At 55.6% G+C, this 68,745-nt stretch overlaps 2 protein-coding genes across 3 annotated transcripts in view; one reads left to right on the top strand and one right to left on the bottom strand.

The window, feature by feature from the left end:
• OAZ2 (ornithine decarboxylase antizyme 2) overlaps positions 1 to 6,845 on the bottom strand; it is a 13,649-nt gene extending 6,804 nt beyond the window's left edge. Inside the window, 3 exon segments of the mRNA XM_050903586.1 lie at positions 3,273 to 3,353; positions 3,355 to 3,430; positions 6,761 to 6,845. Coding sequence (XP_050759543.1) covers positions 3,273 to 3,353; positions 3,355 to 3,430; positions 6,761 to 6,780 — 177 coding nt within the window. The 5' untranslated portion in view covers positions 6,781 to 6,845.
• A 28,584-nt stretch (positions 6,846 to 35,429) lies between these two features.
• Positions 35,430 to 65,922, top strand: RBPMS2 (RNA binding protein, mRNA processing factor 2). Of its 2 annotated transcripts, XM_050903166.1 has the most exons (8): positions 35,431 to 35,680; positions 49,096 to 49,173; positions 49,863 to 49,901; positions 50,485 to 50,547; positions 52,173 to 52,323; positions 52,996 to 53,144; positions 64,343 to 64,412; positions 64,682 to 65,922. In XM_050903166.1, the coding sequence occupies exons 1-7, from the start codon at positions 35,621 to 35,623 to the stop codon at positions 64,403 to 64,405; spliced, it is 603 nt and encodes a 200-aa protein (XP_050759123.1). In that variant the 5' UTR covers positions 35,431 to 35,620; the 3' UTR covers positions 64,406 to 64,412; positions 64,682 to 65,922. The 2 variants fall into 2 exon arrangements, with proteins under 2 accessions (XP_050759124.1, XP_050759123.1); XM_050903167.1 differs by lacking the exons at positions 64,343 to 64,412; positions 64,682 to 65,922 and adding an exon at positions 56,077 to 56,125 and having other exon boundaries at positions 35,430 to 35,680.
• Positions 65,923 to 68,745: the final 2,823 nt, after the last annotated feature.

Here is a 68,745-nt window from a genome sequence, read left to right as displayed (position 1 = left end):
AAAGCTTAGCTGAAAAACAAGTTTACACTTCATCAGAATAAATATCCTGTAGGAAATAAGTTTATTCATCGAGTTTGAAAGAAGTTTTTGTGGCTGCGCCTGCTGTCGGGTTTTACCAGTTCTAAGCCAAGTGCACCAAGAAACCTACCGACAGCTGCTCAAGTTAAGCCAGGCTGCTGCTGATAAAGCCACTGTGGAGCCAGCAGCAAGAGTCAGATCCGAGCTCAGAGAGAGCTCCGCGCTACAGAGGTGTATTTTAAAAAAAACAAAAACAAGGGGATTACATGCACATCCTTCACCAGTGACCTTATAGGAGCCTTCTACAGTTGTTGTTACTGTGGATAAAGCGTCTCTGTTTCAGAAAAGCCCCTTCTCTCAAGAAAAGCTCACAGATGCTTCTTTTCTTATACTTCACGAAAACAAAAACAGGGTGAGGAAGTTGAGAAAAGCAGGCTGGGATTGACACATTGGAGGGGGAGGCACACGCATGCATTTGTGCGGGAAGACTGGCAGGAGCCTGCAATAGGAGGGGAAAAGCTTTCCGAGCCTTCTGGCTTAGCCCTTCTGTCACCAGAAGTTATGCCCTGCACTCCAAACCTAGCGAGGTTTTTCCACTTAAAAGCCCCCTAATGCAACAGCCCATGAACCAAAAGCAGCACAACCGCAGGAATTAACAGAACCAGTTCCCCCAGTTCAGTGGGAATTACGTTTACACAGCCTGTCTTGGGCAGCTGATATTTTATTTCTAGGCATGAAAATAGAGACAGCGAGATGCCGGGGAGAGAAGCTGTTCCTGTGAAGCAGCAGCCCAGAATTCTTTGGAAGCTGCTCAAAGCAAAATCCTGTTTACGCAACAAATGTTGGGTTTTAGTTCACCCCTGCAAAATCCCCCCGCCACGCTATCACGGGCAAAAAAACCCCACCAGACTATCTTTTATACACAGCTGCCTAAACCACCAGCTCTCCAGCCCTCGGCTCCATTTCAGTGAAGTAAAGCCACAAGGACCAGCTTCCACTTGGTTACAATTCATTGAGCACAAGATTTTCCAACCCAGCTACGCTCCTCAGCTGTCCCGAGAAGGACGGGGGGGAGGAGGCCGCTACGTGTTGGCAGCATAAGAAGAAAGGATGTTATGATCTACCATAGCCAAGCGACTGGAGAAACCCGTGTAAAAGCAGCCTGCTGCTGGCATGTGCTACACCTGCAGCCTCCTGCCAAGTTTGCTAGCCAGAGCATGTCCGTCCGCACAAAGCCTGTCCCGGCTGCACAGCACCGATGCCGATCGCTATTGCATTCCCAGCTCAAGTAAAGCTCCGTTGATGAAGGGCCGAACATTAAGTCTCTTAACACAAAAATACCGACAACTATAGGGAGCCCCAGCTGCTTAATTTATAGTGCTGTTGTATATGAGCACTGCGCTGCATGCTCTGAAGGAGGCAGGCTCGTTCAGAAAGGTCATCCCTTGAACTAGAACAGCTGATACAGCTGGAAAAAGGACTTAAGCTTTTGGGTCCAGATGCCTTTCCAGGTCACGCTGAAGCTTGCTGGCTGAAAAGCTCAGCCTGCTGTAACTACAGCACTGCTAGATCGAGTGGGCGACTGAGAGGGGCAGAGAGAGCCCCAGCAACCCCCATCTGAGGTTCGGCTTTAAGCCACTGGGCAACACAGTCCACTCTGGTCTGGGATGAGCTATGTTACAGAAGGGGCTGATTTTCTGACAGATTCTGCTAGGTTTTGTCAGCAGTAAATCCAGGAAGAATTACATCCGTATTTCTGGGATGCAGCTATCTAGAAGACATCCCCACAGGCAGCAACCCCTGCCTACACACCACTGCCAAAAGCTTCTGTGCGAATTCAAGGCCATACTGAAATCAAACACTTCAAAGTCTCCAAACTGTGATTCTTTCCACCAGCATCTCCTCCACGTTGAGCCCATTTTCTGCCTTTGGACCTTGCCTGGTGTGTCCGCAAGGCTTGGCAAAGCTGGCCTGCAGGAGTTTAAGTTGCAGGGTCCCCTATTTCTCATCCCCTCCCACCCCAAGGGAATTCATTATTTCTCCCAAGCCCTCTTGAAGCTATTTATGTATCTTCTTTATGTGACAGGAAGCCCGTTGTGCTGTGCTGCTTCTCTGGATTTCATACCCCTCTAACTTCTGTGACAATTCAACTCGACAGCATTAAGCTGATGTTATGTTATTATTAAGAGGCTACAGAGGTTGACATTTATTCACAAGGTAAGCGGGCAAGGCACGTGCTAAAAATTCACACCAAGGCTGCATTAAAGAAAACTCCTCTGAAAGCAGCTGTGAGGTCTGCGATTCTCTCATGAATTTCAAGAGGAGACTTTGGTAGCTGTGACCCAAAAGAGCCTGTATCTTTTCATCATACAAAGTCTGCGTGCCTCCCACAGGGTAATTAAAAATCAAGTCTAACACCTATGACAACACTCCTGTCTGAACAGCCAAATTTGCAAGCTGAGCATAAATTTAGGCTACCTCATCTGATGGCACTTCACTCCCTGGCATGTGGAAAAGCAGCCCCTGTCCCAGAAGGGAGACAGATGTGTGCCACCATAACACAACACAAAGTTGCACAAGTGCCAATTATTCTACAGCAAGGAACAGCCAGGTCTCCTCATTCGAAAGGAAAGGTCCTGTAGAATGAAAAGGGCCAAAAAGCGAGAGCTACACAGATCCACATGCTCCTAAGCAAGTCTGCAGATACAAAGCCTTCCTGATCTTGCCTCATCCTATGCACGTGTTCTAGAAACATTCCAGCCTGTGAGGTGGACGGCCGCCTTGCCCTTTTGTGAAGTCAGGAGTTACTCTCTACATCAGTTCAGGCAGCTCCCAGGCCCCGACAGCTTTACCTTCCGGACTAGGGCACAGGAAGGAGCTTATCAACCATTCCCTCTCTGCATTTCACCTTTCTGCTTCCCGCTTCCTCTTTTTGCGAGACATTTAAGAAGTTGTTTCATGTTTTGATAATGCTGGCTCCGCATACAAGAGCTGAAAGAGGCCTCTGGGAACAGGGCTAGTGAATTATTTGCTGCACACCTTTGAGAAAAGGTCTCTTGTTTCTTAACAAACAGGTGATATTTAAGCAGGAGAGCACTGCATGCAGCTCAGCGATCTGCCAACAGGGTCGCTGAAAAATTAACTGCTCTCCCACTTATTACCTTGGAGTTATTTGCATTTATTCCCATCAGACTGCGAAAGGAACCGAACACAGTTGCAACACGGGTATTATTTAGACATCAGATCTTTCTCACCTTATATATCAGAGCTGAAAGAGAAGGATCCCTGCTACCCCCTCGCCCACCGGGGATCTTCGACAGTGGGTGAGGGGCATCAGGAGCACCACAGAGGCCCTGGAACAATGTGCCTGCAGCACTGCAGCTGGGGACAGTTACTCAAAGGTAAAATACTACTGCAAGAAAAAGAGAGAGAACACCAGGTTACATTAGCAGGGATCACGTTTCGGACGCTACAGCTCCTCATAACCCCAAACCACTCGTATCCCTGCTCCTCCACAGCACGCCAGAGGCAGCTGTGGGCTTTAGCGCCCGGACATCTACATTAAAAACACTCGCTGCCCAAGTCGTATCAGAAACCGGTGGTGTTTTGTTAGAAATGGAGGAGGGGCTTTACAGGCAAGAACCCGGAGAGAGTGCTGAGCAACCTCATGCTAATAAGGGACGCCTGGAAGACTGCCAATAGCAGATGGTTGGAAACGCATGACCAGATGAGCACACATTTTCTATAGACAAATATCTACAAATAGATCAACAGGACCCTGAAGGAGGAGGTTTAAGTTTCACATTTTCAAAATGAGGAGGAGTGAAAGGGCTGATTCTTCAGATATTTTCAACACGCTCTACAACGTCCAATTTGACATTTTCACATGCAAATGAAAGCGTCCTTCACCGCAACCCTAAAAATTACAAGTCCACCCCACGGATCTACTTTTAAGAGCAAGAAAATAAGTTTCCCTTGCAGCTTCTAAGTTTGTTTGGATGTCCTACGTGCAGTCTTTCAGGATCGCTTTCAACGCAGGCTTTAATATCTGCTCTAGCTTTTAGGAAGTTCATGAAAGCAAATTATTTTACTTCTGGAGCATTGCCTCCTTTACCAGGACCACAAAAGCTCTTTGCTGAGGCACGGCACAGCAATGGTATTCCTCTAACAAAGCCTGCAAAAGCAACGCACGGAAACCAGTCGTTCCCCAGTGTTCCCATTATGAAACACGCCAGCGCAAAGCTATGTAAACACCACCAAAATAGGGGGGAGCGTGAGGGTTTTCAATAAGCACACGGAGCAAGGAACAAGGCTATAACAGACAGACTCTGTAGATGTCAGAGACAACTTACTGTCTGTCCTAAAACTTCTCACTTGAGCTGTTCCCAAGACAGTGGTTTTTCCACTCTAATCCCTCTCCACGAGGGAGACAGGCTTAAGTATCCAAAGACCAAGTACCAAGCTGCACTATCAGAATCACCTGAACCGCCTATACAGCATGCTAGAATGTATACCACACTGCAAACGAACTACTGAAATCTGGCATTTCTGAATGCCAAAAAATAACTCACAAATGGAATTACGACACAGGCAGAATTTGCTAAGATCTTGGCTTGCCACCTCATACCAAAATAACCTTTCCACAGGAAACACAAATATTCTTCCTCCACATATTTCCTCCTCCTCCAGGTTCGCTAGACTGGGCTCTTCAGCAGCGTTCCCGTGTGCCATGGCCTACAGCAGACACCGCTTGGAGAAAAGGCTGTTTAAATACACTAGGAGAAGATATTAAGCAGTTGCACTGAAGATGTCTCAGGGCAAACCCCTTTGCACACATGCTCAGTGGCGTTTTGTGTTAATGCAGTCTCTCCTCACGGCATGACTGGGGCTATCAATGGACCAGTGTGTATTCAGTAGTAGTGGATGTGGAGAGGCATGACAAAGCAGTTTGCTGTGCCGTTCCCCACCCCCAGAAAGCTGTTGGCAGCTTTGTTATTCCCTTCCCTCCTCCCTCACCCCCCAGTCAACAATGTACTATTGATAGCTCTCTCCAACTTGCGGCCAAGGCATCAAGAAGCTGGATAATGAAGTGTAGTTGGAGGGGGGGGACGACACACCATAAAAAGAGAGAGGCTGTAGCTTTCATGCAAAGCAGTTCAACACACTTCCCAGTTTTGCTTCCTCTGGCACATGCAGAAGTCAAAACACAAGACCCCTTCAGCCGCTGAGCCCTGCCTGCGGCACTGGCGCTTCACCTAGCCCAGACCTGCACACCACCGCTGTCCTCCCCCAAAACTTCGCAGCGGCAGCCAGCTAGGGTCCCGAGAGCAGCACACGCAGGGCAGCCCCATCAGGCAACGCTGGGGAGCGAGCATGGGGGGGGCCCCACAGATTAAAAGAGGTTTTGCTTCCTCCAGATGTCCGTTAGCACCCTGGGAAGAAGTTCATGCAAGCGCCCGGCAAAGTCTGATCCTTTCACGCACCCGCACGCGAGCAGCCCACTGCAACTCTGCTCCCTGAGGCCTGTTCATAGCTTAAAAATCAGGACTGTGCTCCCTTCTAGCCTCTCTTCTCTTTTGAGAAGCTGCTTTCCAGCAGCTCGGTTTAGATTAAGATGCATTTAGATCACCAAGGGCCTTGCCCTGAAGAAACTCCCCAGCAAAAGCTTCTTGACTGAGTCCTGCCTGAAACGGGAGCTGGAAGCAAGCGTACGTTTTCAGCCAGCACGTATAATTTTAACTCGCTAAGCTTCCAGCGATCTCAACCCCGTGCCCTGTCCCTGGGAAGCGCAAAGGACAATTCGGCAACTTTTGAACCCCATCACGGCTGCTCTTCAACAGCCCTCGTACTTGAAGCCCCAGGCCAGCGCTGCTTTCAGTCCACAACAACAACCAGCACCTTGGGGACTAAAAGCTACACATTTTCTCGGTTTTGGGGGGTTTTATTTGTGCTGAACACTTAGACCTGATGGAAGGATCGACGCAGCTCCCTTGACATTACAGAAACGAAGTTTTTATGTTTCTTTTTGCCCCTTTTCAAAACAGGCTCTGAAGATGCAGTTGCACTTAGCCCATAATAACTGCCAGCCACTGCAAGTCATATATTAAGGAACCTGACTTGAGAAGCAATTTGTAAATAACCATCTGATGAACACAGCATAGCTCAAGTATCTACCATGCATTCAGCGGCCAAGAAACAAGGCTGTTCTATACACATCCTCTGGGTGCTTATCTACACGGTATGATAGAGGCTCAGGAAATGACACTTTTGGGACTCTAAACAAGGAACAGACACACACGATAATTTGGTCAGCTGAGAAAAATACCCACAAATCGAGTCAGTTCGTGCCTGCTGATAACCAACTCTGCCAGGAAAAAAAATCACCCTTCCTTAGAGATGCGTAGGGACTGCGGGAAGGGAGGGCACAAACCCTCCTCGGCGTTAAAGGCTTATTAGCAAAAGGCTGCTCAGACACTCCCTGCCGACTTGCCCCCCCCGCCCCGGGACCCAGCCCCGGTGAGCCCAGACACCCGCCCGGGGGTCTCCCCCCACGGAGAAGCGCCGCCCCGATGGGGATTTTTAACTCGGGAAAGGCGCAGAGCCCCCCCCCCCCCGCCGCCGCCTCAGCGCCCGCCCGCACCCCAGGCCCGACCGCCGCCGCTCTGAGGGGCGAGGAAGGCCGCGGCGGGCGGCAGGGTGGGCCCGGCGGTGCGGGGAGGGTGGGAACCGCGCTGCCCCGCACCTGTCCTGGGTGTTTATCATCCTCGGCTCGGCTCGGTCCGGCTGCGGGTCCGGCTCCGGCTCGGCTGGGTCCGCCCGCTCCTCTCCTCTCCGCTCCGCTCGCCGCCGCCGCCCTCGCTCGCCGCCGCGCTCCGACTGACCCCGCGGGCCCGCGCCCGGCCCGGCCCCGCCCCCCGCACCGCCTGGCCCCGGCCCCGGCCCCGCCCCTCGCGCCCCTCGCGCCGCGCCGGGCAGCCTGGGAAACCGCCGCCCCAAACAAAGGCGCGCGCCGCGCCACGCCTACCCACCGCGCAGGCGCTCCGCCCCCCGCCCCTCCGCCTTCTCCCCCTCCTCCCCCCCCGCCCCGCCCCGCCTCGCCTCGCCTGGTGACGCCACGGCGTCGCGCGGCGCTGCGCGCGCCCTCCCGGGGCACGCGCGGCGGCCGTTGGGGGCTGCCGGCTCCCTGAGGGGGTCCCGCTGCGCCCCGCTCTCCCCCGTGGGGCTGCTGACACGCCGCGAGTGGGCGGGGGAGCGTGGGGACGGCGGGCCCTCGACGCCTGAGGCGCCCGGCTCTCCTCGCGGCCAGACAGGCGCCCGTGAGGCGGGTCTCGGGGAGCACCAGGCCTGAGGGCTGGGAGTGAAGCCTTCTGCGCCAGGGGTGGGGAGCAGGCAGCCTGCGGCTAGGGGTGTGAGGAAGGATGAGAAGCGACAAGGCCATGGCGGGAAACTGAAGCCTGTCTGCATTGTTTATTACAGTGGAAGAGGCTGGGGCCCTTAGGCTGAAGGCTCTCTAGAGGCGTTTTGGCTCCCATTGAAGTGATGGGAAAGAGGTTAGGGAGCGGCGAGACTAAGTAATGAACTGCTGGGCCCTGGTGGTACCACAATGGAACAAGCCACTGGCTCTGCTGTGTGGTATCCTGCTTAAAGTACGATGCTAGTGCTTCAAAGGTGGCCTGGGGAGCTGCAGGCTCATAACCCAGATGAGTAGGAGCTAGAGTAAGGAAGAGAGGAATGAATATGTGGATAACAGCGATGCTGAGCTGCCCATGGCAGGGCTCTGCAAGGGCTTGTGACGAGCAGCGTACCCATAAGGGAAAGGCAGCGACAGTCAGCCGGACAAAGACAACAAGCCTGGAGAACCACGCAGTGTGAGTAACCTGTGGGGTTCAGTCCCACAGAGCTTGGTGGGTGCTGAGCCTTCACATGCAGTCAGAAACCAAGCAGCTGGCTGGACGAGAAGCTCTCGAGACCCTTTGGATCCCAGCCCTGCAGGTTGGAGTCCTGGGGAAGTCTCACACCCACTCGCCTGGTCTCACGTTGTCCGTCTGCTGGTGTTTGCAACACGTCGGAGAACGCAGGCCTGGCCCCAAGCGGGAGTGGAGCAGGATCCTGAGTGACATATGTGGCAGCCCAAGGTGCGATGCCCCTGGCGGGCTCGCGCACTCCGGGATCTGACAGGCAGCCCTCAGCCTGGGCTTCCTGGTTCCCAGCGTGGCGATGCTGGCCTTCGCTCGGCAGGAAGTGACCAGCTGTTCTGCAGAAAGCTGGACACCGGCCAGAGCCCGAGTTCAAACAGAGCCCATTAAATGGCCTTTTCCCCCTTCCTCTGCATTTAAAGCCCTGCTTGCAGCCGCAATTCTATTTATAATACCCAGGAAAAGCGAGCTGAGACTTTCCCACAGTGCTGGCTTCTCAGGCGATTGTTGTTCGGGAAGCTGGAATGTACGCGGTATTATTTTTGTATCCCCCCGGGAAGGTTTTTTTTTTTTTTTATTGCGTGTTGCTCCGTGTCCCCATCTGTGCCGAGGAAAGTTTGCAAAGCACGAGGTCTCCGGCTGCTGCTCGCAGCTCTCGAATGCTTTGCCGAGGTGCCGCTGGTTCGGGTGTCTCTGCCTGCATGCCCCTGTTGGGGAGGGTGGTGGGTGCTCGAGAGATGTCCTGATAGCCAAGGGGCTCGAAGCCGAAGAGGGTATCACTGATATCCCCTGTCTCGTTACTGAACCCTAAGAGCACCCATCACGTCACTTGCTTGCTCTGTGCTTCAGTGTCCCCCGTGTGCGGAGGAGGGAAGACAGTAATCCTGCTTGGAGTAACAGGCTCATCGTTGCTGCCCTGCCCGGGGTTTTGGCAATGAGAACTGCCCTTGTGCCACAGTTTTGGGGTGGCGCAGAGATGCCGCGTGAGGCTGGGTGTGACAACTGGCTCGCAGTGTCACCGTTCGTTGGGGTGTTGCTGCCAGCGGAGTCCAGTGGGTGCTTTTTTTGCCTTTCTTGGCCACGCGAGGCCGTTCCCCTCACAGGGAGCTGCTGTGGGATGTTCTGGGCAGGCTGTGGGCATGGCCGGGCTGTTGCAGCTCCGCACTGCCCCTGAGCTCCTGGCAAGCACCCGCAGGCCCCGCACCTCCCGGGCAGGCAGGTATTTTACAGAGTGACAAAACACCCTGCTTGGACTCTTATTCCGGCAGAGAGAACCACCCTGCCTGTCCTCTCCTTAGGCACTTGTCACCTGGCAACGCTGCCTGCAGTGCTTGTGGCTTTCCCTTTCCCTGCTCTGCAAGGCCCTGCGCTGCTTTCGTCCTCACCTGTGTGGGAGGGCGTTCCTGCTGTCCCTTGTTTGCTGCCCTCACTATAAGCAGTGAGGCTCTGCTGGGCGCTGCCACCCTTCTCGCGGCTGAACCGTCACCCTTCTGTCCTTTTTTTATTTCTCAAATAAAAGCCGTTTGCAGGCAGCTTCCCAGCTCTGAGAGCTCCGTGCATGATTTTAGCCTGGTACCCCGAGCGGCAGCCCAGCAGAGCGCTAGCTGTTTCTGCTGTGCTCCAGTTCTGCCAGCACCGCGTCGCTCCTTTGGAAAATTGTTTCTGCCATGTCCTCTCCTGGCCTGGAAATGGTTTTATTACCCTGCCCGGGGTTTCGGCAATGAGAAGTGCTGTTGCGCTGTGTTTTTGTACGGGGTTTTTTTGCTACAGCCAGTCTGATGTGGGACGGGCACCTCTCAATAGCTTTGCTGTTTGTCGTGCTGCATTTTGCGATTAATTATCCTGAATTCTAGATGCGGAACAGATGACGTCTGCAACCTTTCTGGTTTAGAGGCTTGCAAACAGTAGTTGTGCATCTCCTTAATTATTCTCATTAATTATTGTGATTAATTGTGGACTATGTAGCTCTTAAACAATACATCAGGACAAACTACAGAGAGAAGTGATAACGTTTTTCCCCAGCTGGGGAACGGAGACCCAGAGCTCATCTGCGCCTGGAGCTGGTGACCGCTCATGGCCTGGGGCTGGGCAGGGAGGTAGCCCCAGCCTCTCGGAGCTGCCTGACCCTGGGACGGAAGACGCTAGATGGAGACAGGCGAAGACAAGACAACAGGAGGACAACCGCTTGGTCACAGCCTTCTTGCACACAGGACTGACAGCAGAGATGCTGCCCAGATGTTGGGGGCCGTGGAGGAAAGCGGGGTCCCTGCGGGACGGGCCGTCTCTCGAACGTTTGCTCTGTGCTCTTCCTTGGCTGCAGTCCTGGCCACGCTGTCTTTGCCTTTGTGTGAGAAACGGCCAGAAGCGAGTTCACCCGCTCGACCGGCTCCATGGCAATGCAGTCACAGGGTCTCTTGCTGACCTCGCAGTGATGCCGCCACTCAGATAAGGAAAATGGCGCTATTGTGGAGGCGGTTGTACCAGGGAAGTGGCGGGCTGTAGCCCTTCCCTGTGCCCGTTCCCCCAGCGAGTACCACACGCCTGTCCCTCAGCTGTGCCCTCCCCATCGGAGCGAAGTGGCCAGTGTTGGGGTGCACGATGGGTGCCATGTCCGGCCAGAGCCTCAGACGCAGTTCCTCGGTACCTACAGCAGCGCTGCATAACTGGCTGTGTTTGAAAGGTGTTGCCTAATGGAAAACACTTCCAAACAGAGGTTTCAAAATAAAGATAGAAAAGGGTTGGTAGCTTTATATGTAATTAATACCCTGTAGTTATTTAAAAACATCTTTAGAAACATGTCATTCAGAACTTTCCAGGGCTGTACACGTATCCAGGAATGTAATTATGTTTTCGACAGCAGCCTTTTCATCCCCTGTTCTGTGATTGCTCTTTTTTTTTTTTTTAACGTGAAGATCTTGTTTTGCTAGGGGAAAAATAAAAATGAACACTGCCAGGGAATTCTGTTTTCATAGCTTGGTCCTCCCAGCCCAGTTTGGTCTTCCTGTGCCGACATGTCTATATTGTGTTACAGCTGTAGCAGCACGAGGAATGTTCCTGGGATTTTGGCTCCCTGTGTTTCTAGGTGAGCCGTGGATAAATTCCCTAAAGCCAGTCTATCTGTGCAGCCGTGAGGCTGGAATTGTGTCTTGAGGTTTTCATGCAAGTGTCCATCTCAGAGGTGGATTTTAATTGTTTAAACTGTTGGACTGTTTAGTGTCACTAACCCGTGTCTCATATCTGCTTCACATCTGTAACAAGAAGAGGTTCCTTCCAAGCTGTGCTGATATAGTTTTCTGCTGTTCCTTTATATTTCCGATGGGATGAGTTGATTCCTTGGCAGACCTGCCTGGAGCTGGGGGTCAGATTTAAGGCACGTTGCTGACATCAGTGGCTTTCTTTTTTAATGAGCTTTGTCAGAATTTGTTATTTAGCCATTAAGTGGTGCCAGTGCAGAGTTCACGCATGAGCTGAGTTGAAAATCTGCTAGGTGTGAATTAGTGATGAGAGAAAAGCAGGTCAAGGAACGTCTTGTTTCAGAGCATGCTGAGCATCAAGCTTAGGTTGGGCGATAACTGGCGCATCCAAGGCCTTGAACCAGGGTATATGCAGAAGAAAGAATGTAGAAATCACGGCAAGGGACGACTTCTCTCTACTGTGCTCTGAAGAGTCATTGGCCCTCTTCGTGCCAGTGGGATGTGCATCGAAGGTGTTCTCGTGCAGCATGAATTTGGGGCGTGTTGGGGTGGGATGAGGAGCTGGATGGTGTCGGGGATGAGAGCTGGTGATATGACGCCACAAGATGGGTCTGTCATGGGCTTGTGTGTCACTGATGAGCCCTGCGCTCTGGGACGATGCTCTGGGCCAGCGCCGACACCTTTGCAGACGCTAGAGAGGGCTCTGCTGGGATGATGGGATGGGCACGGGGTGAGATGCTACTGCGAAAGACATGCCAGAGCGAGTCCCTAACAAACCTGCTGTCCCTCCAAGCACAGAGTGTCGGGATGGGTTGCCCTGGAGAGGCAGGCAGGGCTTTTACTGGCAAACACTGGCAAAAAGGCGGTCCCTCCACCCGTGATCTCCTGGCATAACAGAACCTGGGAATGGGGTGTAATGGAAAAAGTAAGCCGTGAAGCACAAAGCCTACAGCAAAGACGGGAACGTGTAGGTGCGAGGTTCAGGCATGCGACTCCCAGCTTGAGACTGCGTCAGCCGAGAGCTGGCAGCAACGCGTACCTGCGGGAGCAGCGCTCTCCCAGCAGAGGTTAGCTCGGGAGATCACCTCTTTCTTGGTCAAAATAAATGCTCCTGTGTTTCCCTGCCTCTGTTTCCCCTGAAGGAAGCTTCTTTGCATCATCCCTGCTCCTTTGTGCCCGAAGCTCTTTTCCTTGGCTGCTCGTGGAGTAGGTCATGCTCCAGGACACGGCCAAAGCCTCCCAGTGCAGGGTCTGGTGGGTGGCACCAAGAGACAAAAAGGGGGAAAATCTGAGGACAAATTGGTAAAAAAGAGCACACAGGAAAGCACGCAGGCGGTGAGGAGGTGTCTTGCTGCTGGCATGTTGCACATCTGAATCCAGCTAGGTCTTTGTATTGATTTTTGTAAAAGCTCTTTCAATTAATTTTTACAATGAGCTCATCTTTTCTGGCACATCTCTGCTCCCTTGTTCATTTAATACAGGCATGGCAGGTTTCGTTTCACCTCTCTTTAGTCATCTGCATGTGAACAGGCAGCTCCGCTTGTTGTCCCTGGAGAAAACCAGGTACCTTCAAGGTGTCTTGTCTTGGCTCCTTTTAGATGCTGTGTGAAGATGGGATGAATGGAGCTGGAGGTGTTTCTACTAGAGCTGCCTGAACTTAGCCAAAATCAGGCCCATGTGCTGCCTCTGTACAATGGAACTTGCTTGGAAGCTGGTTTTACTTTTCTGTGTGGTTTTGGTGATTCAGGATACGTTCCCCTGAATGGAAATGGGGTTGTGGAAAAGGATGTTGGAGCAGTGTGTTGGCATGAAAAGTCACGATGATGATGGGAGCCACTGCTAGTCCAGCCAAAAATCCAAAAGGCGTCTTGGAGTTGCATTTTTAAGACCGCAAGCTGACTGCACGTTGCAAGGACAATCTGAAAATTAAAGCCTTGCATCTGCTCATGGCATTTCTCAGTATCTGAGCGAGGCTTCTTAGAAATTTCACGTGACAAGAATTCAGAACTATGTCTTGGGGGAGCTTGTTTTGTATCATTTCTCTTAACCTATGGCTATACCGTAAAAACTAAAATCTTGGAAGGGCCATCTGGAGTCCCTGCAGATCTGAAATCCTTAAAGCACTGTCTCAAAACTCCCTAAGCAGAGGGTGTGCGGTGGTGAGGTGACACCAGCAGCACGGTAAACCTTGCTCTCCCATCATGTTACCAGCACAGATTTAAGCAGACTGAGCCTAGGAGTGGGTCCAGTGGGTCCGACACCCGGGTTTTGGTCCCATCCTCCAGTGGGGCCTGTGTGTTGGTGTTTGGGGACAGGTCTCGGGGATGCTGCACAGCGGTGCCGGATGCCTTGGCATGCCCATTCCCACAGGGCACCGCAGGTGCTTCAGGGCCGAGGATTTGCTCACGGCTGCAGAGCGCCTGTTTGCTGACACCTCTTGAGCCGGCAGTGAAGCTGTTGGAAACAAAGAGCCGAGAAGCTTGAGGACCTGTCCAGGCAAAACACCTCCTCCATTTGCTTTAATAATTTTGTTTTTCTCAATTCTACACCCCCATAATAATGCGTCTGGGCCTGTTTTAATGCACTGGATCACTCAGAGGTTTCAGTTGAGGTCTGGTATCCAGATATTTCTAGAACCTGATCCTGCCTCTGTCCTGTCCTCTGGAAAAAGGTAATGTCGTTCCTCTCTTTCCGTGTCACACGTGCAAACATGGACTTCGCCGCCTGGGCTTGGGGATGCGCTCCCTGCAAAAACTCCCAAACTGTGTGCTTGGATTCTTCTCTTTTGTGGCTCTCTGTGCATGTGAGGCTTCTGCTCAGTGCGTTTCCGTTCCTGTGCAGTTGGATTCATAAAGCTCATGTTTTTGCGGCCCCGCAGGAATTTGCAGGCTCAGTGAAATTGCTGGGGGCTCCCTGCTGAGGCTGGCTGGGTGTTAGCCCTCTGGATCGTTTGCAAACAGAGGCAAAGAGCTGATGGAAGAAAATTTTTCCGCAAAGCTGCCTGCCTTGCTCACGGCCTGGGAGCCGAAGCAGGGTTTCTGGCTCCTCTCTGCAGCCGCAGCTTGTTAACCGCAAGCCAGGGTGCTGCTAACCCTCAAGTTGCTGATTTTCTGGAGATGAGCTCCTTTATATTTTCCAAATACTGTTAAAACTGTTCTCTGGATAGTTTTATTATGAATGTATGTATATGTAGGTGCTTGTCTCCTAGAGGTTTGTGCTTTATGGTCTAACGGATATTTTTCCAAATGATGCAGGTCAATTATTTATTCACAATATGGATAGCTAAATTGCTTCATACGACGTAAACTTGCAGTCCTTTCCTTTCTATTGACTGTTTCAAACCCACCAAATACACCTTTCCCTAGTGTTTCAAAGTTGCTGTATTCTGGGTTTTTTTAGGTGTGATTTAATTTACTCTTATAAAATTACATTCTTTCTTTGAATCAACCCCAGAAATCACTGCTTGGGCATGCAGAGAGGGAGAAATGTCTTGGATTCTGGAGGAGTTGAAAGTTTAACTTAGCGGATGGAGGGCAGCTTGTGATAAGAATGAGAAAAATGCTGTGAGCTCTTTTACGACCAAGGCCTGCACTATCTTCGTAAAAGACTCAAAAGCTCAAAACTTAGATCACCTCTAACTCTGGTAGCAAACTGGTAGAAAGGAATTAAAATCTGGGTTTCTCATGCGATTTCCTTTTAAGATACATGATGAATGGCTCGGTTTTTATCTTGCAAAGAAGACTGCAAACCCTTTTGGGGGTTGTCACCGTGCATCTGTAGCAAGCCGTGTGGGATGTGCACCCGCGTGGGAGCAGGGAACACAGCTGGGAAGGTTTCGTGCACCCACAAGGTGGGAGAGGAGGATCTCCAGCACATTTCTTTTGTTCACAGAGTACCTGCGAGCGTTAGTGGGTGCCTGAAGTGACGTTCTCTGCTCCCCTGCCTGCATCTGCCTGACGGGCAGCGCCTGCCCTGTCTCGTGCGAGCGCTCTCACTGGCAGGGTCGCTGCAGGAGTGCGTACTGTGCATTGTTTTCCAGCGTTGTTATAATAGCAGTGGAAAATGGGGTGAGGGTTTGTCAGCTGAGAACACGTCCAGATGCCAAACTTTTTCATACCGATTACCTTGCAGTTCTCCTTGTTCCAGGGAAGTGTTATTTGAACACAGCTTTGCACGAAGAATGGAGAGAGGAAAGAAACAAGGGGGAGACAGGAAAAGGGCCTCCCCGGGCTCTGCACAGCTTTGCTTGCGATTTGGGACAGAAACACCTTTGTGTTGCAGGTGACTCCAGCTGGATTCATCCTGGTGCGTCGGCCACCAGGAGGAGTCCCTGAGAAACCAAATGCCTTTTTCTTCAAGAGCCCACAGCTAAAAATATTTCCAGAGATGTCTCTCCTTCGGGAGACCCAAACCGGTTGCACGGCTGGGCTATAACGCTGGTGTCTTCATGTACAGGGGCAGCCTGCCATCCTTGGGGCTCCAGTTCCAGCTGCCAAGTGAGCCCAAGCACAGGGAAGGTCTAAATGTTTTGCAAGAAGGAACTTGAGAAAATGCCCATCAAACAGCCGAGTAAGGGGTTCATGAGCAGGCCATCTGTAGTCCTTTGAAACGCTGATAAAAAGCTTCACGAGCTACCTGCATGGAGGACATTCCCAAGTACCAAAAGCTGAGTGTACACGTGGTGCTGGAGCTCACCACGTGTAGGTTTAGGGTATGGATAAAGGTACTGCACCCATTGGAAGCCTCACTGCGGACCATATTAGCTGGTAGGAGAGCATGCTGTCCTGTGGAGGGGACTCATGAAGCCTCTCAAAGGGAAACTGGCGCTTGGATCCTTTGGATTTGAGTTTTCGTATAGCTCTGCCTCGCCATGTGTGTGATGGATAGTATGCAACGTACCTAAGCTAGATGCCACTAGCAGTTCTGGTGCCCAGCGTGCAAGGGCTGAGCCTGACCGGGAGAGCATCCTTGCTCCCTGCCTCCTCCTGCACATCCCTGGAAGAAGGGATGGGAGCCACTGCAAGACCAGCAGCACTGACATCTGCCTCCTGGAGTGCCCCCTTCAGCCGGCCCTTCGGGAGCGAGAGGAAGTGGGTTTGGGCTGGAGCCAACCCCGGGCATTTTGCAAAATGTCGTATAACAGCTCTGCTCAGGGCTCAGCCTTGCTCTGGGCGTTGAGGAGAAATCACCCGAGACCAAATTTCCTGAGACCTGCTCTCCTGGGGCATCCGCAGACCAGTTGGGTAGCAGGCAGACCAGTTCCTGGCTGCGAGCGGATCCCACCCTGGGTGTCACAGCTGGGGGGAACGCTGGGCGGAGGCCGTTCCCAGGCTGGGGCCGGCTCTCGGCCTCTCCTTCCACCCGAATCGCAGCACTTCCGCCACCACGTCCCAGAGCCATCTAGCAGCCGCCGGCCGCAGGAAGTGCAGCGGGTCGTGGGAACCGGCCTGAGGACAGGAGGCTGAGCCGCCGCGGGAGCCAAGAGCAGCGCCCCGGCATGCTGCCTCCGCTCCGCCAGGCGAGGAAGTGCGAAACGACGTGAGGAGCTGGGGTGCACGGGGTACGCGCACCACCAGCTCAGGCGTGCGGCCCCTTGCGGGCCGGCATCATGCACAGATGCATCCTGTGCACACGTTCCCGCAATCGCACCCCACGTGCCCCTCACCAAAGTGTGGGTGCCCAGCACCCCTCTTCACCCTGTTCCCTTCTCAGCCATCACTCCCACCAGCCGTACCCCCTGTCTGAGCAGGCGCTGGTCGCTGCATGAAGCCAAGCAAAAGGGCAGGTTATTATGGACCAGCTGAAATGTCTCACGTGGCTTTTAATATTTTCCTCCTTTTTATTAAGTGAGGAGCCTCTTCTGAACGCTAAAATCCCTGAGTACTTGGGAAGTATTAAAGTGCCACTTTTGGCTCTGCCAGCATTTTTTTTTAAGCATTTTTAAAACTATTTGCCAAGTTCTGATTTCAATTGATTGAAAAATGGCATGTTTCGGAGTTCCTTGTCCCCCAGATCTCTCCCAGAACTTGGTGGGGCCATCATCCTGCCGAAAGAGCCCCAGGAACGTGGGCACAGCAGCACCCCGTCCTTGTCCCTGAGCGCAGCCTTGTCGAGCCTGCTTCCCCCCATGGCCCTGTGGGTTTTTTTTAGGGGATATTCAGCTCAGCCACCATCTCCTGGCTGTTTTGCTTGGTGCGTTTCCAGCTCACTTCTCTCGCAATGGGGCTGGATGCATGCAGGGAGGGTGGTTTATTTGGGACGGGAGTGTGCGATTGCTTGGAAGCCAAAGGGAACAGCAACAGGAGGGTGAAGCAAAGGCAAAATGCAGACAAGAGTTTTTCTGTAGAAATTTCTATTGGTGTCAGTGAAAAAATAGTAACTTTCTGGCCCAAAGCTGTGGTTGCCCCGCTCCGTCGGCCCCCCCAGGGCTGCGGTGTGGGTGCAGCCACGGGATGGCGGTGTGCTCTCACACGCGTGGCACCGTCTGGCTCCGTTGTGTCTGGGCCCCTGGCCAGCTTTGCTGCGAGCTGGGTGTCCTCCGTGCGGGACCGTGCCCGCTAGGCGTGGGCTGGATTTCCAGGCGCTTGGTGGGTTTATTATTTTGCAGCGCTCCCAGTCTGCTTGGTATTTCCCCGGCTTGTGTCGGTCACTGAGGGTGTCTAAACTGGGCTGCGATGGAGTGAATCCAGTGTGAGAGCAATGCTGAGGGGGCTGCACCCTGTCTGCCCCACTGCCGGAGGGGAACAGTGTGGGGTGGGGGGGTCCCCGGGACCAAACCCATGCCTCATCTTCACCCTACGGCCACCCTGCTCCCTCTGCACCCCAGCTCCAGGCAGTCCCTGTCAGTGTCACTTGTCACCCCATCTGTTACCTGGTCTTTTGTCCCTCCCTTAGTCCTCTGTCCCCTACCTTCCCACTAGTGATTGCGTTTTCCTCCATTGTACGAGGTTTATATCAACTCCTGCGTGATCTTCCCGTGGCCTCGTAGGGGCGCAGGTGGCAGGTGTGGACCAGGAGGGTTCCTGGTCCCAGGAAGGTGCCATCAGGAACAGCGGCGTGTCTCAGTGCTGCTGGCAGGGGAAATGGAGAGATCGATGCATTTAAATCCCACCTGCTAACACCTGAAATTTTGGGGGCTCAACTATATTTTCAAATTTTTAACGCAAAGCCAGGTTCTCAGCCTCACCAACCTCCTTCACTGCCCTCCACCGCAGCGAACTCCTGCTGGAGGAGGACGTGGAGCCGTGTCACCTGCAATATCCTGTAACTTTTGTTCCTGTCTTGTGTCTCCCCACAGTGGTTTTACGCTTTGCCCTGGAGATGTCGGCTCTCACTGTCTGGCATCGCACCGGCTGAGACGCAGCAGAGGTTTCCTTCCAGCATGACGGTTGGGGTCACTCTTTCACAACGAGCGTTTTTCTCCTGAGCACGAGTTGCGCTTTCCAATACGACGAACTCTGAGCATTGCATCCTGTTAACGTTGCGCCAGCCGGGATTTCAAGCTCTTGGGACTACGTTCTCTGGACAAACACAGGGTCAGCAATATCTTTGATTTTAAATAGGGCAGGCACGCAGGAATAAGCTTTTTATGTGGCCTCAGAAGCTCGATAAATTAGTGTTCAAACTCCCTGGGCTTCTCTGGGTCTGGATCCAGCAAGGGAGCTGGGATCTGTTCATCGTCTGGCCGCTCCCGGCTGTCATCGGTGGGGAGGGAGTACTGTGGCTTAAGCTCGCAGTGTCATCCCCAGGTCTGGCACATGGACTCATGCCATGGCGTTTGTCACCGTCACTGCAGCCTCCTCCTTGTCACCCCAAAACCTCTGCGGTCCCAGGACGGGGGGAGTGTGGGGTGATGCCAGGACTGTGCTGGGCTCCCTGTGGGGAGGGCTTATCCCATGTTTGGTTCCCCCCCCCACCGGACTTATGATTTCTCCCGAAAGGGCCACTGGAAAATATAATTAGAAAACAGCAAAAAAACCCGTCCTGGCTCTGCCCTGGCTGGTGTGCACTGGCCGGCAGAGATGGGGGATCTCCCCCCAGCTTCCTCTCCATCCCTTCCCTTACCCCTGCCCATCTCAGCCCCTTCCCCAGCTGCTTCCCCCACCCTGGCAGTCCCCAAAACACCTTCTTGGTGTGAGCAGGGCGCAGACCCACCGAACCCATCCTCGGCCTGCCGGCACGTGACCTGTGGCACCCGGCCCAACTGGAGAGAGGAGCTGATGCCGCTGCAGTGCGCAGGTCTGGCTTGTGGTGGGCACAGCAAGGTCCCCCCTGGGGCCAGGCTGAAGCCCGCGGGCTCATCCCTAGCAGTGAGGGGCCGGGGGCGGCCAGGCTGGAGCATCCTCAGGGGGTCCGGCCACGCTGCCGTCCCGTGTGAACACGGCCTCTCCCAGCCCGCCCGGGGCATGCGCGACCACGTGGGAACGTCCTGTCCTGGCAGAGGAGGTGGAGGGGACGGTGGGGGAAATGCGGGGGTGGGAGCAAAGCATCGCCCAGCGATGGGAACTGACCGCACCGAGGAGGGGGTCTTCAGGGATAAATTTAGTGGCGGCAAAAGAGCCCAGCTGGCTCTGGCTGGCCGCGCGACAAGCCAAGCGTGCCAGGAGCGTGTGTGGCTCCTGCCGTTGTTGGGTGGCAAAGCCCTGCCGGAAAGCCCCGAACACCCGATGGGGGCTGGAAGATAGGGTGGGAGGGGGTGGCACTGACCCATGCAGCCCCAGCCAGCCAGACCCCGCTGGCGACCCTCCTCGGTGGCTCAGTTATCACTCGAGGAAGAGGAGCTCAGAGAAGACGTGCCAGGGCTGATTTGGGAAGCAGATCGCCCAAGCACAGGGTGCTTTGCAATTCCAGGGCGGTGGCATTGTGGTGTCGGGCCAGGGCCTGGCACTGCTGCTCCTTGGAGGATGTGCCCAGCGCCGGGGAGCCAGCCCCAGCCTGGCACCATGAGGGAGCCATGAGAAGATAATTTGCTTTATTAACAGCGGGTGTGGGGGTCCCATCTCCTGAGCGTGGGGACCAGGCAGGCCCGGTGACACCTTGCTGCCACGTCACAGGGGACGTGGCGCTTGCATTGTCCCAGGCCTTGCTGGATGGCCAATGCACGGTGGTGCCGGCCGGATGCTCCTCCTGGCCTTGCAGTGTGGCAGGGAGGTGTGAAGTGCCATATTTGCTTAGGCAAAAATATTTCCCCCTCTGGATTTGATCCTTACACAGGGGCAGCTCTGAACGGTGCTCCCTTGGGAGATGGTGCTGGCAGGGAGCCTTTCATGCTGCTCTTTATATATTTCCCTGTGCTCCCTGTTGTGCCAACCCTGGAAGTCCCATCCCTCGGCTTTTTCTTCGGCATTTATACCCCTGGCCCAGGTCGGGTGATGGCTCACCCGCTGCTGCAGTACTTATCCCATCTCTTTTCCCCCCGTCCCGTCCCTACATCTCCCTTCTTGCAAAGATGTTCACAAGGACACCTGAACATCTCCCGGAGAGGAGACTGGGCTCGGATGTCAAGCTATGCCGCCCTCTCCTTGCACCCAGCCTGTTGGATCAGCTGTGGAAAACCTGCCTCTTCCGACAGAGCCGGGCATTGCTCCTTCCCTGCATCGCTGCTGCTGCCTGGGGCTTTTGCAGGCGACTTTCCACTGGCCTCTTCATGCCGAGCAGAATCATTTTGTGCTTCTTTCCCGTGTCGGGCAAACACTTGCCATGTTATTAATTAACCCGGTTAGTCACGTAACCATAGTGCTGGACTAAATATTGTTTAAACCGGTGAACCTGAGCCTCGATTCACTCACTTCTTTCTGCTCTGAGGTACTGTGGCTCCACGGAGGGGGAAGTTTGCACCATCAGCTGCCCCAGGGAGAGCTGAAATGCATAGGGCAGCGAAGGATTTGCAGGAGGTGAAGGAGCCCTGGCGCAAGTTCTCTGGTGCTGCCGTGGTCTGGGTATTCCCAAAGCCTGGGCTTGGTTTGGGTTTGAATGCGGTCGGCTTTCAGGGCTGTGCCGGCACCCTTTGCTGCTGCATGTGCCGGCAACGCCGCTGTTCCTTCCGCCTCGCCGAACGGCAGCCGGCCTGAGACGGACCCTGTTTAATTCAGCAAGTCATAAATTCATAATGCTTATTTACCACGCAGCGCCATGAATATTTGATAGCGGCCACCGGCCCGCTGCAGCATGGCTTGCGAAGGAAAAGGAGGTGGCTGGTGGGGGGCTGGCAACGGGGCTGGCACGGAGCAGGGCTGCCTGGGCTAGTGTGGCTGTGCCGAGACGGGGCTGGAGAGACGTGGGCTCCTCCTCCAGCCCTGCAAACCTGCCAGTGGTGGGATGAAGCCACCATGGCTCTGCGGAGAGATGCGTGGGGGCCGGGACGGCAGCTGGAGGCTGTCAGGTCGAGGGAAGAATGAAGCAGGGAGCCAGGCGTGGAGGGGGGAACCCGGCGATTGGTGATGAAGGGGAAATTCGGAGACCTTGGGGGGGTGGGACTTGGTCGTCCCCAGGGTGTCCCAGGGACGACCATGGGGGGCTGCCCCGTATGTGCCGCTCGATGCCGGCTCCACTCGGCAGCGGTTTGGCGATTAGCGCCGTGAACTCGGGAAGCCCCCTGACCCCCGACCCCAGCTCACTAATTGGCTGCGGGGAGGAACATTGCCGTTCGCGGAGGGGTAAGGAGGAAGGAAACCTTCTCCCCGAGAGCTGCTGAGACTTCAAGGAGAAGGCACGGGCGGGGGAGTTCAGCTGTGCAAAGACAATATTTTGCAGTTCACTCCAAAAGAGCCTCTTCCTGCTTACGGATCTCGAGCGTTTTGCCCATCGTAAGCAAAAGCTGTTGCAGTCGGCGGCCCCCCCGCAGCTCCTGTTGGGCCCCTGCTCCGCGCTGGCAGTGCCGAGGGTTGCCTTTCTTGCTCTTTTGGAGGGGGCTGCTCTCTCCTGCCTTCCCTTCGCCCAAGGTCCCCGCTCCCTTGGGTGCGTGAAGGTGATGGAGGAAGCCAGGCACTGGCCGTACCCCTGGGAACTCTGGGCTCCCCCACGAGCCATCCCAGCTTCCCACCGAAGGGCCGCAGTGGCGGGGGGACGGTGTGCGGAGTAGGGGCTCGGTGGCCGGTGGAGCCTGATGGGATGTGACGGCTCCAGCCGGGCGTGCGGCTGCAGGTTGCCATCACAGCGGGGATGGGGCTGAGGCAGCTTGGAGGTGCGCCGGTGGGTCGGTGCCTTCCCCGGCATCGCTCAGCGAGCGCCAGGAGCCGTGGCATGCCGCCGATAAGGTGGCCCTCAGCCACTGGAGCTGCGGTGGCACCCGCTCTTTGAGTGGTTCATTGCTCTCCCCGCCGTGCTGAAACAAGCCAGGCCAGCCCGAGTGACAGGTCTCCCCTTTTACGGTAGCTTTTATCTGTCCCTGGGGAATGCGGCCCCAGCACCGGCTAAGCCCACGGCGGCACCGCCGACGGCCATGCTGCCTTCCCTCCTGCTACCCCAAACTTTCCCATCAGCTGGCCATGTCCCTGCTCCACTGGCTCCCGGACCCGCTGCTGCCACACCCGGGGGATGTAGCACGAAATAAAGCCCCTTCCCAGCACACCGGGGGTCCTGCCCTGCGCTGGCTTTGCTGGGAGTGAAGAGGGCACGTGTCTGGTGGTGGCTTGCAGCTCCATGCTGGATCAGGGACAGAGGGGTGCCAGCACATCCCTGGGTGTTGCATCTCAAACCCCGCAGCCTTTACTCTGCCCCAGAGGCTCCCCCAGCTTGGACCTGAACTTTTCACCCAGGACGTGACTCCGCACACGCCCCTGGTCGTTGAAACACTGGTGCTGGTGGGGCTGCTATCAGGGCTGCGGCTTAGGGGATTTGGGAGCGTGGCAGACGTGGGCAGCTCTGTTTTAATTTACGATGACAAATGTTTATGGGCCTCATGCTAGAGCCCATACTTCACTGTCTCTGTGGTTGGCTTCCTACTCTTACAGCCTAGAAAGGACCAGATTGCTGTGGGCTGGTGCTGGGAGAGGAGTTTCCCGTGACGGCATGCACGTCCTCTGTACCAAATGCTGTCACCTTCCCCCTACAGCGAGCCCAGAACATGGGGTGACAGTGTAGGAGCACAGCAACCATGCTGCTTGGAGGGGATGAGTGAGATGGGGGGGATGAGCAAGATGGGGGTCACCTGGGAGGAACTGGGAAGATGGGGTCTGTCTTGGTATTTGCTGGGAAGCAACTCTGAAGTGACGTAGGATGACTGATGGATGGGTGGACACATGTATGGGAACAAGCCCTCGCTGCTGTCACATCACCGGGAGCAGAGCGGGAAGACACCAGACACCTCCAGGAGAGGTGTCCTCCTCGGTCACTGCCCCAACCGGCTGTTTTCAGGCTCTCCCAGAGCTCTGCTCTGTTGGGCATCTCCACTGGTGTGGCCTGATGCTCCCAGTCGATCCCCAGCAGCATCCCTGCCAGGCCGCACTGTGGCCGCTGCGGTTACAGGGTGGCTGTTCTGTGAAGCGCTCAGCCGGCTCTCGGCCCTCCTTTGGGTGCCTGTTCCTCTGAAATATTCATCAGCGTGCTCCGTGGGAGACACCAAATTGCTCTAAACCTCTCTGAATATTTCATCCCCCGCCCTGCGAATGGTACCGCCGTTCTGCTGGAGCTGGTGACGTCCCCGGGCTCAGATCCCTCTGAAATAAGCTGCAAAAAAAAGGCAGGTTGGTGTCCCACAAGCCTGCCCGCTCACTGGGACCGTGACACCAGCCTGCCCCACCATGCAGCCCCCTTCTCCTCCTCTTCTCCCCGCTGTCTCCGTAACACCTTCCAAACGCAATATTTCTTGCCCACACCATTCCCACAAGCGACTGTTGGCGTTCAAGGATCCGGCAGATGGACCCAACGGGGACAGTGGGAGTGGGTGGGGGCAGCTCTGCCTGTCCCACTGGGTGCTGCCCAGGGTGGGTTTGGGTGCAGTGGGTGGTGGGGTGCAGGCATCAGGGCTCCTTGGGGTGCAGGGATCGGCGAGGTTGTGGGGATGGGCAAGGTTGCAAGGATTAGGGATGAGCAGATGATGCATGTGCTAACAGTGGGTGCAGGACTTAGCAGGGGTGCAGGGATGAGCAGGAGGAACGGGGATTATTGGGGGCGCAGGCATTAGCAGTGACGCAGGGATTAGCAAAGGGTGCCAGGTTTTGCACAACAGCTCTGCCTTTCAGCGTTCGACCGTTGCTGCAGAGTGCTTCGAGGCACCCAAGTTACTCATTATTCTGATTAATTCGTCAGCAATTTTGACCAAATAAGTCAAGAAAGTGGAAAAATATCTGAAGAGCTTCTTGCCCCTTGCTGTCCTGCCTGGAGCGGGGTTGGGAGCTATTGCTGTGATGCCAAGGCTGGTTGCCGGCCTCTCCGCTGATTTTGCTGGTCTCGGGGACAGGGGACGGAGGGAAACCGGGGTTGCCCACCCTGGGGACACAGAGAAACATGTCTGGCCCCGTCCCACTGCCTCACCCCACTCCTTGGGGGGCTCTTTCTCCACCTCCCTGCTCCAGGAGTTAAAACCTTCCCTCCAGCCTGGCGTTGCTCATGGAAAGTTTATATATAGCCTTTTGTTTTTGCCAGCGTCCCCCTTGAGTTTAAATAGCTCTTCCCCATCCCTGCTGTTGACCCCGGATGTATTTATAGAGAGCAATCAGATCGGTGCTCAGCACTGAGCAAACCAAGCTCGTGTCGTCCCCCCATGGGAGGCTCTTACATCAGTGTGGCTTCACGTTTAGCCTTGCCCCTAAGGAGGAGGCCTGGAGGACTGGAGGGGGGCTGCTTGGAGGGTTCATAGCTGGGGCTGTGCCAGGCTGCGGACAGCTTCCTTTGGGGTGGCTGCACCAATTCTGGCCATGGAGCAGCTTTTTGGATTGCCATCATTAGGGTTCAGAGTGAACGCTGGCTTGCGAGGACTGGTGCTGTTTCTCCCAAGACTGCCGTTTCATGTGTTTCGTGTCGTGGAGGTGAACTGTGTCTCCAGTGCCACAGGCCACGCAAAGCCAGGGCTGCGAGCGATCCCGCAGGGTGGTTTAACTCCCCAGGGTTAAGCGGGAGACTCCTGCCACCTCTCCTCCAGCCAGCCAGCTCCCCCCGCGGGTGCCAGCTCCACTCCCACCCTGGAGGTCCGGGCTGCTGGGCGGCCTCCCCTCCAATCTCAGCTCTTGACTATTTAAGGCAAATCTCCTCGCCGGACTTTTAAACAAAACTCAGGCTCCTCTCGCTCTCCTCGTTTTAAATAACTCGCCTGGCGTAAACAGAACAAGGCATTAAGACTATAAATCAGGCATTCCCGGGACCTGCCTGGCAGGGCGTGCGCGTGGGGGGCTCACCAGACCCCCGAGCTTCACGGGGAGCTCTTTTCGGTGCCTGGGGGGAGCGGGCGTACACGGGGAGCGATAAGAGGGCAAGAGGGGCTCTTGTGGGGCAGGCGTTCCCAAGGAGACTAATGAGATTACGGGGCGAGAGGCGCTGCCTGGGCTGCCGGCGTTTGGGGTGAAATAATTAAGGTTGCAAAACAGTTTCCATCACAGCCCCTTGCTTGTCGTTCTCCACTGAGGCTGGAATTTTCCAGGCCGTATTCCCTGCCTGAAAATGAATTTTTCCTGGAAAGTTTGCGCTGGAGATGGTCAGTGATGCAGTGGGTGTTTCGCAGGAATTTGGGATTTGGGGGGAAATACCTAGACTGCAGGCATGAGCCCAGTGTGTCGGTCGCGAGGACACGGTCACTTTGTACCACAGCACATCCCCTCCCGTCCCATCAGCCGAAGCGATCGGCAATGGCCGGCTCTGGAAAATCGGCCCTTGCTGCCGTCGGTCCTCGGTGTTTACGCGCTGTGGTCGAAGCAGAACAGACGTAATTATAGCTTGTCCCAGGGACCAGTGCTTCCCATGATAAAACTCTTTGTTTTCTGTGGTTTTAGGGCTTTGCCAAACTTTAATCGTGAGCTGAAGTCTTTCATGCTGGGTGTCCAACATACCAACATACATGAATTCATCTAAACAGTCCAGTTTAAACAAGTCTGGCATTTCTGGGACTGAGAATTGGGAAGATATATTGCTTTGGTTTGCTGCCAAGGCTTGAAACTCCAAGGGGTGAGACTTGGGGTGCTGTGGGGATGGGGACAGGCCACTAACTGTGCCCGTCAGGAACCCCGGGCTCTGGCCAAGCCAAGGAGCCCTCGAAAACCCCGTAGGTTGTGCAGGCTCCTTGGCTTTGCCCGGCTGAGCTGTGGTGAGCATCCCCTGCGTGGGGACGGCACCGGGAAGGGCGCTGCTGCGGCGCATTGGCTTTCGTACACCCAGCTCCAGGAGGGCAGGAGCAACCATGGAGCCACGCTGCCGTGCCTGGCCTGCCCGCTAGCGCTGCCCTCTGCCTTCCCTTCTCCGCCCAAAGACAAGCAGGATGGACGAAGCAGCCTCTTGCAAGGCGACGCTTCATTTAGCTCTCATCCTCCCCTCACTTGCTAATCCCTCTCATTATCCACATGACTGAGGAGCAGCCTTCGAAGTGCCGGCGGCGGCTTTTACAGTGCAGGTTGCACCCTTGGCCGGGAAGTGTCATCTCCAGGAGGAGGGGGTGGGTCCTCCTTGACCAGAGGAGATGGGAGGCTGGAGTCAGCAGGAGGTCTCCTCCATGCCATGCTTGGTAGGCTGGGATCTCCCCCATGCCGGGCAGTAGCACGCAGGGTCTGACGATGGAGGTGTCCCAGGCTGCCCTCTGCGGTGCTCAGCACAGCAGGGCTTTACGTTCGCCTGGAGAACAGCAGGGAGGAGGCAGGAGGCTGCAAGGGGACTTCTTCCCTACCCTTGAAGCCTCCCATGGACACGTACCCCTGGGGTGGAGGTGCAGAGGGCTGGCTGAGGGGAACCCGTGGGAGCAGGGAGTGTCGTGAGGAAGGACATGATAAATGAGCTGATAAAGGGCCTTTCCAGGCTTGTGGCTGCCACAGAGAAAGTGCCACATCCAGGCTGGAGCGATGCTCATCCCGCACGTCCCCTCTTGCTCACTGGCTTGCTCCGTCAGGCTTTGGGAGCCACGGTGCATCACGGCCTGTCGCCGGCAGCAGCGGCGGCAGGGGAGCTGAGCCGTGCCACGTGCGGTGGGATTGCTCACTTGGGTTTTTGGCCATTTGTTTTCCAAGTCGGAAGGTCATGTGTATGTTGGTTGTGTTGCCAAGGATTCCTCCACAACAAGTCCTTTTGTTTTATTTGACAAGGTCTCCAGTGTGTAGAAGGGCTGGACATTAATAACCTTCGTGAAAATGGGACGCCTCTTCCCTTGGGAGAGTTCGGGTAATGCTTTCTGTGATGACCAGGGAATGTATCACGCGGCAGGGCTCAAAGCTACCCACCTCCTCCGTTACAAAGGTGGCCCTTCTTGGCTGTCTAGATGCTTAATGGCAAAGTTTCGGAGCATTTTTGCACTTCATATGATCCATAATGTCTGTTAATTACGTATGAAGATAATTTAGCAGAGGATGAAGAGATCCTGGTTTGGAGAGGTGATGTTGATGGTCAGAGGTGGGTCTGCTGAGCAGGATGGGATGTGGCTCCTCTATTTGGTAGCACCTGGCTGAGGGATCCCTGCTTGGGCAACCTGGGTTTGCTGACACCCAGAGGTGCCTGGGCTGGGTCCTCAGGGTAGGGCAACACACAAGGGCTCAGGACACCAATTACACTGATCCTCTCTCAATGCCCTGGGTCAAGCCACGTCCCATCCCTGCTGCTCCAACATGGGCACTGAAGCCGATGTTCTCACTGAGCACCCTGTCAAAACCTCAGTCAAACAACCGCAGAGGGTGGGAAGGAGCAGGATCTGGCCTGGCAAGGGCTTGCCACAGTGCGCTGTACTTTTTCCCTGCTGCCGGGACAGAACTGGAGACCGTCGGTGCCACTTTGTTGATGCCGAGTGCCAGGCACCGAAGCAGAACTGCGCTTGCTGACGGAGGCAGCAATAGTGGGGCTGGGGGGAGCCTTTCCCCCCACAGAGCTGAGCCCCTGTCCCTCTGCCAGCGGGGCAGCTCCTGCGATGGCTCGAGTGAGGAGGGACAGATCCAACTGCAGAAATCCCTCCGTTATGGCCTGCGTGGGACCGCAGCAACCTGGGCGGCTCCCAGCTCCTCTGCGGACGAGGCATATCATCGGTGATCATATCATCGGTGAGGTCCAACTGCAATATGGGGAGGATTTTGGCCCCCGAGAGCACCATGGTGGCTTCAGCTGCTCTCCTGCCTGAACGGTGGTGGAAGGAGCTGTAGGGGGTGGACATGGGAGGGAGAGCCCTGATGCTCAAACGGCTCTGCAAGGTCTAGGCACATTGCAGGGACCCAGCGCTGAGAGAGCCCTCACCCCACACTCGGCAAAGCCGGGTTTCTGCCTCCGGTAAGGGCCAGCTATCGATTCCCCTTGGGAAGCGGTTGAGTGCAGGATGAGTGCTGGAGCCAGGCTTGCAACCACCCCATGCATGGGGTTGGGCTGGCTCTGGGGCCTTTAACAAATGCCTGTATAAAAGATTCCCACTGGTTTGTTCCCCCATAATTAATATGCCCGGACAGTGCAAATGACACATTAATTATGAAACTAAGGAGATAACAGTACCTTGTTTAAGCACTGCACAAGCAAGGAGGAGCACTGCCCTTTTTTTCTCCGTATTCCATCTTCAAGGCAAAAAAACGAAGAGTTTCGGGGCAGACTAAAGTACTGTCTCCATTTCCTAGGTGAATAAACGGCAAAAGCCCTCCATGCAGCAGTGCTTTTTCCACCGGGAGATTGCTGGCATGCTGCATCTGCAACCCATCAGAGGAAAGCGTTTGGGTTTATTGTTCCCGCTCCTGGCTCCAAGCAGGCTTTTCTGTTTGGCGGCTTTTTTTTATTCAAATTTTGTAAACATGAGCTCTCCTCGCCCCTTTTTGGTCTGAAGCCCACTTGGTGGGTTCATGTCACGGGGCGCAGTGAGCGTCCTCAGAGCTCAGCTCCGGCGGCGCTGCCAGGAGCTGCTCTGAAATGCCCATAAAAGCAGCTTTGCAGCGATCCGATGCGTCTGAGCAAACATTTGCGCACACCTCCGAGCCCTTGTCTTTCTCGGTTAGCTTCAGCTCGTCCTCCTGGGGGAAGGCAGAGCTGGCGAAGACGAGTGGTGACGTACAGAAAGGAATTAAAGTTTGAAAGTGCTCACCACTGGCCTCAAAGCAGCTACTCCAGGCGTGTGATGTTGGATGAGCCCTGCCGTTCCCCTGCTCCTTGTCTCTGCCCAGCACCCATGAGGCCACCCAAAATCCTGCGCAGCCCCCGGGATGGGGCTATTTGCATCCCATCATTTGGCACCCAAATATCAGCGGTCCCCGGTGCCAATTTTCCTGCCGCGACTTTCATCCTCTGCCCTTTAGCGGTGCTACTAAATCAGTCCTGGGGATGTCACAGGTTTCAGAGGGGAAGGGGCTGGCAGCGGCTCGCTGATCGATTTGGGGCATGGAGCAGATGCCCCGAGAGGTTGCTCTGGCCGTTACATGGGGTGACCCGCTGCTCTCCTGCCTTCGAGCGTCCTCCTGTTGCTCTGGAGTCCTCACGCCTCTTAGGATGACCTTGCCTCTAACTGCACTTGGCGTGCACGTGCTCCAGGGCTGCCCATCCCCTTCTCCCAGGAGGAGCGACGTGTCCTGCAGCTATCATGGTTAAATACAGCAAAAGAACTGGGACCAGCAGGAATCCGAATGGTTTGACTGGGCAGGAGCAGCCCTTCACCACCTGAACCTTTGTGGTGCTTAGGACCCGTGTAGCCACACGGCATTTGGTCCAACGCATGGAAGGGGTTGGGAGCTGCTCTTCAGCCTGGCCTTGGCCAAGTGCCATCCCTGCTGTTTGGGGACAGATGGGCCAAAGGAGGTTGTGGGGCCGGGAGGAATGGCTGGGTAGGCTCTGCGTTGGGCAGAGATGGCGACTGGGAGGTGGGGGAACCACAGAAGGGGCCAGTGAGGGGTCACCAAGGAGCTGGGCTGGGTTAGTCTGGCCAAAAGGAGGTCGAAAGGGGGTCTACTAGCAGCTTACAACTCCTAGAGGGGTAGTTAACAAAGATGGTGGAGCTACACTTTCCTTGATAGCGGCAGATGATATAACGTGGGGCAACAGCCACAGATGGTGGCTTGGGAGGGTCGGCTTGGGTGTTAGGGAAGACTTCTTCTCTGCAGGATGGTGCAGCCTTGGGATAGACACGTGGAGAGGTGGGGCTGCTCCATCCTTGGGGGTTTTCAAAGCAGGACCGACCTGATCCAGTGCTGGTGACAGTCCTGCAGCCTGTTGGATGGGAGACTCCAGAGGTCCCTTCCCACCATCGCTGTGTGATGCTATAACAAGTCTCCAGATGTTTGGATGCCAATCCATACCAAAACCAGCATCTCAGCCCTAAAGCCTTCTCCTGCCTGTGGCCAGAAGGGTCTCTGAGAACTCATTTGAGGTCCTGTAAAGAGTCTTCAGTGACACCAGCACCCAGTTTGCACGTGCCCGTCACTGGCAGCAGTGTCAGCCGGCCCCGTGGCACAGTGGGGTTGGCTGGTCTGCACCGCTCGCTTGGAAATCAGGGTTTCTCCACCTCCCATGGTTAGTGGCCTCTTTCCAGCCGGCGTTGCAAATCCCAGTCCAGAATAATTAACCAGAAAGACTAAGGGCATGAGGCAAGAGCAGCTGGGACAGATGGAGGGGTGTACGGGGGCGTCTCCGGGGCAGGATGGAGGAGAGCAGCAGAGCAGTGCTAGCTGGCATGGTCCAGGGAGATGTGGGGCCTCACAGGCAAGGACAGGAGAAGTTGGCGCCAGTGGTGAGCAGAGGAAATCCTCCCTTCACCATACCTCAAACATGTTGGAAGTGGCATGGGAGCATCCTCTCTGCCCTGGGACAAGTGCCAAGGCTCAGCTGTTGTCCCAGATAAGCAGTGAGACACAGCAAAATGACCCAGCACCTCATCCAAAGCGTGGCACAGCCTGCGATGGGCTTGGGCGTAGCAGGGACCCAAGGTACCCCCTATGACAGCCACCATGATCCCCAAAATGAAATTTGGTGCCTCTCTACAGATGGGTGAATGAGTCCTGGGATCACAAAATGAATGGGCAGCAGATACAGGAGGCAGGAGCCCAGCCGGCAAGAGACATCCCTCCGTTATCACCTGTAACCAGCATCTGAGCGGCTGGACCCCACTCCTGGCTGTCCTATCTCCTGAGCTGGTGACCTGCTTGTTCAAGAGTGAGAAAGAGCCCTTGGAAAATGTTAAGCTGAGAAAATGTGTGAAAACATAAGATTGTCTACAGATGGTTGTAATTTCAAGTCTCACCTTGATTTCTCAGCTAATTACAACCTGTTTCTATCTCAAGTACTTAAGTAACCCCCTTGCTAGGACCTGCTTGATGGTTGTGAGCACCTCACAGCTTTTGCTCCTTTTTCTTAGCGAGACACTGCCATTCTCATCGTTTACAGGCAGGACAGCATGGTTGGAGCTGCTTGCATGGGGCATCGTGGCAGGGCAGCTGGGGACAGGCATAGCCCTGTGCATGCTGCCCATCCCCGCGTGTGAAATAGCACGGAGGAGACCTGGAAGTTGCTCTGGAGATGAAGACGCTATTTTCCAGCTGGCAGTGACCTGCCTGGGGCTCGTGGCTTGGAGGCCTCCCCAGCAAGCTGCTTTCTGAGCCCTGCCACGTGCTTGCAGCAGCACAGCTGGTTTTAGGCGGGCATCGCTGCTGAGTTACCCTACGCTTCCTGCGTGCAAGCTAAGAAGGTTACAACGCTGCAAGTGAAGTGCATATTCAAATGACCGCAGGAGACCATGCGGTCTTGGGCATAAGGGTAACTTTTTGGTATCGCTTAGGTGCTTTTCATCACTGTGGATTTGGCTTCACTGCCAGCTCGTCCACCCCGAACAGGAACCGATGTAGGAGAGGTTGGTGGGTGCAGGCTGGGTAGTCACAGCATCACCTCTGCTCTTCTAACCAGTGCATCTCAGTGGAGGTGGTATGGCAAGGACAGGGCCTCTGATGCAGACCTTGGCTAGACTGCAGAGGTAGATGCTGTTGGGTGGTAGATGCCTCAGGGTGAAAAGTGTTGGTGTAAAAATACTTTGCTGTAAAACTTGGGTAAGCATGGTCCAAACCAGGGTGTCACCCTGGTCCTGCACTGGTTCAGCTGATGGGGTCTCAGATCACACAGTTAAAGCTGAGCATCTCCACATGGAAGTGGAGAACCACCCAAAGAAAAAATCCTCAGCCAAAACCACTGCAGAGACCTCACAATTTTCTGCTGGACTGGCTCACCTGCACAAGCTGGTAGCAGCGACTGCTTCATTTGTCCCACCTTTTGTCCACCCTTGTGAGCTCCTGGGGGCAGGAAACTTCTCCTCCCTGTGCAGTTGGTTGGACCATCAAGGGCTCCATGTCCAGAGGAACATGCTGCTTCACCGCAGTGCTTTGGGAGAGGAGAGGCTGCCTGGGTGTGATGTTTATGGGGACATCAAAGGGACTTACGAGCCACAAGATGCTGGGACGTAGGGATGCTCCCACCACATACAGCTCTGAGGGGTGGTCGTGCAAGGAGGATGCTTCTCTCTTGCCCAACAGCAACACGATGAACTTGCCTACAGAGTAAACCACAGGTTACGGGCCATCAGTCTGACAGCGATGTGGTGGACCCGCCCAGCGTGATGGACGCAGCAGCTCTTCCGCTTGTGGCGGGTGTTTTTCCTGCTGTGGAAGAGGCAGCATGTTTCCTCCGCGTGTGCGTGCAGCGCGGCTTCCTTGGGGGTCTGACAAAAACCCACTGCTGCTTCTAACTTCCATCCTTTTGTGTCTTCCTCCGCTTGCTGCAGGCTCTGCATCTCCTGACTCAAAGTCTGTAGAGAGTAAAAAAAAAAAAAAAACCACCAAACCCTAAACACCGAGAAAGCTCTGCGAGGTTATGCTGTTTTTTGCTTAATTAGCACAGGAAGCAAATGTTCCTGGTCTTCGTCAGGGCGAGCTTGCTTCGAGTCTTTTTGGCATGGCAGGCAACGCTATTCCTGGGAGTTATTCCTGCGCAGCCTTCCACTGGGGATGAAGTTATGGTGAAGCACAGCATCACTGAAGACCGGAGAAAGCCCTTGCCCTGCTGAGGATCCATCCGTGGGTGGATTGGGGACTCTCACTGTGGTTCGGCAGGACTGGGTGTAGTCTTTGTGTGAAAAGTCTCCCCAAAAACCACCCTGTAGGACAACATTGTAAATAAGTAAATTGGTTTTTTTAATTAAAAAGTGGGTGTTTTCCTCCCCTCTTGCAGGACCTGGCAGGGATCGGGCTCTCTGGCTTAGTGGCTCGTTAGGCGGCCTTACAAAAAGCAATAGTTGCTTTGCTGCTGCCTGTATGAGAACTCAATACATAAATCCACGGTGCCGCATGTAAACAGCTGCTGCTGCTAAAAGCCCTCACCTAGAAAGCAAGTAAATGCAAAGCCGATGCTCCCAGGAGGACGTTTCCTCCCCTTTGACACACCTCCTGCGGTGAAATCACACGGCCCCACAGGCGCTTGCTTGACTGTGGGAACCACCTCGGTGACGGTGCTGCCGGCATGTTCTCTCCGGTGCTGGACCTGGAGCTCCTTGGGTTGTGCTGGACGATGCTTGTGCATGGGGATGGCTGAGTTGAGGGTTAAATTTTCCTGGGGAGCCTCTGCATAACCAGGTGGCAAAGCAAGTCAGAGGCTGGGGCTTGAACAGGGCAGGAAACCCAGGTGTCAGTGGAGGAACCAGCTGTGAATGCCCCCAGCCAGGCTCACACCTCTTCACAACACGCACATGAGCAAAATATTATCCCTGAGCTACTGCTGGAAGCAAACGGTCACTTAGAGTCAGTCGTGGACTCAGTTTGATTTTGAAGTGACATTCGATGCAGTTGGGACAGCACAGGCCATGGGTGCATTAGAGCATCTCCAGCCAGGGCTAACCCTGGCAAGCCAAGGACTGGGAGCACACGTTGCTTTTGCAGCTCGGGGGGGCTATGGGAGCACCGGGGCAGGGTAGGGCTGATGTTTCCCTTCACTTTCACCCAGCCTCGGCGCTGAGGAAGCAGCGAGGACTGGGTACAAGCAACGCTGGTTAAGCTAACGTGGCTCAGATCCCCTGAACATCTCCCACTTGGTGGGTTGACCCTGAACCCTTGGGGTTTTACATGTTTGCCTCGCACAGGGACCGAGCTGTGGGATGCAGCATGCAGGCACGAGCCACATACCCCATTTTCTGCTCACATTACACATCCCCAACTGCGGGCTGCCCTTTTGCACGAAGGCCTGGAAGAAGGCAGGACCCTCTTCATCCTCTCCAACTGCCATAGCAGAGACGGGAATGGGTTGGGCTGCTCCCTGGGCATGGTGGGGGCTGGCACACTGCCGCATCGGGGAGCTGGGAACCCTGCCAGAGCCTGGCCCCAACCCATGCCAACCTCCCTGCCTGCTTTGTTAGGATGAGGCTGGTTAGGCACCGGTGCGGGCAGGGAGAAGGGCAAGAAGATGGACATGCCTCGACCCTGCTCCTCCGCCCAGGCCTGAGAGCGGGGCTGTGCTCCTGGCACCCACCGGCTGTCTACGGGGATGTGGGGCTGCTCTGGCAGGAGGAACTGGGCTGCTGTCCCCAGGGAACTGGGGGCTGCTGTTGTGGGGGATTTGGGGCTGCTCTCCTGGGCTCTCAGGGCCACTGTCCTGGGGGATGTGGGGCCACTGTCCCAGGGTTACGGAACCCATGTCCTGAGCTCGTGGGGCTGCCGTTCCTGGGGCTCGGGGCTTTCATCAGGGGGGTTACAGAGTTGCCGTCCCAGGGCTGTAGGGCTGCAGTCCCGGAGCGCTCGGACCCCCACGGGGTTCAGCCACATCCCCCGCCCCGGGGATGCCCAGGAGGGAGCAGCCCGGCCCCGCTGCGGGCGGAGAGGCCGGCGGGCCCTTTAAGAAAGTCGAAGCCCGAAAGTTCATCAAAGTTGAGAAAGTTTTTCGTGGAAAGGAGGGGGGAGGAAAAAAAAAAAAATTAAAATAACTCGAGCCCAACAACAACAACAACAAAAAAAAGCCCCGCACCCCCCCGGGGGTGGGGGGGTTGGGGGGGCGGGCCGGGCCGGGATTGGCGGCGGGCGGCCCGGGGGCGGCCCCGGGCAGGCGGGGCGGGGGCGGGCGGGTCCCGGCCCCGCTGCTCGGTGCGCGGCGGCGGCGGCGGCACCGGGAGCGGCGGCGGCGGGGGCTGGGGCGCGTCGGCCCCGCAGCTGCGGCTCGTTGCGCTCCGCTCGGCCCCGCTACGCCCGGTCCGGCCCTTAACAGCGGCGCGGTCCCGGGACGCCGCATGTGAGCCGGGAGGGCAGCGCCGCCCCGCACCGCCCCGCACCGCCCCCGCGCACCGGCACCGCACCGGCACCCCGCTCCCGACCCGGCCCGGCCCCGCGGAGCTCCGGAGCAGCCGGCACCACCCCCGTCCGCCCCCTACACCGGCACCCCACCATGAGCAACCTCAACAAGGACACCGAGCACACCAACGGCAGCGGCAACGTCGAGGAGGAGGTGGGAACCGGGGACGGGGCACGGCGGGGCTGGAGTACTGGGGCTTCGGGGAACCGGGGACGGGGCGTCGGGGATGCGGCACTGGGGCGTCGGGGGACCGGGGATGCAGCACCGGGGTGTCGGGGGACCGGGGACAAAACGCAGCGCCGTGGTCGGAGAACCGAGGACACGGCGTCGGGGCTGAATCCCCGGGTCGTCGGGGGACCAGAGGCGGGATGCCGGGGCCGCCCCGAGCTGGGGAGCCGAGGCCGGGCCGTGGGAGCCGGAGTATGGAGGCGCCGGGGCTGGAGCACCCTGGGCAGGGTGCTGGGAGCGGCTCTCGGGGCTGGAGCCCTGCGGGCCATCCCGGGGCAGGGGTAGGGGCTCGATCGGGGCTGGGGGCCGGGCATGGTGAGCCCCAGCTGCTGACTGGGAGCCCCTTTGTCAGCCCAGTGTCCCTGTAACCCCGTGGGGCAGAGGACTGGCAGGCCCCTGCTCCCTCCAGCCTAGCCAGTGCCCCTGGGCATGGTGTCCGAGCCCCTGAGGCTGGAGGGCACCAGGTTCCTGCATCCAGGCACTGCTCTGCCCATGTGGGCTGCAAGGGACACACTTGGACCACAGCGGTGGAGACCTTGCCGTGCTCCCCATCTGCCGGCAGCCTGGTTGGGGCTGGAGGGCTGTGAGCTACCCTGCAAGCAGTCCCCTTCCCCTGGATGGCCATTGCAAGCCAGAGCCTGGATGCTGCTGGACTCTGTGCTGGGAGGGCTTGCAAGGGTCACTTGTCCGTAGCCACATGCCGAAGCTGAGCTTGCAGCCCTGCACGTTTGCCCTCCGGCTGTCGGAGCCGCTGGCTGGGTGGTAGCATCGCTGCTAGCACAGCGCTTCTCTCGTCGCACCCCTCGAGCAGGCGTTGGCGCAGTGGGTCACCAGCTGCCCTCCATCTTGGAGAGGGCGCTGGAAAACGCCCAGCCTCGGTAGCATTTTGCTGCAGTCCTCTGCGCCTGGCCCTCGGGACCGGGGAGGTGCTCTGCCCCCTCCCCTCGCTCTCCTCCAGTGCGCCGTGCACTCGCACCGCCGCAACATGGCGCCTGGCTTCCTCCGCCACCCACCGGGGCCGGACGGTCCCCATGCACCAGCTGTCTTGGGGCCATCGCGCCTGCTGGTCTTCAACTCTGGTGTGGGGGGACCCGGGTAATGGGGTGGAATGGATTGGCAGGTGGTGGCCGTAGCGTTTCTCTCCCTTGCGCAGAGCACGGCTTAGGTGATGCGATGGGACATGGATGTGATGCTGCTGGTGACACGTCCCAGCCTCACTGGGTGGCATTGGTGTGGGTGGGTAGAGAGACAGAGCACCTGGGGCCCTGTGCGGCTTCCCCGGTGTGGGGAGGCTCGGTACCAGGGGGTTTCGTGGACTGCGCACGCGTGCGCAGAAGACTCAATGCGGCTCCTTGATCCAATTACTCACTGGCCTGCAAAGCTCCCCGAGGTCGATGCCACTTGGTGCATCCCAGTGGTGTTGCTCTGGCTGGGCTGGTGCCTCACGGGTGGTGGCCGGGTGAGCTCTTGGTGCTGGGGCAGAGCCGGCACGTTCCCCGCTGCCGGGTGGTGGTTTGGCAAAGTGGGTGCTGGAAGCTATTGCATTTCAGGAGCCTGGAAATCCTCGCCCTTTGGGGAGGGCGGTCCTCCCCAGAGCGATGCTTGGTGGCTGGAAAATGGAGTTAAAAAGATTGCATCCCAGGGGAATGGGGCAGGGGTTGAACAGAAGTGGCCCCTGCTCTCCATCGTGCCGCCTCCGGGTGTGTGCGGGGAGGGGGATGGTCCAGTCCATCCTGCTAGATGGTCTGCAGCCTTGCTGGGTGCATTTGTCACCCTGAACCCAGGGGTGCAGCAAAGGACCAACCGCCCTGGAGGTAGCTGAGGGTGCTTGGGAGGTGGTGGGCTGGGACTGGTGGGGGAGTGTCCTCATCCCCGGTGGGGTTGCTGTTGGAAAGCCCTCTCTCCGCCAGGATCCATCACAAATAATGCTGTGGGTGATGAGCTGCTGGTTGGGCTCTGTGCTAGCCGCTCTGAGCCTGTGGGAGCCCTCTGAACGTGTGTTTTTCCTGTATGTCCTCCTGCCTGACCAGGAGCCAGTCCTCACCGCAGAAGAAGCTAATGGTGGCACAAGGAGTGATCTTGTGTTCAGGGTGCCGGCATGGTCTGGGGGGCTTAATCCCACGTCCCACCCAAATTCTTGCACAGAGCTCCCCTTGATACAGAGCAATAAATAGGTTTAGTGCCAAGTGGAATCCTTCAGTCCCAACGCACGCAGGAGGGTGTGCTGGAATTTCTTCCTACACTGTGTGGATAACACCGCCAGGTCCTGGCGCTGCAGACACTCCTCCGTTTCCCCCCGTGAGCCTCCTTTGCCACCTCCCCGAGCGTTCGCAGAAGGGTGCCGTGTGCCCCAGATACAGCGGGGCGAAGCTCCCAAATTCAGTCTTTCCCTTTATCTTATCTGCAAGCCCCTGGATCTCGCAGCCGCTTCCTGCCCGGTGACATGCGGAGGACAGGAATGCCTCTCGCTCCTCTCGAGGTCGTTAACGGGAATGTTAAACAAACAGGGCCTAATGTCAGTCCCTGCTGTTCCTCACCAGACACCTCCCCAAACTCAATCCCTCCCCACTCGCTGCTATCTTCTGTTTAGTTTTCCAGGCAGCCGCCAATCTGCATGACAGCATATGTCCCGGTGCTCCTGAGGGGTAGTGCGAGACAGGCAGCTGCCTAGGTGCTGCACACCCCCGTTGCAGGCAGAGCTTTTTCCGGCAGCCGGAGGAGCTTGCTTGCTTACCATGGACACTGTGCATTGTGTTCATGGCCGTATTGCAATAAGGACCCTGTGTGTTCACCCTGCTGTCTTGGATGTCTGATGCAGAAGTGTTGCTTCTACTCTGGAAGTTCATCCTTGCTCTCCCAGGAGATCACTGGAAAGTTGTAGCTCCATGGGGAGTGGGGGAAACCTGGAGCTGGCCCCCTAGATGCCCAAAGCAGGCGGATGAAGTCTGTGGTTATCCCATGGGTCCTCTTGGCCCCTTCCCTTCCCTTGGCCGGTCTCAAGGGCCTGCTTGCAGCTCCATGGGTGGTGGCTGCTGCTGTCGTGGTAGAGCTTGGACATCGTGGACTGCTGAACGTGGAAGGCATCAAATGTGAGGTTGTGCTGGGTGGGCAGAGCCCAGATGAGGACCAGGAGAAGCTACCTGGCTAAGCTCTGCTAGGAGAGGATCATCTCCCCTGTTGGTCCACGGCAGGGCTGCAGTGTTACCCATTAGAGTTAGAAAATGCCCTGTCAGGGGAGGCAGAAAGCTCTCAGCTCCCAGACAGCCTCCTTGGTAGCAAGTACTTCATCCCTGGCCTTTCTTAGCCAGAACCACCCAGGAATGCCACTGGTGAGCAGCCTGTGTTACGTGCTGGATATCTGCAGCACTTCATGGACTGGTGCCAGGCATCTCTTGATTTCTGTAATCTCTGCTTGAGAGGACCTAGATACCTCTTGCATGCATGGATTCTAGCTCTCTGACTTGAAACAAATAAGGTTAATATAATTTCTGAAGTCAAATGACTCTGTGATGCTGCTCTTTGCTACAAAGACCTTGAGGGTGTAGTAGTTGTGGTCACCACTTGCTAATCTTCTTGTAGTTGGTCTGCCTGAACCAGGATGGTGCTTCAGAGCTGTTTTCATGCGCCATCGAAGTCCCCTCCATGTTAGATGCAGCTTTCTGTTGGTGACAGATTGTTGGCTGAGCAAATACCCTGAAGTCGCCATGCACGTGGAGGTTCTGGGAACTGGTGTGTTCCCAGACCTCCTCTTGGTCTATCAATGAGTTGCTCTTACTGGGGGAGGGATGTGGGTATTTCCTCATGTCCTGGTGCCTCCGTAAATACCCTGTAAAGGAGCTTCCTTCTCCTTTCTTGCTCTTTCAAATCTAAGTTTCTTAGACATGAGTCTAAGTTGCTTTGAGTATCAATATCCCTAGTCCCCATGATGGGGTAACTGTTCTTCCTCCTGCTACCTGGCTGTGTAGCTGGTCTAGTAAACGAGACCCAGCTTCCGAAATGAGTCTTCCTCCTTGGCTAATCTGAGGAGTTGCCGAGCAGAGCTTTCCCTACTTGGCCTCAAAAGGAAGGGGCTTCTGGTGGTGCCTGCAGAAGTTATGAAGGGCCAAACCCAAAGGCTGCCTTGCTAGCAAGGGACTCTGCTTTCCCCTCACCAAAGTAGGAAGATGTCTGGAAGGTAGCTAAGAGTGGTTCAGGCTTTGCTGTCCTTTCTCATGCCTCTGCTAGAGCAACTGGCACTGTGGAAAGTCAAGTGTGACTTGCTGGAACTGGTACGGAAGGCTTTTGGAGCCAAAAGATCCTTTAGGCTTACTGGTCTTGGCCATGCCAAGTCATGAAGGCTTTGCTACTTGGATCACGGAGCAATGCTTCTGCCTGTCCTGGACCTCCAAGTGCCTGAAGTAAAGGCTTCGGCTTGAAGCCTCACCAGGGCATGAGTGTGGAAGTGAGGTGGTCAGCACCTCACCTACAGTGCTCAGCACCTTCTCTCCGGGAGTACCAGGGACCAGCTGAGACCCAGTAGCCTTCTCAGATCTGGAGGTGAGCAGTCTCAAAAGTGTGTTCCCAGGGATGCCTGTACATCATAGGCCACCCCTGGAGCAGGAAAGTGCCTTCTGCAGCAATGGCCACCACTACATGAGGACGGCTCACATGGCAGAGGCTATAAGTGGAAAGAATTCATTTGTGCTTTAAAAGACCTGCGTGCCACGTGGGATGGCTGAAACTGAATTCCTCCTGCGTGCCCAGCACTGCAAAGTTGGACCTGGTGAGGGAGCAGGGCAGTGGGACGCAGCCCCAGCGCTGGAGCTGCTGAACCTGGGCCATACTGAGGTGCCTCAGCGTAGCTGTGATCCTGTGCCAGCCCAGCATGTCTGAGGAGGAGGGACCCTGGGGCAGGCGGTGGTACCAGCACCGTGAGGAGACGCGTGCCAGGTGACCCTGCCCTTGGCATGGCAGAAGTGGATGCTGCAGGATTGGCAAGGACCCTTTGACCACTGCACTGCAGGGTCATGGTGTGGTTGAGAGGCTGCCTGTCCCAGGGCCTGCTGTCCTCCTCCAGTTCAGCCCCAACAGAGAGGGGTGTTGTGATGCTTTGGATGATGGCTGGATGGCAGGTGAGTGTGGAGCTAGAGGCTTACACAAGGTCTGGGCTCTTCTTGGTGTGTCTGGGGTGGCGAGGCTTTCTTTGGCCCCAGGGCTCAGCCACTGGCTCTTGCTTGGAGGCGGGAGCAGGGATGGTGCTGAGGCTTGCTCTGTCCATCTGTCTAGTGAACATCATCTCCTGCACCTAGTCCTGTGGACAGGGACAAGATGTTGACCTCTGCTGTGTGCCCTATGGGAAGGAACAGTCTCAAGCCCAGCTGGCCAATTGTTATCCTGTGGTAGGGCACGGTGGCAGAGCATAGATATGAGATGCTGCCTCCAGCCAGCCCAGTGGCTGCTGGGGTGGGTTTCTCTAGAGGACAGTTGCATGGGACCGCATGTGCTGGCCTTGCACATTGCTGTCCTTGATCACTGAGCCCAAGCTTACCTGGCCGCAGGCTGTGGTTGCTGGAAACCCAAGGACCCAGTAAGGCAGTCTTACCCATGCGGAGGATCTCCAGCCCTGCTGCATAGCCCAGAAGAGGCTATGGAAATGTTGCACCTCCTAGTTTGGGATGGTCCATTCCCTCCTGTGCTGCAAAGGATGTGGTGATGGGCTCTTGCATTAGTGTGGGGTCAGGTCTTGGTATGTGGCTGTGTGTCAGAAGCCATTGGACTGGGGTTGTGTGTCCCTCCCATCTGCTTTCAAGGGCAGGAGGCCAGTGTCTGTCTGAAAGTGTGACTCCCCTGCGTCACCTATAGCAGTGGCTTGAAGTGCAGAGCAAGCTATGGACTTGGAGAGAGCACCGACCTCCTCTGGGAGGTACTGGAGGAGGAAAGGAAACTTCACCTCCCAGGGTTTCCCTGCCTGCAGTAGGATGTCAGTGGGGAGCTGGCTGGGACGTGACCTGTTTCTAGCAGAGTCCTTAAAGCTTGGGCTGTGTGTCATATCCATTCTTGCTACACACTTTGCCCTGCTCCCCAGGCTCTCCTTCTGGGCTGGTGGTCTTACCTCTGCCTTGCCCTCTATATTGTATGGGCTGGGTGCCTGCCTGGCGTCTTGTGGGGAGGGTGCCCTGTGGTGCAGAGGGAGATCAGGGCATGATGCTGGTTAGGGTTGGCATTTCTGGTCCATTTCTGGGTAGCGCAGCCACTCCCCACTGCCTAGTGGCCCTGTCTTGCCAAGAGCTGGACTGATGCAATGGTGGCTTAGTCCTGTGGGTGTTTGTCATCCTACTGGTGTCCCCAAAGGTCTCCCTGTGGTTGGGGTGACACTCCAATAACCACTGTCAACAGCGGAGAGCTGCTGCAAACTTTCAGCTCGCCATCCCTCAGGTTTTGTGGAAGACCTGCTTGCTGTTGAGCCGTGGAGATACCAGGCATGCTCCATGGGGCTGTGGCATGGCAATTAATGTGCTGCCCTGAATCAGGTTGATTTGAGGAGAGATTCATGTGCCTCTCTGGATGTGTCCTGGCTCTGCAGGCAGAGGAGTATAGGACTGAAAAGTGCCCAGGAATTGTCTCGTGGTGGGGTGAAGCAGAGACAGATATACTTGCTTAAGGACCTGAAGTGAGAATGTACCTTGTGAAGGTTCAGCATCCAGACCAATGTCTTCTGCTCAGGGCAGAGGCTGGCAGGAACTCATCTCACCTCTGTGTCTCCTGCCAGGAGAACAAATGCCTGGGCAGGAGGAGCAGGTCTGCAGCAGGTTTAGCCGGTGTGAGAGCTGTCCACTGGGTAAGGTCCATGGCTCCAGCCGATGGCGAAAGGTGTCTGTAGGTCCCCAAACATCAGAGGGTGGCAGATGTGCTGCTGGGTCTCTGGAGCCAGGGGCTTAGTGCAGTGGGCTGCGTAGTGCAAGCATGGATGTGAGTGTCCTTCAGCGTGTTGGCTATGATACTGGTGCATGTCTCCTGTAGCTTAGCGGACCTCTTGGCAAGGTGGAAGGCTGCGATGGCATCCTGAGGATGCTCAACCAGCATCTCCCTGAGCTGGGGAACTGCCCCATTGGGACAATAATGTCTTGGAAGTTGCAGGGCTGGCCTCCCCAAATGTTTCAACAGCTTTGAACCCCTGCTGTGGGGCAAGCCCCCCTGGGTGCCATCCTTTCCATGAGATCCTGCAGAGACACAGGGGATGGGACTTTGGAGCACGGGGGAGTCTCCATGGCAGAGCCGCACCAGCAGCGCTTCCTCCGCCGGGGCCACGGACTATTCTTGGGTTCTGCCCCATTGTGCCTGGACTTATCGGCTCCCATGTGCTTCCTGCTCCCCCGGGCAGGGGCTGGTGCCTCTCCCTGCTTCCCCCTCGCTCAAATGCCTTCCTGCCCTGACCGCAGGGGTGGCTGAGACCCGTTGACATCCCCCTGCCTGACATGGGGGAAGAGCAATGCTGGGGAGGGGCTGATCCAGCTATAAGCAGTGTCACATGTGAAACGTCCCAGCCTTAGGGACAAAATGCTTGTGCACTTGGGCTTGCTTGTGGTCAGCCTGCCTTCCTCCCCTCCGGGCGAGCAGGATGTTGGTTCCTGGGTGGCTTTCGTGCAAAAGGCTGATTTCAGAGGGAAATGCCTGAAGTCCTCCTTGCTTCAAGGGCTGGGGGAGGTTCAAGGCCCTCTTTCGCCTCTGGGGATGGGTGAACATCTTTCTGGTGGTGGTGGGGGGGTGCCCTGCAACTGTGGCTGCTCAGGTCTTCCTGGCTGGAGCAGCTTCTGGTCTGATCCTGCGCTGGGGCTCAGTGCTACCCTGCCTGCCAGCCCCGTGAGCTACCTGAGGACATCGGAGCTCTGCCAGTGCTGGAATTGCAAGCAGGCAGCCAGCTCTTGCAGCCTGTCTGCTGTTGAGTCCTGCTGGGGGGGGGGGGGGAACTGAGGCACGGAGTGGTGAAGGAGCCTGTTAGCAAGTTCCCTTCCCCTTGGGAGGCTTGCTCCATGGCATTGAGGCTGCCCTGCTTTCCTGCTGAGCTGTCATGAGCGCAGACCAGCCATCTCTCTCCCCCAGTTTTCTCCTCCCCTGTGTTTCCTGGGAGTTTGATGTGCTGAGGAGCAAAACTGCCCAGGGCTGGGTCCACGCGGTGCAGTGGTGGGAACCCTGCAGCCCCACGTCCCATATGGGGCAGCGAGATGAGGGTGCTGTCCCATTTTTAAGCCCCGCAGCTGGGCTCCTGAGCGTTTCCCTCCCTGCAGCCCTGTTTTGCAAGCTCGCCTCCCTGCCTTTCGCTGCTGTGCCTTATAAGTCCCGGCTCCCGGGGCAGCCGGCAGCCTCGCTGCATTCCAGTGGCCTCGCGTCAAGTGGCCCTAGCAGCATCGTGGTGGCCAGGGCGCTCTATCACTTCTATGGCTCTGCTGGTGGCCCTGGGTGCCTGAGAGGCACCCCACTGGGATGCTGTCCCATGGGAAGAGCTGTAGCCCATGTGCCTGAGCTGCTGGGACCTCAGGGTGGCTGCCTGGAGCGGGGACTGCCTTTGGAATGCTGCGGCAGAGCTTGTCCCTGTCCTCAGCAGGATGGTGTGGGGCTCCGTTCTGCTGGTGGCATAGGAAGAAGGCTCGGTGGACATATTGGTGTGAACGAGTGGGAGATGGCTTGTCTCCAGGGAAAAATGGCATGTAGGTGGGGGTGGCTTCCTGGAGAGAGGGGACGTCCAGTGGCACGGTGTGGATGAGGCACTAGAGCATGTTCCTGCTGTAGCTGTCCTCAGATGTCTCCTAACCACTTGGTGGTAAAGGCTTGTCTGCTCCAGGTGCTGGGAGTGTGGCTCCAGGACCTGGCTAATTTTGGGGTGGCTGGAGTTGGCCACAGCTGTGCAAAAGCAGGGCTGTGGGTAATGCAGCTAAAGGGCTGATCTTGCAGAAGGGGAGGGTCAGCCTTGCTGGCTTCTGGGAGGATTTGGAGCAGTCTGTTAACAAAAGCCCAGTGCTGGAGACCTACCAGAGCAGCCTCGCTGGAGGTGGGTACTCATGCCTTTGCATCTAACATTTCTGACATAACTTGACCCTTGCTGGGCTGCAGGGCAGTGTCTGGCTCCTCTTGGGACACTCTTTCAAGAGCTCTTATTTAAAAGCAAACATGGCCAGGAGATGTGGATGTTGTAAGACCTGTGCTGACCTCCTGGCAGTGCTGGAGCTGTGGTAGGAAGAGGCAGGTGTTGCTGCTTGGCTTCTTTAAAGCCTTGGTGCTAAGTACCTGGCTGTGCTTGCACTAGGTGTATGTCTCTTCTGCGTAAGGACTGCTTTAGAGCCACCGAAGACTTGAGCACTAAATGGGTTTGTCCTTGTCCCTCCCTCCTCCTGCGTGGGAAGCTATGCTGGGATCCTCCCTCTCTGAGATGGCCTAGATGGTCTTGTCCCTCCTGGCACAAATCCTGTTTTCCATGGCTCTCCTCCATCTCTGCCGGGTGTTTGGACTGGGGACATCCCCAGAGGGGGCAGGGACGGGAAAGGGAAAGCGTTTTCTGCAGGACCTTCAGCAGCGTGGCCCTGCTGGGCTGTCCTAGGTGAGAGCTGCTCCCTGCCCCACTGCCCTGCTTCTCTCCGTGCGTGTGTGCCCAGTTAAGATCAGTCGTCCTGGGTGAGATGGGGTTGCTCTCACCTGGTATCTCGTCTTGAGTGGCTGGTAGCAGAGTCTAAGAGCGAGCATAAGAACAAGGTATTCCTGGAGATCTGCTTCTGCTGTATCTTCTCCAAGCTCCTGCTGAACATGCAGTTTGGCCCAAGTGGTTCCTGATCTAGCCCTGGATGGATGTGTGGGTTTTTTGGGTTTTTTGTTTTTTGTTTTTTTTTTTTTTTTTTTTGTCCTGTGGCTTTTCCAGCTGCTCTGTGGGGAGGCTGAATATCTACATGGATCTGGTGTTTGGTGGCAGGGAGTTGAAGCAGGGCAAATATGTTTAAGCAGAAGCTTAACCTGGCTTGGCATTGTTGAGTGCAAGGGCTGGAAGCCTGGATTCATCAGCCCTGGGTGGTCCTAGTGGCCTCTCAAAGCCTGCAGGACTTGGGCTGCAAAGGGGTGACTGGAGAGTCCCCAGTTCGGTTAATCCACTGCAAGATGCTTGTCCAGACCCTGTTGCCCTTGTCTACAGTTTGCTCTTTGGGAGCAGGAGGAGGAGGAGGCTGGACCAGGGCTGCCCACAGTGCACAAGATGTTCAGACTGGCAAGCTGCCTCCTGCTTTTCTCCTGTGGGGTAACCCAGATCTCCTTTGCTTTCTGATTGCTGCTGATCCCATGTTTACGCCTGGTCTCAGAAGCGATCTCCCTCTAGCTTGCCTCACTCTGTCCCTCGAATGCATCACTCGGGTCTCTCACCAGCCTCACCCTCCCTTCCCTGAATAACTTGGTCTCACTTTCCCCTTACCCTTTTCTAGATCACTTATGGAGGTGCTGAATTGCAGAGATCTCAGAAAACCAACCACTTGGTCTCATCGCTTCTAACAAGCTCTTCTGAGCAGGGACCTTCCTTAGTCTGTCTTGAGACCCTTGGGGAAACCTTATTTGAAGATGTTAGCTGGTGGCATTTGGGATTGCCCAGGCTTTCTTTGGGGCGATGCCAGCCCTTGGCGGGTGCTCTGGGTTGGCTGGAATCCCCTTTCCAATGCCGTGTATGGTGACAGACTGGACCTGGATGCCAAGGGAAGCTTTTGGCCTGTGAGAGGTCTCTTGCTCCCATCCTTGGCAGCAACTTCCGAGGCTGGCATTAGGAGCTTGTTGCCTCTGACAAAGAGCTTTCCTAGGCACCTGCGTTGCTCTGTTCAGGCTGTTGTAAGGGCTCTGAGTAGCTGACTTCCCCTTCCCTGAGCAACCGCGCATCTTCCATTCTGGCATGCCTGTCGCAAGGACTTACCGAGCAACACATCATGGGACCATTTAGAGACCCAACAGGGATGCAGATTTCTATCTACTTGGAAGAAACATCCATTCTGGGGTCTGAGCACACTCAGATCCTGAAATATTGAAAAGGTATGGTGCTTTCACATGGCTGAGGCACATGTGTGCCACCACACTCTGCACAGTCCTCCCCTGCAAGAGATGGCCGTGCGTCTTCTGGGAATGCACTGCAGGCGCTCCATGTAGCTCACGCTGAAGCGCAAGCGCAAAAGGCTTTGAGGCAGCCAGCAAGCAGAGAGACAGTGCTGTTGCCTGCTCTGTCTGGGCATGAGGTGGCCCTGGAGTGATGCATCGAAGCATCAAATGAGGGGCTGGGCTGGGTGGGGAGACTGCAGGACTGAGCCTGGGCACGGAAAGTGTTTCTGGCGTGCTCCAGATAGCATCATGCTTGCCTAGACAGGGCAAAGCAAAAGCTGGGGTGTGTCGCAGGGCCATCCATACTGAGGGATCAGGAGAGGGGATGGGAAGGATGCCATGTTGGAGGGAAGGATGCTCAGTGGTTGCATTTTGCAGCAGTCTTGGGATATGTCAGGCTGGAGAAGGGCTCTGCACACTAATGGAGTGTAGTAGCAGCCCACTGGGGCATTCACTGGGTGGTGGCAGCACCTAGTCTCAGCATGCATGGAGAACAAGAGGGGCAGAGGACCCCATGGCTTTCATGATCACGTGGATCATGTCCATCCTGGAAGGCTGTCCCCTGAGTTGATGTGAAGGGTATCTCTGTGCCCTGGCAGGACTGTCTTGGGCACAGGAGCTCAAGGACATGTGTGTTTTCTCATGTGAATGGGAGAAACCTCTCTGCTTGGAGGAGTCTGAATCTGGCTGCCCCCAAAGAGTTACAGGGTGCAGAGGCTCTGCTGCATGCTCCTGTGTCTTCAGGTGGCTGCTGCCTCCAGCCCAGGAGCAGGGCAAGCATGTGCTGCTTGCTTTGGTGGCAAAAGAGGTTTAACGAGGTGTCAGATACAACCCACTTTGTCTGGGGAATGGGAAATGGCTGAGCAAAAACTAAAATGTGGGAGCAGAGTGCTTCTGCCCTGCAAATGTAATGGGGTCACTCCAGACTGGAAACAGGCCAGGAGATGGGTGCTGGCTTAGGGCTCCTGGTCCTGCTGCATGTTTTGCAGCTCAAAAGCGTCTGGCACTGTGTCGTGCCATTCTGAGCGTTTGGGCATCAGTGCTGTCCCATGACCTTCTCGTGGCTTGTTTGGGACCGGCTCAGTGGGTGGCATCCCCATGCAATGAAAAGCGAGGAACACAGAGCTCCATCTCATTCCCATAGTCTTCTGAATTGCCCTGCCTACCTGTCAGTGCTGGCTGAGCTGTGCTTGCAGTCTCCTGGTCCTTGTTCATGATGACTAGTCTCTTGGGGACCTCTGTGCATAACTTCCCATTTATAAGAAGTCTTGGCCGCTTCATCATGCTGCTTCCTATGGAAATAGGCTGCTGCCCAATGTCTCCCAGTGCAGGGAGAAGGTGGCCATGATGGTCTGACTGTTGAGCAGAGTTGTCCCAGGCCATGAGCCTTCAGCACTGTTTCTTTTTCCTGGCTATTCATGTGAACTATTATAGATAATTCCAAGAGACTATCTATTGAAATCTTCTTCTGGTACTGTATTTTTGCTTATACATGCTGAGTGCATTTGGACTTGGTACATGACTTCTACAGCTTGGAAAGAGCAGCAGCCTACATGGACTTGGTGCGGCACAGCTGGCTTTTGGCTGGGCACAATAGAACAAGCGCTGTAAGAGCTGGTTTGGAGCGACTTATGAAGGGTCTGATGTGTGTTGGTGAAGGAGCTGGGACGGACCCAAAAATCACCCTCCCAATGATGTTCTGGGGCTGTTGCAGAAGTCAAATGATGTGAGTGTAGCAGTGAGGTATTTTTCAAAACTGAGGGCTGTCTTTGAATCAGTGGCTGAAGTAAAGTGCCAGGATGGGCTGAGGAAAGAAGATCTAGTATATGATCTGTAGAAAGAGCTAGAGAGACGACTGGGGTTTGTACTGGTCTCTTCTGGACCTTTGGTAAGTGTCAAACTGTGTTAGTGCTTTTGGCAGTGTATGGTCTTCTAGCAGTCTTCAAGTTTTAGCCATCAAGGTCCAGTCAGACTGTGGGGCTGGTGTCCATGCCCTAATCAACCCAGATTATTGTGCTAGAGACTGAATTTTTGTAAAGGTCTAAATCCTTTGTGGCAGGGAGGAAAGGACTGGGTGTATTTTATCCTGGACAACGCTCCCCTAATGTAGGGAAGGGTTAGGGCCTGCAAGGCCACCTCTGGTGCAAGGTGTCCTACTCTTATTGCACCTAGCTTCTGAACTGTGCTCTGTAGTCCCGCTTTGGTACTAAGCATCTCCTTTCAGTAGACCTCGTTGACCTCTCTCCTAGGTACGGACGCTGTTTGTCAGTGGCCTTCCTGTGGATATCAAGCCCAGAGAGCTCTACCTACTCTTCCGACCATTCAAGGTAAGAAGGTCTTCAAATTCGGTCTTTGGTGGGAAAGATGCTGTCTCATGGCCATCCTTGCAGAAAAGATCTCTGTCAGAGGGGAAGCAAGGATGAAGTGGGAAGGTGGGTCTTCTGTGAAAGCTTGGGGAACCTGGTATGAAACCAGCATGGTATCCCACGGCTTGCACTCGGCTGGGTAACCTCCCCTGGAGCCTGTTGTTGAAATCATGCTGTCTCCAAGCTCGATGAAGGCTGCTTGGTCAGCCCTGCTGCCCAACTAGACATTCCTTGAGGATGTGTCCTGATCCCCTAACTGTCCATCCTTCACTAGGTCACCACATAGGCTGCCCTTGGGGGAAGTGGGGTTCCCTTGTTTGCACTCTTCTAGCACAGGGTGCTCTGTGCTCTCTAGGCACTAGCCAGGCAGGGTGCTCATCTTAGTAGCTTGAAGAAGAGCTAGAAAATGGGATTTCTTCCTGAAGGACCAGAATGGACTAGCTAAGATACCTGCTCTGCCCTTAATCTAATCTTAAGTCTTCTTTTTTGGTGGGAAAGAAGAGAAGTGTTAGTGTACCTACTCCTGCTGCAAACCCTGCCTTATGAAGGGTTTGGTGCTACAGGAACTCCTAGAGCTGTCACGTCATGTCTTGGTTGTAGCTTGGCTCCTTCAGGAACCTGACACTGACTTGTTTTCTTCCCTTCTGCAGGGTTATGAAGGGTCACTGATCAAGCTAACTTCAAAGCAGGTACTTCCTTCTTCCAGCTTGAGTATTTTTGGCTTTTGCTAGAAAATCAGACATGCCGGGAGGGGAGGGGGGACAGATACCATTTCACTATGTAAAGCACTGTCTGTGCTCAGCACTGTGTATACAGCTGAGTTCTGCTTACCCCCCTGTCCTGGTGGCCCCAAGCTCTCAGCATGTGCTGAATGGCTCCATACCTTCTATTGCTGCCCAGGGCCATGTGGGCTGGGTGAGACCTGATGCTTCAGCCTCAAACCCTGTGCTGCCAGAAACCTTCCCCAGTCCCATCCTAATCAAGGCAGTAGTTCCCCTTGTGGGCAAGGGGGGGTACCCTCGCTGGGGGCTACCATGGTGAGCAGGGCCGCCACGTGTAGGAATACCAAAGCATTTTGGTGTGGTGGGAGCAGACACAGAGCAGGAATCTTGGGCCGATGACCCAAGACCGTTCAAACTCTGCTTGAAGGCCCTCTGCAGCTTTAGATGGTCTCTTCTGCTTGCTGTAAGCTGTCTGGGGCAGAGGGGGTGGCAGGGTAGTCTGAGGAGCTGAAAGAAGCTTCCAAACTGAAATCAGCATTATTTCTTTTAGCCAGTTGGTTTTGTGACCTTTGACAGCCGGGCTGGTGCTGAAGCAGCAAAGAACGCCTTGAATGTGAGTACCCAATGTACCAGGAGGCCCTGGGGAGGTCTGGGTTCCATACGCCCTGCTGTAGCTAGACCTGGAGCTGTGGGCTAGAGTGATGCTTGGCTTGTCCATAGCATAGGAAGGGTCAGGGTGTCTCAGCTGTGCCCTTGAGTATGGAAGCTAAATGGTCCTGCAGCATCCCACCAGGGAAGCAGGAGAGCTGTTTAAGGCTGACATCAGCCTGAGCAAATGGATGCAAACTGTCCCACGCTTAGTGTAGGTGTAGTTTCTGACTGCTGGAAGACTGCTCCAGGGCCTCTGAGGGTGTGGGGAAAGAACAGCTACTTCTTGTCTCAAGTCGGCATGCGCCTCTACTCAACAGTTGGCCTCTGATAACAGGATCCAGGCTGTGAATCCTGTTCCTTATCCATTAAGTGCTCCCCCCTGCATGGGGAAGAGTTGTGGACTGAGAGACACCCCCCTTGTTCAAATGAGCGTGGATTACCTATGTGTGTCGATGTGCGGCCAACGCTACTCTTCAAGGAGCTTTTCCTCCTGCTGTCTGCACTGAGGTGGGGGCTCATCCTAGTGTGACTGCTTGACTTGAGCTTGGCTTGGAGTACCTGAAGCAGGCAGGTCTTTGCTGGGAAACCAACCCTTAGCAAACAGATGAGAAGAGAGGTGTTGGAGGCATAGGTGGTTCCCAGGCCTATACAGGCATAGGGCGATACCCAGTTGACACCCTCTAATGTTTTAATGAGGCATGTGGAGCTCAATGTGTGTTTAGCATCAGCTTTTTGAGGCTCTAGGTCGAGCTCACCAGGGTATGTGGGTGGTGAAGTGGGCTCATTGCAAAGCTGGTCTGTCATGTGGCCGTAGGACTTGCTTGGTGCTAGTGGCCTTGTTAAAGCCTCGCTTACCAAATGGCCTGATGAAAAGCGTGTGGCAGTTCAGCAGAGCAGGTCCTTGTCCTGGACTCTGGCCTGCCACGACCTCTGTGGCCAGAAGGTACTTGCTTCAGAAAGGAAGGAAACCAGCCTTCCCGTGCTGCTGTTTCCATGGCAGGGCATGAGGCAGGGCCAAAGCTGCCTGGTACAGGCTCTTTAGCACCTTCACAGCATTTCCAAACTGCTGCAGTTCAAGAAAGACTTGAGGATGGTCAGCATGGCAGGCACACCCAAAATGATCTCCATCTCATGTGGGCCTGCAGAAGTTAGTGGGATTTAAGCAGCCAGACATGTTGATCTGGTTCTGCTCTGCTGCAGACCTTGCCTTGGGCACTGGGGCATGTGCTAGTGTCTCTGCCCAGGCTGGCAGTAGATGTAGCAGCACCGCAGATTATCCCAGCTCCAGCAGACAGATCTTTCCTGACCAGTGTTGGTAGCCATCACTGCTGTGTTGGTTGGTGAACTGCATATAAGGAGCAGAACTGTGTCCCTCATGTTGGAAGCAGTGGTCCTAGGCCAGCTAAACATAGAAATAGAAGCATGTGGGAGCTTGAGTGTTGCAGTGAGGTGACAAAAATCTGGGCATGTGACTGCAGCGTGATGGCTTTGGTTCCCTGGTTGGGCTTTGCTCCATGAATAGACACAGCCTGTGCTTGGACTGGAAACCTCACCTCTGAGAGATTCCTGTGCTTTCTTCTGTGACAGGGCATACGCTTCGACCCAGAGAACCCCCAGACCTTGCGGTTAGAGTTTGCTAAAGCCAACACAAAGATGGCCAAGAGCAAGCTGATGGCCACGCCAAACCCCACCAATATCCACCCTGCCTTGGGCGCACACTTCATTGCACGGGACCCCTGTGAGTATGCTGAGAGGGACTTTGAGGTCATGGCTGGTCCAACCTGGGAGATGCCCAACTCTGGGAATGCTGCCAGGGTGGAAAGGAAACCATGCCCATGTATGCTCTGGCTGAAATCTACCTGCTGCAGGAAGGCCAGCATGTTAGGATTGCAGGAGAATAACAGGCATCTGGTAAGGCTTCTGGCCAACACCAGAAGTGTTGGGAGAGCAGAGTTGGTTTTGGTAGCTCAAGTGATACCATAAGTCCTTTAAACCATCCCTAGGTGTGAAGCAGAAAGGATGAGTGCTGTGCCACGCACCTCAACTTAGCTGGTGGGGCAAGCAGCCCTGCTGAGGCTCGTTGGGCAGCCTATAACGTGGTGCTGAGAGCCCCGTCTTCTGTCCTGCCATCCTGTGGCACCAGCCCTGTGCTGCGTGTGTGAACCAGCCTGCCCAAAGCCCCTGTGGGGTGCTGAGCAGTGACAGAGCATGTTCCTGGCCTCTCTTGGCAGGGCTGGGAGGCCAGAGGAGCGGCTGGTCACAGAGATGCTGCAGGGGTGCTATACTTTTATACCTCACTGAGATGGCAGTGCAAAGCTTTAGTTTGGGGTTGGAAATCCAGAGCCTGTATCTGAAGCAGGCTGTTGGGGCCAGCTACTGAGATGCTGTCACCTTGTATCCTCCTGTCTAGATGACCTGACTGGAGCGGCTCTTATTCCAGCGTCCCCAGAAGCGTGGGCTCCCTACCCACTGTACACCACAGAGCTAACCCCTGCCATCCCCCATGCCGCCTTCACGTACCCGGCGGCCGCTGCTGCGGCCGCTGCTCTTCACGCTCAGGTGAGTTGCTCCCCACGTCCCTTGCCAGGAACCGGGCTCTCCTCTCTCCCCTGCCCCGGTGCTTGCTCCCGTGGGTCTCTGCTTGGCTGGTTCGACCCTGGCCTCCGCACCTTGGCTCCTGGGCAAAGCCTCCTCCCAGCTGAAGTGCATGGGGGGCCCCCCAGCCCTGAGCAAACTGCAGGGGAGAGGTCTACGTGGCCGAGAGCAGTCAGAGCTGGATGATGATTTCTGACCTTGCAGGTCCAGCCCACTTCCTTGCAAGAGGCAGGCAGATGGGAGAAAGTCAGGGCTCAGTTTCTGGCTGGCTTTGCTGGTCCCTGTGGCCAGAGAACCATGTTGTGGGACTGCTGGGAGGAAACACTACCTGCCAGCAAGTGAAATAGCTACGAAATGTCCTCCTTGAAGTCACACCAAAGGCAACAGGCTTAGCTCGGTGCTGAAGCTGAGGGGCTCAGCTGGGACCCCCTTGGGCCAAGTGACTCAAATACATTTGAGGCTGGAGGAGGATGTCCTGCAGGAGATGAGTGATCAGAGCCTTGCCACAGCGAGGAACTCTGATGGGACAGTGGTGTTAGCCACCCTGGATGCAGGCTAGAGAGGGTCACTCTGTGTACGAGCCGCTGGAAGTGCTGGTGGTGGTGCAACCAGCTGCCTGGTGTCCCAGGGTACGCTTGCTGACAGCTAGAGGTGTAGGGATGCCTGTACTGGTCTGAAACTGGAATGCTTTAATGTACTGAGAGCAACACCCTGGCTGAGCATGAAGTCCCTGAAACCATGGAAATGCAAAGGGAAAGCCAAAACAGAGAAGTAGTGTCCTAATTCCAGGTTAAGGTGCTTGGTTTGGAGCACTTGTACAGGAGAACCTGGAGCCCCTGTCCCTGCCCTGCTTGGTGTTAGAAGCCAGCTGTGCTCTGCCTGCTTCAGTCTCTGCTCCTGTAGTAGTGCCATGGGGGACTAGGGCAGTGGGACTCTGGGCTTAGACCTCAGAGCATCAGGGCTTAACCTCTGCTCTCTGCCCTGCCAAGCAGGGTGTTTAGCTCCACTCTTCCCTGCTTAAATTGAGAGGAAGAAGAGCTGTCCCCCCTCACCTTGCCCACCCAGCCGACGGTCAGCTCAGTTGGCCCGTTGGCATCCTCCTGCTTCCTGCAAGTGTCTTGACTGTAACTGCCCAGCTTCAACCCAAGTTTGTTTCCCAAATCCAATACGGAGGCAGTGGAGGGGATGCAAGTTCCTGGCCTGTGTAGGCTTGTCTGTCCTGCCCCTCACACACCTGCAGGCCTCTGCTGCTTTTGTCCTTCTACTGGTGAGCTAGTATTGGGCTGAAGCTCCCGCAGGGTAGGCAAGAAGTATGTGGGGCCCAGGGCAGGACCAGGCACTGGCTTGTTCTGCCAAGGGCCTCCAGAGCCAGGCTGGCCCTTCACTGGGAGCATTGTGCTTGCTGGTGTTCTCCAAAAGTTATCGATGGTGCCCACAACTACAGGAGTGGGCTCTGCTCCTGGGTAGCCCAGGAGAGCAGATGTCTTCCTTTCCGTGCCCCTTGTGTGTAGGGTGGTGGAGCCAAGGGCTGTTGCCAGTTGAATTGCCCCTGGCAGGGAGGACCAGGAAAAAAAACCCTCTGGCCTGGCTGAGGTGGTTGAGGGAGGTGAAACGATTACTGCAGTTCCTCCAAGGATGATCATCAGTGACTGTATGGGGACCCTGAGTGTAAGGGTTAGACACCAAAACTTTATGGTGCATGGTGGGGGAGAAAAAACTCTGCCCTCCTAAAGTGGAGGGCATCAAGGAGGCCTTCAGCCAGATCTTTTCCTTCTGGGGTCTTAGTTCCTGCCCTCCAGCTGGCAAGGTACTAGCTTTCAAAGAGGTCTTCTGGCCTGAAGAATGACCCTCAGGCTCCAGGGAGCTCCCTATATAGGTAGGACTCCCTGCCCAAGGATGTCCATAAGTGGTGACGTGCCCCTAAGCCTTAGGGAGCCAGTGTAGCCCCTCCAGGCCCGTGGCCATGGCTGGGCCCAGCTCTCTTCTGAAGAGCAGCTGGGCTGGCCCAGCAGTTACAGCTGCTCCTTGCTGCGTTGTGCTTGAGCCGGCGGTGACCTTGCAGGGAGACGTTCTGGCGCAGTATATGTTACCAATAAAGTTTTATGGGGTTAAACATTACTCAGGCTGGCAGCTCTGAGCTGCCCGGTCTCTAGGCTGAGCCCTCTCCCTTGCAGAGCTGAGGCAGGGTGGAGCGAGTCAGTGAGCTGACTTTTGCTCACAAACTGGGCTAAAAGCTGTAACCTTAGTCTTGGTGTGCTGAGCCCTCTACTTTCACTGGCAGGGGCTGGTTTGCCTTGTTGGCGGGGTGGTGGACATGTGGGTTGTTCTCCAGGTCAGCTGCAGTTGTTCCTCCCGAGACTCGTGTTGGCTGGAGGATGTTCATGGGGATGGCTGGAGCTGTAGCAGCTCCATAGCAATCAGTCCTGAAGCAGGCTGAAGTTGGAGGCTGTAGCTAAACTGAGAGCTTGTCGCAAAAGATTTAAACCTGAAGTGCTCGTCCTCTCGCAGCTCTGTGTTCAAGTCTGGTTAGCGAGCGGGAGAGGAGGGGCCGCCCTCTGTGACACACCTATGCAACCTCCTGAAGAGCTGCCCAGAGGGCTGGCAGGAGTCATGAGGGGCAGGAGATGGCGTGAGGCTGGCCTGGCCTCGGCTCGCACACTGGGAGCCATCGGTAAGCTGCTCGCAGACAAGACGGATGGCTGCTGGTCCCGGCACCGCCAAGCCGCCGTGCCATGGTGATGCTCCTGGCAGGCACCAGGCTGCTGTAGATGTGACTGTGGCCTGACCCTGCACCCCTGAGAGCCTCTATCTGTGGGGCTTCCACTGACTTTTAGATTGTCCCATCTGCCTTCCCTCCCTCCCACCCTCTCTCAAATCCCTCCTTTGATGTCCCTAGTGAACTCCAGCCATGATGCCAGCGCAGGCTAGCCCTGAAGCTCAGAGCTGTCCCTGGAGATGGGACACCCTAGTGATGCCTTATTGCAGCTAGTGGAGTGGCTGTACTACAGCTCCATTCCTAGAAGTGTTAAGCATGATGGCAGCCACATCTGGAAAGACTGGTAAGGTAACCATCTCTCCTCCAAGGTGCACCATGGGATTTGCAAGCTTCTGCCCATCTCTGTAGCCCATATCTCCTTGGCAACCCAGTGCATGGGCCTCACGCTATCCACCCACCAGAGCCTGGGGAATGAGATACCAGGCCTTCTTTCTAACCCACATCTCCAACTTGGCAGCACATGACATGGCGCACACAGCATGGCACCATCTTACATCAACTCCTCCCAGCTGAGCCAGGCTCAGCCAGGTCCCGCCGGTGGGAGGGGAGCAGCCCGGTTGAGCCGAGGCAGAGACAACCCTGCCACTCGGCATGAAAGAAACCTGGTTTCTCCCCAACCATGACCCTTCGAGGGCAACCAGAAATACACCTTGACCTCACTCCTGGCACACGGTGGGGGAGGTGAGTGACGTGATAGTGATAGCACACGACTAAATTCTAGCGGGCACGTTAGACAACAGCACTTGCCAGTCACTTTGTTCCAGAATTGCATACCGGGACAGACCCTGCCCTTAATCATGGGTCTAATCTCACCTCTTTCCTCTCCAGTTACTGGAAACAGAGCAAGTTCCTACCCGGAGCTTGGCTTCTCTCTTGCAACCTGAAATCACAGGCAGGACACAGGTCTTGTGAGCCGTAACGAAGGGAATCGGCAGCCTGGGAGAGATGGGAGCGGTGTAGGAAACGGGGAGCTTGGGAAGAGGGAAGATGGCCTGGCATGGGACTGGTTGGCAGGGAGGATGGTTGCTGTGTTCGGCTCTAACTGAAGGAACTGGAGTCCTGGCTCACTTCTCCTTGCAGTGGCTCTGGGTAGACTTTTGTCTCTGTGTGGTAGTGGTGTTGGGGAAAGAAGTCATCAAAGATGGGGCCCCAGGTCTGCCTTTGCCCTTGGAAGACTGAGAGGTGCAAAGATGTGCAGAGTTGGTCTCCTGGGAAGATGGGGAGAGCTTGACACAAGCATAGAGACAATGATACAGCTTGTCTTGTTCTGCTTGGACCTTGTGAACAGTTTCATCTATTGCCTGTGTGATGGAGTTGGGCTGCATTGCGTCTCTGATGTGAAACCACTTGTTTTGGAGTGCCTCTAAGCCAGGCTCTGGGTGGGCAGTAGGAGACACCAGGGGCTGTCAATGCTCCTGGAGCTCTTCTGCAAAGAGATGCTTCCAGCTGTGGCAGCACCCCTGAGGGCAGGACTTGCCCTGGAAAGCAGGGGCTGGATGCAGGATTGTTTCATAAGAACATGGGTGAGGCTGGTGGTGGTTACCACATGTTGCTTGTAGGAGGCTAGGCTGACGTGTTGGGTACCCAGAGCCCAGGAGACTGTCTGTGGTAGATGCTTCTAAGGCAGGGAGCAGGTCATGGACTGAGAGCTCACGGATGCCAATCCTTTTGGGGGTGGGCTGCCCAAGGTGCCCTCAGAGCATCCACATTACTGCTGCTGACAGCAGCCTTGTCTGGAGGCTTTGAGGAGATGGTGGAGGTGGGCCTCTGAAGCTGGGACCTGTCCAAGCGAGTGGTGGGTGGAAGGAGCAGTCCTAGATCATGGCTATGTGGTTGTGGTGCAAGAGCCCAGCACCTGAGTCGAAGCCCCTGAGGCTTCCCAGCACTGAGTTGAGGCAGAATCCCGTTGATGGAAGGAGAGGTCAGTGCTCCAAAAAACCTCTTTCCCTCTTGTTTGCTGCCTGGGCTGGCTCAGAGCAAGCTGGACCTCCTGAGCGGTGGCTGCTGTTGTGGATGGACATGAGGCAGATCCCAGTGGCTGTGATCTGGTCCTGGCCCTAGAGAACTGGGAGCGTGGGGAAGATCTGCTGGGGTAGGCTCAGGTGCTGTGCTCCTCCTCGAGTACTGCCTTCTGTTGGGATGCTGCTGTTTGCTGGGTGTGTGACCACCTGGGTGCCAGCAGCTTGGCTGAGCCCTGGAGAGCCAAGCAATGGCCACCATGGTGGATCTGCTGGACAATGGGGATCCTGCCTTTGTGCACCACTGACCTCTGGACTCACTTCATGGTCCCATCTGCAAAATCTCCTGAACTTCATGTTGTGGCAGCTAAGGTCTGATAGACCCTCCCTGGCATGGGAGGCTGGAGAGTGATGGATTTTCTGTGCCTAATGACTTGTTGCCTGTTTGTTGGGGCTGTCATGTAGGACTTCCCAGGATTATTTTTTCTGGGCAATCTCCATGCTTCCTGGAGGTGTGAAGCACTCTTCAAGACTTCCACGGTTATGGTGTCTTCCTAAACTCCAGTGACTTAGTGCTGGTGTAGCTGGCCAAGCAGCCCCAAGCAAGCTCTCCCCGAGCCAGCTGTTTCCTCCTAGCCAGAGAAGAGCAGGCAGGAGATGCTCTTAGCTCCTCCAGGTACCTGCTGAGCAGCCATTCTCGCTAAATCACACTTGATGAGTGAACTGGACCGAGATGCCATCAGAAGTGACCTCCTGACCTGTGGCCAGTACTGGCTCTCCCTGGCTAGCTCAACCCAAAGGGAAGCAGCGCAACTTGCTTCCGCTCTGGGAAAAGGAGAAATGCTTGTTTGCTGCGGCCTGCGAGATGGGTATGTCTCCACGAGCTGTTGCATAAGCTGCCTCAAGGCCAAGAGGGGTACAAGGCATTGGATGGATGCCTGTTAAAACACTCCTTCTAAGCAACAGGATGGATCAGTGCCTGTCGTCTTCTGCATGCTCCTCGACGTGGTATGAGATGATGTGCTGATCCTCCAGCTCTCCCTCCCCATAGCTGCCTGGGGAGATGTGTGTGCTTGATTTGACTGCAGCAAGGTTTTCTTGGTGGTGGGCTGAGCTGTTTGGGTCTTACACAGCATGCAAGTGTTTGGATGCTCATGTCCTCAACCCAGCCCCCTGAAGGTCCCTGGAAGCGGGTGGCTTGGGTGAAGTGCCTGCTGCTGAGGCTGGAAGTGTGTGTCCAGAGAGCACTAATGGATGACGTTAGCGCCTTGTGGGCGCACCTTTTGTGGGCTGTCCTTGCCTGCCCTGGGTCGTGTTCCCATTAGGTGTGTTTCCAGCTGGAGCAGAGCAGCTCTTGCTGGCCACCCATGTAGTCTGCCCAGGGCTTGCACCCAGTGACCTGCAGCCTGGGGGAAGCGGTGACCGGGAAGTGCTCGTGGCTTGCCAGGGTGAGGCTGTCTCAGCAGCACAATTGAAGATGCCACTCTGCATGTCGGCACCTGGTAACTAGATGCAGCTCTTGAACATGCTGGTTGGGGTTCTACCAGCTCCCAGGAGCACAACGGAGTGCTTTGTCCCCGCCTGCACAGGGAGCCTTTCTGGTACCTGGGGAGGTGGCTGGGTCTGTTCCAGTTGTAGGGATAGCTCTGAGCTCCACAAGATGCTGGTGCTGACGGCAGAGCAAAGATAAGCAGACCTAAAAGTAACTAAGGAGGAAAGGCAGGCCACCCAAGCTAAAGGTGGCTTGAGGATGGATCTGTGTATTCAGTCCTCCCTTCCCCCCTCTCTTTCCTGCCAAAGGAATCGCTCTCTATAAGGATGGTGGGCAAGATAGGAAACTTAAATTCTGAGGGTAATTGGGAGAGACGGTGGAGGATTTGACAAGGAGAGTGAAGCATTGATGGGGTGTTGATCTGCCCCATTTATCATCTCTTTGTGATTTTTTTAGGTAGTGCTGGTCTCGCGCTGCAGCAAGGGAGAGGCTCTTCACTTCTGGATGTTTCACCTGGCCTCTGGAAGGTGGCAGGCAGAGGCACAAATTTCTCTTCTCCAGCTGTTTCTGGGACAGATGTTGAATGCGGCAGCACGAGGCTGGCTGCAGTCTGCTGGTGGTGTCTGTCTCGTCCCTACGGGCAGGCGAGCAGGAGATATTTGCAGTGGTGTGGCCAGACCCCTTTCCAACTGTGAGCTAATGCAGCTCCAGAAACAACTGAGTCTCTTCCAGTAAAAGCCTCCCTTGCTCTGCTTTCCTCGCCCAGTGTTGGACGTCTCCATTCACTCTTGCAGCTTCCTCCTTGACAGACATAGTGTTTTGAGAGATAATGGATCTTCCAAAAGCCCTCAGAGAAATTTGCTCCTGTCGTGGTCTCATCCCAGCTGAAACCAGGACAACTCCCTACAGGGAAGTGCTCTGGCTTGGCCTGCCGGGTTGCAATCCTCTTGGGACAACCCTATGCAGCCTCTTGTGGTGCTGGTCTCCTCTTCCAGATGGCTCTGGGAGCCCCCCGTTTGCAGAGCCTCTCTACTCCCTGGCAAAACGAAGGTGCCTGAGACACTTTGAGGGATGTGGAGAGAAAACTGTCTTGGCAGGTGCTGCTGTCCTAAAGAGCATGTCCTCTTGGCTAGCTGCTGCTGCCTCCTATCTGGTTCTTCCAGTGCTTTCTGCTGGTTTCAGAAACATCTCTCCTAGTGAGGGGTTGTCTCCTGCCTCATCCCATCAAGCTCTTAATCTTTCTGAGGGCTGAAAGACCTGGCAGGTCATTCCCTCACCCTGCCAGCATGTCAGACCCTTGGCTTGTACCCAGGATCATCGCATCTGCATGAGCTCCTGCCAGCCTCCAGGCTGAGCCCCTCTGCCTGCAGGGCTGTGCTACTGGCAGGTGGGGCCACTGCGAGTCAGGCTGGCTGGGTTTGCGTGTACGAGCATCAGAGACCTACAGGAGGAAGGCAAGGAGAGGTGGTCCATCAGAAGTGGAGGTTTATTAGTGCCAGAGCTACAAACAGTGCATGTTTTAGGAGAAAAGCAGGGTTTTTGTTGAAACTGGAGGTGCTGGAGGCTCTGGCCAGGCTTGGGGTGGGTTGTGTGTGTGGGGCAGGAGTTGGCTCGGACGCCCTGAGGAGGGGATGAAGAGGCACCAGGCTTGGGGAGTGGGGTGGGGGATGGCTGTCTTGCATGTGTGCAGCTGCTGTGCCTGCTTACGTACAGCTGTGCTGCTCATGCCGAGCCCGGTGTGGGATGGAGGCAGCTCTTGGGGTTAAGCACTCGCAGCCTTGTGAAGGCAGGGGGAGTTTCCTGTTGCTGCTGGGCAGGAGGAAACTACTTCCAGCTGTGGAGGGGAGGGGTGGTGGAGTGGGAGACACTGGCCAGGGAGGAGGAGGAGGGCTGGCTGCTGAGGAGATGTGGCTCTGCTGAGCAAGCACCTCCCAGTGACAGGGCTGGCGGGGGGAGCAAGTAACCTCTGTCCTTGCACTGGCAGCTGCTGCGGTGGCCCCGTAAGGTGTCAGTGATGCCGCTGCCCGCACTGGGCTGCGAGCCTTCCTGGCCTGTGTCAGTGCAAGGAGATAACCATGCCCCCGAGCAGCGTGGTGGCCCCAGGTTGGGGAGCTAGGGTGCAACTGAGCTGGTCCCTCTCACAGGCTAACGGAGAAGTGAGGGCATCGTGTGTGTGGCACCAAGACAGCACTTTGGTCATGGCACTAGGTGGGACCCCTCACTGGGGATGGAATGTCTTGGTAACGTCCATGCCCTCAATTCCCTCTGCCCAAGGCTGGACTGACTGGGATGTACCTGGCTGCTGTGTCATCAAACAAGCTATGGGGCCAGCTGGGAGCTGACTTGGTGGCACCGACTTGCCTCGTGAAGGTGTCTGGCAAGGAGTCTGACCAGCCCAGTGTACCTGGCTACAGACAGCTACCTCAAGTGTGGTGCTGGTGCCTGAACAGGAGCCTGGGATCCAGCAGATCTAACCTGATGAGCTGATGAGAGGCTCCTGCCAGGAGAGAGCCTCTGCAAACTTGCAGGGCTCCTCCTGGTAGGAGCCATCAGAAGAAGAGGGACTTGAGGTCCCTGAACTCATGCTTGGGGCTGTTCAGCTACTGGGATCACAGCCTTTGTGCTGGTGGAGGGAGGACTTGGCCATCGCAGGTGGCTGTGCTTTCTGGGAGGTGTGTGCTTCTTGTCCCCTCCAGCTCCTGTAAGGAGGCTGCAGTGTCAAGGTCTTGGCAGTTTGCTGCATGTCTCCGCATGAAGGAGCGAGTGCAAAGCCTCTGGCTTTGCACTTCTATCGGGTGTCAGACTTCTGCTTCTTACAGAGGTAAAGGGAGTAGGGTTTGAAGGGAACCACTGCAGATGTGCATAGCTTGGAGAGTAATCCAAGGGCTGTCACTGAGTCTCTGGGTGTCCTGGTCTTCAGCTCTATCTCTTCTGAAGACTGTGTGCAGCTTCTGGAGGTCTCATGCAGCTGGAGTTGGGGACACGGGTCTGCATCTCCACTCCTGGATAACTTTGCAGCAAGATTTGCATTGCACGTGTCATCCAGTGCCTCAGTTGGGCAGCGTGCTGCCTGCTAGGTAGTTAGAAAATGGCCAGCTCCTGTTTCCCCCTTATTGCCAGCTGTCATCTCAACCTGGAGTGGCTTTCTTGATGTCTCTTGCATGCTTACGGCCTGCAGGAGAGACCAGACTCTGGCAAGAGCCCTGTTAGAAAGAGGCTGGCAGAGTTGTCCTTGCTGGGCACAGCCATGTAGGGGTTAGATGAGCTGTAAAGCCTCTGCCAAACTAGATGCTTTGGCTACGGCTGCAACTCTTCCTTTGCCCAACTGACCTGGGACCTTGCTTCAAGAAAGTCTGCCTGTCCTTGACCAAGGGTCCCTCTTAGTGGGAGACTGCCATGCACAGGGGCTGGAGCTGGTCTGGGAATACTGCTTTCCCCCCCGCCCCCCCAGCCCTAGAGTGGTGCATGTGCTTGGGTGGGGAGCGTCTAGCCAGACTTGTTCAGGTAAGGGGACAACCTTGCCAGAATGGTCTGGCAAGGGGAACAGTTCACGCTGGGCTCTAGGGGGTTTCCTGCCTCTTTTCTACCCATCTTAGAGCAAAGTCCATCGTTCTGCTGGTACCCAGAGCTCTGAACATACCTGCTGCTCTCGGTGCCTGTCTGCACTGAGGCTGTGCTCTCCTCCCACCAGCTGGGGAGGGAAAAGAGTGGGGATGGCTGCTGTGTTTCAGCTCCCTTTGCAAACAGCAGCAGGACTGAGCTCCGCTAGCTGCTCCTGCTGCTGGATCCGTGCTCAGTCAAGTGGCACAGACTCATCTCCCACTGCTCTCAGGCATGAAGCTGCTAGCTCAGCCCAGCCTGACGTACCGGTCTTACAGACCAAACGGGAGCATCTGGATGTCTGATGCTATTCTACTGGACGTTGCCAGCTTGCTGCATCGACTGACAGGCTGGAAAGTGTCTGTTCAGTTACTGTTCCCATGTCTGCTTGTTGGGTCCCCATCCAGCAGTCCCTTCCTCGGCAAGGAGCAGGCCTCGGCAGTCGATGTGGCAGCAACGACCTGCCAGGGAAGCCTCCAAGTCTTGCTGGTTTGCAGCTCTACCAAGTTCTTCCCATGACGTGGTCTGCCTGGAGCCTTTTCTGATGGCTGGGTTGTGGCTTAGAAAACTTGGGTCTCTTCTGTGGTGGATGAGCCAGTTCTTACCCCATGCGGGTGAGGTAGAGGTTGTCTGGTTTAAATGTGTGGTCTTGAGATGCCTCCTTCTGCTGGCTGAGGGCAGAGCAGCCATCACCTTGGGGTGCTGCATACCCAAAGTGAGCCTCCTCTGCCCTGCCTGAGCCTGAACGGGGGGGGAAAGATGTAAACTTGGGGTGTGTTGGGGAGCGGGAGTGTGCTGGGGGGGAACAGCCCCTCCTTGCATGCACTTCTGCAGCGGCAAACTTCATAGGTAGCTTGGTGGTGAGGAGCTTTCCTAGCTTGAACAGTGGTGTTCTGCATGTTGTAGTGAGCTGGGGCCAGGCATGGGTGTGAATTTGGGGGCTGTCTTCTGGTTATGCCAATAGGCAGAAAGTACTTGAGATGTTGAGCCAAGCCCTGAGATGGAGTGCTAGCTTCGTTCTTAGACGTGTGGGATCCTGCCGTCCTCCTTGAGGGAGGACCTGGCTGGGTCCCAGTGCGGTGAGCCTGAAGCCTGTCCTTGCAGGAGCCATCAGAGCTAGCCAGTGGGGCTGGCACGCCGGGTAGTGCCGGCATGGTGCAGCCCCAGGTTGGGATGCTACTCGAGTAGTATTTGGGGCTCACCCTGGAGCTTCCTTTGCCATGCTGGAGACATCTTTGCTCAGTGGACCTTGTACATGGCCTGAAGGAGCTGAAGGTTTGGGCTCTGGTTGAGATAATCCTGGATCATGGACCTCTGGCGTGGCTTTCTTTTCCAGATGCGCTGGTATCCTCCCTCCGAAGCTACCCAGCAAGGATGGAAGTCTCGTCAGTTTTGTTAGTTCGTTAGTAAGTAATTAATTACTCTTGGAGCTGGGTCCTTGTCTTGCTCATCCGTGGGCTCCTTGGGCTCTTGTGGGGAGGAGGGATGGGAGCTTGGGCTCAGCCCCCTGCATCCACCCAAGGATGCAGTTGGGTTACATTGATGGATGATGGGGCCAAATCCACCCCAGTGGGAGCAGGGAGACCCACCAAGCCCCAGGGTGCGGAAAGAGCTGCGGGTGCCGCTCGGGGAGCGGATCCAGCCAGCCCCACTCACCATCGCTCTTCTCCCGCAGCGTCTCTCCTCGGCTTGTGTTCCTCCTCCCTGCCTCTCCGCGGAGGGATGTGCCAGGGACGATCGCTCAGACTCCTCTCGGTTTGGTTTGCAGCCAGCGGACAAGGCGCCCGGCCCCTGTGCGCTCTCCCCCCCCGGGGCTGCCAGCATCCCCTCTCCCCGGACTGTGAAGCCGCTGCGGCCCCCAGCCGTGCGCTGCCTCCATCCATCCCTCCATCCCTCCCTCCATCCCCAGGACATCCTCCCTGACTGAGCTTCGCCGTCCGGCTGTGCCGAAACCCAGCCGGGGGGGCTCAGTCCTGGGTTTCCCCGGGCTTGCCCTGCCCCGGCGGCTCGGCTGAAGGAAACGAAAGGCAATGGGTTTTGCATGTTTTCTGGCATGAATTAAAACACTTAACTTGTGTATGTGTGAGTGTAAGTTTGTTTGTTCTAGCGTTTGTGTAACCGTTAGCAACAGGTCTTGGCCCAACGGATTGATCCATCAAGGTTTTCATCTTGCTTCGGTGAAGACTTGGCTTTGAGAAATACTAACTGTCCTTGTCTCACCCCTTCTCCCACCTCCGCCCTCCCCTCCCCAGTACGACCAGAAAAATTTGAAAAATGTTTCTTTTTTTTTTTTTCCAAGTACGATGCACTGGGTTTCTGTTTTCATCCATTCTTCTCTGGTTTTAAAGTCAGGGTTATTATATTATTTTTTTCTTCTTCTTCAGACTTCTATATATAGAATGGCTGTAAAATATCTAACCTCTTTTTTTTTTTCCACATCCTTCTGATTGGAGAGCATCCAGTCCTGCCAAATAATCAGCCATCCTTATGGGAATACCGAACAAAAAAAAAAAGTACGAGTATTTTTGTACCATGTGTAATAAGGAAATATTTATGCATCATAAAGAATTTCTTGTGTGTTTGTGTGCAATTAATTATTATTATTATTAAAGAGAAATTGTAATCCTGTAAGATAAGTTAATGTTTAGTTAAAAGCTTGAACGAGAAGGGTTGTCTTCTGTAACAATGATTCAGTCAGGCATAGTAAACGAGAAATTGTGCAATTTTTGTTTTAGCATCTTATTGCTTGGTATTGAAGTGCTTTAAGTATTATACGACCATGGCTGTCTCGCTTGTATTAAAGATTTGAGAATAAGTTGCTATATAATTGCTGATCCTATGAGAATGTGAAACTGGATAATATATGAAATGCAACCAAAAAAAAAAAAAATATACCCAGAGGCTGCTGTGACTCTTTTTCTGTGGTCTGGTGTGTTTTCTTCTGGGGCTGGGTTGGGATGCTTCAGGCTTGGTGTTACCCACACCCCTTCCCCTCCATGCCCCGGCCCCCAGCCCTGCCCCAAAGGATGCAGGCTGGTCTGGGATGCTGCTGAGGACCATGAGTGGGGTTGGGGCATCTTTCCGCCCCACCCCCCAGGAGAAGGGCGAGTCCTGGCCTGCACAGGCATGTGTTGACGGGGCTGTTGATGCTGAGCTCTTCTGGAGGCCTCTGAGAGGGCAACCATGAGCTTTTTTGGGTGTTTTTGTTTCCTGCCCCCGCCCCCACCCTGTCCCGTGCCTGCGGGGGCTGAGGGCCTTTCCTCCGTGCCAGCGCTGTTCCTCCCTGCCAGCGGTGCAGCGAGGAGAGATGTCCATAGAAGGCAAACGTCCTCTGCAGCTGCAGCATCGCCCTGTGCCTGCACAGCTCCTCCTGGCCGGGGCTGCTGACATCTTTTTGTGGCCTTATCTGTACCTGCTAAAGCAGCTGTGGGAACTGCAGCCCTGGGGCAGGGGGTTCTTGTCCTGGTGGGATGAAAGCATGGCTGGATGTCACAATGGGAGCTACCTGCGGGTGGACTGGAGGCAGTGGGGTGGCCGGGGGGTCTCCCCACTGTGCCAAAGGGGTCCCCGTGGCTCAGCTCCGTGAGTCCCTGCGATGGGGTGCTCCTAAAGCCCTCCCACGCAGTTTCCCACCCCAGGGATCAGTGTTTTCCTCTTTCCCCAGGGCTTCGAGGGCAGCGCTGAGCAAAGGCGAGGAGCAGGGAAAAAAAATAAGAAAAAGCAAAAGGCAGGTCTAAAAATAGCCCCGCTGGCTACCATGCCTGGGAACGGGCTTGGCTGAGCTCTGCTGCTCCGGGAAGTGACTCGCTGCGGGGCCGCGGGCTGCCCGAGCCAGAGCAGCGCTGCCAGCCCCTTCCCCATGGGATCCCCCCGCCCGTGGTCCAGGCAAAGCTTGCTCCTGCCTGTATCCTGGCTCCTGCCCGAATCCCGGCTCCTGCCGGGCCACCTCTCCCCTGCCGGGTCCATCCATATCTCACGGCTCTACTCACCTAAGCGGAAACACCCCGGAGAGCAGTCGGGGCCCGGTGATGGGAGTGTGCAAGGCTTTAAATTATAGAGGAGATTTAAAAAAAAAAAAAAAAAAAAAAGCCTTTAGCACATGCATTAACACGGCCAGGCAATGAATAATTTACGCCCGGCTCTATTAAGCTTTTACACTGAGACCCACGCAACATGGCTCGCCTCGGAGCTAAAGTAGGTCATGTCTGCTCCGGGGGTCCCCGCACATCCCCCTCCCTGGCCGGTGCGAGCATGGCGCAGGCGTGTGTGCACACACGTGGGAGCTTGCTGCCTCCGTCCGTGTCTGCTCATGCGTGTGTGCAATGCCCCTGCCCCTCCCAGGCTGCTCCCGCTTGTGTCCTACTCAAAGGGATGCTCTCTGGGCAGTGATCTGGGGACAGGGAATATCCCCGGTCTGTGCGGATGAAGTTCCAGGGTGGAGAGCAGCTCTGGATGCGTTGGCATTGCCATGAAAAAGGGCGCAGGTTGCTGGCACCCAGTTCCTTTGGTCCCTGGCGCTGCCTGGACCTGTCGGGCAGTGGCCGTAGGAGAAAGTGGCCAGAGAAGAGAGGAGATGGTGTTGGGGCTGGAGGAAGAAGGAATAGGGAAAAAGGCTGGTTTTGGCACACTTTCATTGTACATTTTACTGGAAACTCCCCCTCTCTTTTCCTTGTTTTGAAGGTGGGTCAAAAAATAAATCAATCTGGGAGCTTTTGGACCATTTTCTCCCAAAAGTGCTGTGCTCTCCCACGGCGTGTGGTCCAGGCACTGCAGCAAGGAGCACTTTGGAAACAGAAAATCCAGCTGTTGTGATGCAAAAAGGCCTCTCGGCACAGCCGCGCTGGACAAGCTGCCGCAGAGCTGGCTTGGGCCCCCATTTGAACTGATTAGACACGCTCGCAGCAGGCCAGGGCGTCTTCAGGGAGGCCAGATGCAAAACTCAGCCCCTGCTTGAAACCAGAGATGTAGGAAAGGAGGCAGGTCATTTAACACCTGCATTCACCCAGGGACCTGCTGATCACAAGAGACCGCAGAGCTCCTGTCTCGGAGGTTAGGAGTGCCTCGCAGCGCTGATGCTCTCCTTGTGGTCCTGCATACCTTTGCTGATGAGTAAGGGTACCCAGACGCAGCTCAGTCGTGCAGGTTGCATGATCTGGTGCCTTCAGCCTATTTCTACGGCAAATGCAATGAAGAGCGATTCAAACGGCTTTTGCAAAGGATCAAAATGGCTCCTGCAAACCCCAGCAACTTCCATCTGCTGGTCTGCACCAGCAGCGCAGGGAGAAGAGCCTCTGTCACCATCTCCTTTCCCCAAGGCATCCCTCCTTGCTCAGGCTGAAGGCTTCCATGGTTGAAGACCATGTTGAAGACCACTGGTGTCTCCCAGTTGTTTGTCCATTGGGCAGACATCAACGGCCACAACCATGAGGAGATGTCTCGGCCCCAGATCCATGCGGCACCAGGCTTTAGCAGCTACCGCTCCCAGCTGACTTCCAAGGAGCTGCAGCTCATGTAATGTTGCTGGGATTTCCCTGGCAAATGTGCGTGGTCCAGTCCTGTGCGGATGAGGAGCAGGTCTGCTGTGGTCAGAGAGCAGCACATGCACCAGCTCTGTGGAGCCCCAGCCCAGCCGCAGCACATGGCCAAATAAAATGAAAGGCCAAGCTGCTCGATGATGGATGAACTTGGTAGCACACCTCTGGAAGAGGCAGGCTTGGCTGGCAGGAGTACAAGTTGGCT

The sequence above is a fragment of the Gymnogyps californianus genome, chromosome 11 (assembly GCF_018139145.2).
Source record: "Gymnogyps californianus isolate 813 chromosome 11, ASM1813914v2, whole genome shotgun sequence".
Taxonomy (NCBI): Eukaryota; Metazoa; Chordata; class Aves; order Accipitriformes; family Cathartidae; genus Gymnogyps; species Gymnogyps californianus.
The sequence above is the reverse complement of the archived record's forward strand: the minus strand, read 5'-3'. Positions and strand labels throughout refer to the sequence as shown.

What these genes read in the sequence shown, in the direction of transcription:
- RBPMS2 (XM_050903166.1), top strand. Translation starts at nt 35,621, where the DNA reads ATGAGCAACCTCAACAAGGACACCGAGCACACCAACGGCAGCGGCAAC. An exon ending in TCAAGCTAACTTCAAAGCAG is followed by an intron (nt 49,902 to 50,484) that starts GTACTTCCTTCT and finishes TATTTCTTTTAG; the next exon opens with CCAGTTGGTTTTGTGACCTT. An exon ending in CCGCTGCTCTTCACGCTCAG is followed by an intron (nt 53,145 to 64,342) that starts GTGAGTTGCTCC and finishes TTTCTTTTCCAG; the next exon opens with ATGCGCTGGTATCCTCCCTC.